This window comes from Solanum lycopersicum, chromosome 12 (assembly GCF_036512215.1).
Source record: "Solanum lycopersicum chromosome 12, SLM_r2.1".
NCBI classification, from domain to species: domain Eukaryota; kingdom Viridiplantae; phylum Streptophyta; class Magnoliopsida; order Solanales; family Solanaceae; genus Solanum; species Solanum lycopersicum.
In genome coordinates, this window is record NC_090811.1 from 6,179,597 (window position 1) to 6,249,741 (window position 70,145).

Consider the following 70,145-nt stretch of genomic DNA (forward strand, 5'->3'; position numbering starts at 1 on the left):
CCTTGATTCTCTTCTCACTTCTCAGAAAATGATACCTTACGTCGATATGCTTGGTTCTCTCATGATGGACTTGATCCTTGGCTAGACAAATTGCGCTCAAACTGTCACAATACACCGTAGCCTGATCATGATGCAGACCAAGATCACTAACCAGCCCTTTCAACCAAATCCCTTCTTTTGCAGCCTCTGTCAAGGCCATGTACTCCGCTTTCGTAGTAGACAAAGTCACTGTAGGTTGCAAAGTTGCCTTCCAACTGACGACAGATCCTCCAAGGGTAAACACATAGCCAGTCATCGATCTTCTTGTGTCAACATCTCCAGCATAGTCTGAATCAGAATAGCCAGTAACTAAGCACTAAGTATCACCTCCATAAATGAGACCAACGTCAGATGTACCTCTAAGGTACCGGAAAATTCTCTTCACAGCCTGCCAATGTTCTCTCCCTGGTTGTCCCATGAATCTGCTCACTACACTGACTGCATGTGCTAAATCTGGCCTTGTACAGACCATAGCATACATCAAACTTCCTACGGCACTGGCATAAGGGACTCGTGACATATACTCCTTCTCTTCTTCTGACTGTGGAGCGAACATGGCAGTGAGATGGATATTGGCAGCACTGGGGGTATCAATGGGCTTAGATGAAGACATGCCAAACCTCGCCAAGACCTTCTGAATGTAGCTTCTCTGTGACAAGAAAAGTTTCCTTCTCTCTCTGTCTCTAATGATCTCCATCCCTAAAATCTTCCGAGCGGCTCCCAAATCCTTCATCTCAAACTCAGCACTAAGTAAACCCTTCAGCTTCTGAATGTCATACTTCTTCTTTGCAGCTATCAACATATCATCTACATAAAGCACCAGATAGATGAATGAATCATCATTGAGCCTATTGTAGTAGACACAACAATCATATGAGCTCCGAGTATAGCCCAACTTCACCATATAGCTGTCAAACCTTTTATACCACTGCCTTGGAGACTGCTTAAGTCCATATAAGGACTTCTTCAACTTGCAGACATGATTTTCCTTCCCTGGAACTTGGAAACCATTCGGTTGAGTCATGTATATCTCTTCCTCCAACTCTCCATGTAGAAACGCTGTCTTCACATCAAGTTGTTCAAGCTCCAGATTCTGATGTGCAACTATCGCTAGTAACACTCGGATGGAAGTATGTCTGACCACTGGTGAGAAGATCTCATTGTAGTCCACTCCCTCTCTTTGGCTGAAACCTCTGGCAACAACCCTGGCTTTATACTTGACTCCTTCTGCTGGTGATATCCCTTCCTTCTTCTTGAAAATCCATTTGCAAGTAATAATCTTTCTCCCCGAAGGCTGTATGACCAGATCCCATGTCTGATTCTTGTGTAGGGACTCCATCTCATCTCCCATAGCGGCAAACCATTTTTCAGAATCAGAACTTAAAATGGCTTCTTTGTAAGTAGACGGCTCAGATTTATCTACCTCTTCAGCAACCTGCAGTGCATAACCCACCATGTCCTCAAAACCATACCTCGTAGGTGGCCGAACTCCAACCCTCCTTGGCCGATCTTGAGCTATACTCTGATGGATATCTGATGGCATAGATTCTGGAATATCAGTTTCTGTCTGTGGCTCTTGATCCTCCTCTTCAGGTTCCTTTAAATCGCTCTCGTTCTAAATGACTTGAAACTCCACCTGTTTGTCAAGACTCCCAGTTTCTGACGTAATTGTAGGCTTCACAATGGTTCTAAGCAGAGAACTTTCATCAAAGACAACGTTCCTGCTCATAATAACCCTCTTTTCTGCTGGAGACCAGATTCTGAAACCTTTCACTCCATCTCCGTAGCCCACAAATACTCCCTTTTTAGCTCTTGGTTCTAACTTACCTTCACTGACGTGATAGTAAGCCGTACAACCAAAAACTTTCAGATTTGAATAATCAGCAGCTTTTCCTGACCACATCTCCATAGGTGTCTTGCACTGTATGCCTGTATGTGGTCCGCGGTTAATCAAGTAGCAAGCTGTACTAACCGCTTCTGCCCAGAATCTTCTATCTAGCCCAGCATTAGAGAGCATGCACCTTGTTCTCTCCAGAAGTGTTTGATTCATCCGCTCAGCTACACCGTTCTGCTGTGGTGTATTTCTGACTGTACGATGTCGAGCAATCCCTTCATCCTTACAGAATTGATCAAATTCAGACCAACAGAATTCCAGCCCATTATCAGTTCGCAACCTCTTGATCTTCTTCCCTGTTTGATTTTCCATCAAAATTTTCCACTCCTTGAACTTCTGGAAGGCTTCACTTTTATGCTTCATCATGTACACCCAAGTCATCCTTGAGTAGTCATCAATAATGGACACAAAAAATCTGCAACCTCCCAAAGACTCAACACGGCATGGACCCCAGCAATCAGAATGGATATAATCAAGTGTGCCTTTTGTTCTATGAATGGCCTTTGGAAACTTGTTGCGATGTAGTTTTCCAAAAACACAATGTTCACAAAACTCTAGGCTCTTAACCTTATGACCAGCAAGTAAATCCTCCTTTGACAGAATTTGCATCCCTCTTTCACCCATATGACCAAGTCTCATGTGCCATAACTTAGTCATATCCTTCTGGTGAAATTCTGACGATGCAACATGGGCTGAACCTGTAACCGTGGAACCTTGTAGAAAATACAAAGTACCACGCATGACACCTTTCAGAATCAAATTTGAACCCTTCCAGACCCGCAAGACTCCATCTTTTCCCGACCAGCTGAATCCCTTGCTGTCCAAAAGACTGAGAGATATCAGATTTTTCGTCATCAATGGAACGTGCCTGACCTCGTTCAATGTGCAGAAGCTACCGTCATGTGTCCTTATCTTGATCGAGCCTGTCCCAACCACCTTGCAGACAGAACTGTTGGCCATCGAGATGCTGCCTCCGTCTACCTGCTCATAAGTCGTGAACCACTCTCTCCTAGGACAGATGTGATAGGATGCCCCAGAATCGAGAACCCACACATCTGAATGATGAGTGTGCTCATCCGCAACTAGGGCAATATCTTCTTCAGAATTGGTGTCTTCTTCAGCAACAGCAGCAGACACTGATTGTTTTTCCGATTGCTTCTTCTTCTTCGGACAATCAAATTTCCAATGTCCCTTCTCCTTGCAGTAATTACAAACATCATCCGGCTTTGCACCCTTCGACATCGGCTTATTTTTCTTTCCGCCGTTTTTCCTTCCCTTTCCGCTACTGGTGAACAGACCGGAAGGCTGTATGTCCGTACTTGTGCCGTTAGCCTTATGCCGTAATTCCCTGCTATGAAGGGCTGATCTGACTTCTTCCAGTGACACAGTATCTTTCCCAACAATGAACGATTGAACAAAATTCTCAAACGACATTGGGAGAGATACTAACAGAATAAGGGCAGCATCTTCATCCTCGATCTTCACATCGATATTACGCAATTCTAATAACAAAGTATTCAATTGCTCTAAGTGTTCCCTGAGTTGTGTACCTTCAGCCATTCGTAAACCGAATAGACGTTGTTTCAGAAGCAGCTTGTTGGTTAGAGATTTTGTCATGTACAAACTCTCCAGCTTCAACCACAGACCAGCAGCAGTCTCTTCATCCGAGACCTCCGTGATGACGTCATCCGCGAGACACAGCATGATCGTCGAGTGCGCCTTTTCCTCCAGAATCGCCATCTCAGGAGTAACGACGGCGTTCTTGTCTTTCGACAACGGCGCCCAGAAGCCTTGTTGTTTCAACAAAGCCCGCATCTTGATCTGCCATAAACTGAAACTGTTCCTCCCTGTGAATTTGTCGATTTTCACGTTCAAAGCAGACATCTCGAATTCTCCAAGAACACCGATTAACCGAGAGGCTCTGATACCAATTTGTTGTGCGGAATTTGAGATAATACGAGAAAATATAAACGCGAAAAACAAGACAACAGATTTACGTGGTTCACCAATAAATTGGCTACGTCCACGGGAAGAGGAGGAGCAGTTTTATTATGGAGAAGCAAAAACAGAATTACAGAATAGGGTTTGTCATAGCGTCTATATATAGTGCTAAGCTACGCCCTAAAAGGCTTGGGCCCAACATACAGAATTGACAGATAATTAAGGGCCCAATTCAAGGCATTCAACAATATTTAAAACACATACGCCAAGAACCAAGAAAATTTACCATGTGTGAAGTCTTATTCAAATAAAAGTGTTCGAATTAGATTTAGTGTTGATTTTCAAGATTTGAACCATACTCCTACTACTCTATAAAATTTCGACAATTACTATCTCAAGTTCTAGCCAAAAAGAGAATATAGCTCTCAAATTTGAATCTAGAACCTCAAGATTATTTTGAAATTCGTAATTATTATTATAAGTTTTGACTGAAGGAGTATATAGTGTCTTAAATTTGAATTTGAAACCTCGAAATAATTCTGAAAGTCGTAATTACTACCATAAGTTCTGACTGAAGGAGAATATAGTGTCTTAAATTTGAACTTGAAACCTCGTTATAAATTTTGAAACATGTAATTAATACCACAAGTTCTAACTGTAGGAGAATATAGTGTCTTAAATTTGAACGTGGAACCTCAAGAAAAATTTGAATCCTTAATTACTACCACAAGTTCCGACTGAAGGGAGAATATAGTGTCTTAAATTTGAACGTGAAACCTCAAGATAAATTTTGAATCTCTAATTAAATCATTAAACCAAACTTTTATTTTGTGTTTAGGGATTTTAAAATCTATGTATATACATTAAAAAATATTACCTTATACAATATTTTATCAAACGGAGTTCAGTTGAACACCCTCCCGACCAAGGCAGAGCTAGCCTTGTGCTAGGTGTTCATTCATACCCCTTCGGCAGAAAATATTACTATTTATACATGGTTAAAATTATTTTTTATGTATATATAGTAGATGTCAAACCCCTCCCTCGATTACTTTCATGTGTTTAAATTTTTCATATTCTAAACCCCTTATTAAAAATTGTAGCTTTGCCAATGATTCCGACTCCCTTAATCCACCCATGACCATTCATTTCAAAGAAATCAGATAATGTATAAAGTGATTTAAAGTTTATATATCCACAACAAAATCTGCATTTTCTTGCAGGATCGGAGTTTTTAAATTTGTATCTACTTGTGAGCTTTTACATAAAGTACAAAATCCTTAAATTCATTCATTTGTCTCTTTTCTCCTTTTTGGCAAACTTCCACAAATAATATTCCACTACCTTTATTTGGATAATAACAATATTCAACTTCTCCATACACTACTTGGTTCATGTTTTTAAACTCCATAATATAAAATAGTAACACCAAGTAAACCATGCACAATACAGTTTTGTAAACAAGTGATGAAGTGCAAATGCTGCAGAAATTGTGAGAAGAGGGCACATTGTTATCATAAGGTTAATGCTCCACTAGAAAAACCAGAAATCAACTCCATTTCTCAACACAAGGAACCTCATTGGAGATGGTTTTGTGGTAAAGTTTCTATATTTCAATTCTTACTTCACTCTCTCCTTCTATTATTTTTATTACCATTACAGGTTATTCTGTCCATCAAGATTTGTAGTTTTTTTTTATTTTCTATTTGGTGTTCGAAATCCACATATTGAAGCTCCGATTAAATTTTGATCGTGCTCTGCAGGACCTATTCGGGGATTATATAACTTTTTGTCACCTTTAACCAAAAGCACTTATTTTCAAAATTTGGAAATTTAATTGCCTAGTGGATTAACAGTGTTACAAGAAAAAATTATGTATATTTTTAGGAACTAAGCAAATATCTTATAAAATATCTCATTAAAGTAAAATAATTATAAAGATATACTCATTTATATTTATACCCCGTTATATAATTATACTATATATTCCTAACTAGTTTCACTTAGTTGATACTAAATTAGTTTCATATACTGTATTAATATCATTAAAATTGATAATTTTCCTTAACTGATACTAAATCAGTATATAATTTTGCTTATTTGATAATATCTATCTATCTATTTATCTCTATATATATGTATAGAGAGAGAGAAAGAGGAAGAGATAATATCAGTCTTAATGATATCAATACAATATATGATACTATAAAAATTATCAATCTTAATGAATGGGGGTAAGAATTGTAATTTTTATTGAGAGAATAAGTATTTCTTGAGTTACTTTGGATTGGATATGAACATGTAATTATTTTGAATTTTATAGCTCATTTTATGTAGTTTTTTTAAAAACTTTTTAATTATGTATATGATAGTACATTTACGACGTCATTGATTACCGGGGCGGAGCAAACAGTATGTCAGGGTTGTTGGGTATGTAGCAAGAATTGATGGAAAATAGAGGGAAGGAGAGGAATTTGAAAAGTTGAGAACTTGAAAAGTCCTTTAATGAAAAAGGCAATTATCCCTCATCGGTAATGGAAATGAAAATAGGAGAGTTTAAATAAATAAACACTCCTATTAATTGTTAAAAAGGTTGGAAAAAGGGACCCCCTCGCGCCGTCATCGTCGCTCGCTTCGGCTTTGGCAAATGATCGAGAGATTATTTTTTTGGACAAATTTATTTTATTTATTTATTTAATTAATTAAATGGCCAAAAAATTATTTTCAATTAATTAGTTGATAACAAAAGTTAACCGAAATATTTTCAACTTTTTAGTTAACCTGACCCGACTCGTATCCGCGCGTGTGACCCATTTTAATTTCCATTTTGAAAGTTTGCAACCTTTCATTAATGGCCGTGTCAATTCTGAAAGGGTTGCAACCTTTCAGAATATATTCTTCTTGCCTATAAATACCATTCAGTTTTCAGAATATTTTCAAACGAATTTTCTGATCTTCCTTCTTCTTCTAAACACATATTTCTTCGTGTACTTTCCTGTTGTGGATTGATTAGCTGACAGTAGAGTTTTTGGTATCTACACTCTACTAATTAAGATCATTTTACCCTGGGAGGTTATATTCCAAATCAAACCTCGGATACTAGAGGAGAATAATTTCCTTAAGGGGACACTGTGAATTCAGTGGACTTGATTTTCTTCCAAACTAAAAAGAGTATTCCAGATTCTGGTAAGTTTTTACAGATTAAATTATTTTTTTAGAAATAAATTTTTGTTCAACTTACTTACTGGTTCTATAAATCTCAGTTACTTCGTGTTTTTGGACAATTTATTACAACCAGTAACTTCTGATTTTCATAACACAGATTGACAAACAAGGGTTCATCCGAACCTCCTTCAGCGGAAAATCTTATTATATATACACTGTTAAAAATTATTTTTTATACGTATACAGTAGATGTCGAACTCTCTTCAATTAGTTCGAATGTTACTTTTTCAAACTGGATTACCTTCATGTTGTATCTCATATGACATAGTTGGCTTGGAGTTATGTTTTTTTTTAACACAACATGATTTTGTGGTTGAACAACAGCGCTGGAAAATGGACATCCATCTAGGAATATTATCGAGAAGATTTTTCTAGCATCAACAACAAATCCATCAAAGCAACTTCCAACAATAAAGAAAGTTCTAAGGGTGAACAACACCATTGACATGTTAGAAAAATTCGAAAAATACAGAGAAACTGTGAAGAAAAGGTCATTTGGACAGTACAAAAACCATCCAAAAATCACAGTTGATGGAAATGAATTATTGCAATTTCATATCACGACAATGAGTTGTTGTTATGAACATATGGTAATCAATCCTGATGAACTCTGTAAGGATCCGAGTTGTTGTGTTTGCAGGCTAATCCAATTCAGCTTTAGAACTTCATACAACTCGAAAAATGGAATTCTATTAAGTACAAACAGTGATGTCCTGTGTGAACACGCGAATCGCGTCTCTAAGGGAATGAATGTGAAGAGAGCTGTGATAGTTTGCAGGACAATTGCTGGTAGAGTAGTAAGCAAGGATGATGTAAAACTTGATGAAGAGTATGATTCAATTTCAATTGCAAGTGGACTTCACTCAAGGTCACAAAATTTGGTTATAAAGGACTCAAGTGCTGTACTCCCTCGCTTCATCATTGTTTTAGACTGAATATATATTCTTGTATGGAGTTGATTTTTTCTTAAGTTATGTGAAATTGAGTAAAAATGCATTTTTCTTAATAACTTGATCTACGAATATCTCTTCTCTTAGTATTTTGATTAAAAAATGTCGTAAAAATTGGAGTACATTCCTTAGATAGTTACTTATGCATGTGAATTTGTGCTACAAAAAACACAATATCACCAGAGGCGTATTCAGAACTTTGAGATGATGGGTGCACAATTACGAAAAGGTAAATCTAAGATATAAATTTATTTGATTAAACCTCGTTTTGTCAAGTAAAAGATTAAAATTTCTAACTTCTCTTAGAGAGGTGCACCCAATCATCATCACATGATATTATATATACTTCATATGTGGATTCACACATTTGTATATAAATACTTTTTAAAAAATATAACACTACTGTATATGATCTCAGGAGGGGAGCATGGGTTCGCTGAACCCAGTGACCTCCTCCTAGATACGCCTCTAAATATACATGATTTTTCCGGAGTTAACGGGTACACTTGCAACCCATCTAGAGGGGCGGTCTGCCTCTGCCTATATGTCAACTTTGCTTCTATGTGATGTCCAATGTATATTATGTCACGCAGGACTCATGTGTCTACTTGTTTAACTTTATACAAATTCAAGTGTCTACTTGTACTCCTCCAATATTAGATGACATAAATATGAAAGGCATAATACATAAACATGACCCTTAACTTGACTTCAACGAATAACCGTGTCCTCCAATTTTGAATGTGCAGAAGTAGACACTTAAGCTTGAAAAATTGAACAGGTAGAAACAAGTGTTCTACATGACGCAATACACGTAGGACGTCATGTTGGACACAAATTTGTCATGTAGGGTGTCATGTAAGACGAATGTGTCCATTTTCTCAATTTAATACAAGTTTAAGTGACTACTTGTGCACACCCAAAGTTAAAGATCATGGTTGTCAATTGACGTCAAGTTAAGGGATATGTTTATGCATTACGCCAATATGAAATGAAGTCAAATTAAAATGCATATTTATATATTATCTTTCCTTTGAATATACTCCTCCCCCAATAGTGTATAAATACCATCAATATTTTTTTAAAATTTGTGGTCAAAGAAAATTATACACGTTTGTGTGGTTACCATAAAATGAATATTTTAAAATTAAATTATTAATAAATGTAGAAATGTGTCATATTTACTAAAAAGAAAAAGTAAGTCCAAAGTCAAAAGAATATGCATGGTATACATGAAGACTTGTATCGAAATCTTATATTTTACAAGTAGTATACATATGTATATTGGATGTATAGAGTGAATCATCAAACTTGGTATGAAGCTTCCACAAATGTACTACTATTTATTAACCAGTGAAGAATCTTCTCCAAGACTGCCAAGGAAGAAATCCCCCTGTTTTACATTTAAAAAAAAAAAATTAGAAACAACAAACATAATAAACACAATAAGGCTCTATAACTATATTTTCGATAATTCCGTTCCATAGATATAATTTTATTTGCTTTAAAGCTGTGATTTGTTCTAAGACCTATTTACTAGTTTGAGATATTAAATTTGTAGTCATGAGTAAAAAGGAAGAAAAATTGAATGTGATGAAGTAGAGTAGTGGATAGGTTAGTACCACAATTAGGACATCTCTTATAAAATTTGTTCTTAAGAACAAGTCCTGAACCCCCACAAACTTCACATTTCCTCTGTTTTACCTGACAAAACCAACAAGTTTTATCAGATTTTTGAGTATGGGATGCAACTTGCAAGCAATTTAATAGGATTTGAATTAATGGTACTTAACAATTCTTTTGCTGAACTCGACTCCTGCTACCACAAATGGTGTCACACCCGCTGCATACAACAATAACATACTCAATAAAATCATATAAAGTGGAGTCTCGTGTGAAATTAGGTTTTAGACCTAACTCACGCCCAAAAATCTAACTCAAAAGGAGGAGAATTGTCAAACTTTATAAGGAGTTCACCCATCTCATTAAACACCGATGTGAGACTTTTGTCATTCTTTAAAAACCTCACTCACGAACCCCACTCACGCCAGTAGTGCTTAGCATCTAGTGCGTGGACAATTTTTAATTTGAGAGCGCCAACATCGAATGAGACGGGCGCTGCTATGATACCGTGTGAAATTAGGTTTTGGACCTAAATCACATTCCAAAATCTAGCTCAAAGATAGGAGAATTGTTCAAGCCTGGTAAAAAGTCTACCCATCTCATTAATCACCGATACGTGACTTTTGTCATTCTTTCAAGATTAGAATATACACGTCTTATTGAGATGTTTTTCAAGAGAGCCTCAATTCAAGTAATAATTAAAAGAAAAATGGTATAAAAGAAAAACATAATAATCTAATAACAAAGGAGCAGGACGAATGTATACAAGAAAACCATATCAAACAGTAATATGCAGTTATCTAAATACAGTAAAACCACAGATAAGACTACATGAATAGGTTGATACTATGAATAACACTATGTTGTAACTTCAGAAAATGCTCAAAATAGTCGTTCATGTATAGTATAGGTAATACTTTATTTTGATTCAGAAGATAGAATAGAGTATGAATAGTACCCAAAGATCCAGCAACAATTTGCCAAGTGATTTCCACCTGAGTTGGATCTGAAGTAATTATATCGGTGGCCGCAACGGCGTTGATTGGCTTGCTTAATTGCTTGTTCCGTTTCATAAGAATAGGGAGCTGGGTTTGCTTGTTTAATGGAATTGCTGGTGAATTGAATCCATGAAGAGGCGCCAATGGAGTAGCCATTGGAGAGTAAAGAGCACACAATTCTTCTTTTTTGGTTGTAGGGGTAAAATGTGGTGTAAATGTTTAACAACCACAAAATTGTATACTTGCTCTAATCTCTCCACGTTGCGCCACTTCCTTGCTCTCTACTTTAAAAAAGGGCCTAAAATATTGAGATATTGAACATTATTACTCTCCATTCATTTATTGACTTCAAAATGCTCTTTTTCATCTACACTCCAAAATATCCTTGTCATTTATCTTTGGCTTCAAAATTGACTACTTATTTAATTGTGTTTAAAACTATTGGTTATAATTTAATTTATTAATATAATTTATAAATCAACCTACTAAACACTCATTACTAACTAAACGACTCTCAATCAATAATACAATCATAATATCAAAATCGCCATAAACACTACTAAAACACGATATATTATAGATTCTTGAAAATGACATCTAAAATTATTTGAATCCGAGTCGAAGCTCCAATTAAATTTAGATTGAACCGCTTATTTAGGAGGACACTTTAAATAAAATTCTCTTTCAAGATTGAATTAGAAATTTATGATTAAAGGTAAAAAAATAATACATCCCGAATTAATTCATGCACCTTTTTTTAAAAATAATTTTATAATATTTATGATTTGTTTTAAAACCTTTTATATATTATTTTAAAAAAAATTACTTATGAAGTAACATCACATAATTGAGACGTAAGAATAATTAAGATGAACATAATCAGACTTTTAAATTTATCGGTAATTTTTATTTAGAAACTTAAATGTATGATAATTTACTTGTATAGATATTTTCACCTCAAATTATTAAAAACACTCAACTGGTAGTAGATTTTTCTGTTGTTGCATTAATAATGTGACGAATTTATTAATCTTAGAGGGGTTTAATTAGTAATGGGTGGGTAGTGGATTGATTTATAAATTATACTAATAAGTTAAATTATAACAAACAGTTTAGCGCCACGTATTTAAAAAATATTTAAATCGTTTAAATTTAAAATCGTTAAATAAGTGATCAATTTTGAAGCAAAATGTGATGAGAAGGATATTTTGGAGTCAATTGGTGGGTGAGAAGGATATTTTGATTTTGTACCATTTTCAATACAGATCGTTTTCCGTTAAATAAATCATATGATTCGAAATGGTGCGTGTCCAAACGCCAAGTTAGACAATTGTCCTTTAAAATAGGTCATTTGTACAACTCCTAACGCTAGGAGAGTTTGAAGTAGAAACTGTGAAGCGGAAAAATCACAGCGAGGACCATTCTTTTTTTGTGTGAAGATAAGATGGCCACAACACCACTATCTCTTCCAAATCATATACATTTAGGGTTTTAGAGTATATTCCTTCTTTCACTAACGAATATCATGGCAGCAGCGTTGTCTATTATCTGCAACTTCACACTCCATTATCACACTTCCATTTTCTTCAATATCAATTTCCCTCCTTCAAACAGAATCTCTAATCGAAAGAGCTGCTTCTTCAAGTTCAGTAGAATTTGTGTTGTTTCTTCTCATACAAATCCCAAAATTCTCAAGCCTAATCGAAGGTCTAGGTTTGGCCAGCCGTTATCGACTTACGACTCTGACTCCGATGATGATGATTGTTTTGAAGATGAAGACGACATTTCAACTTCTGATGTGAGTTTCAAATTGCCTCGCAATTTATTTAATACTTTATCTAGGTTTTTGGCGTGGGTAGTATCTATGGTTATTAGTAAACTAAATATACTCTGTTAACAATTTTTATCGTCTGTGTTAGTTCATTGTACTAAAAATTGACTGCAACTCGTTTAATTTATTGATATTGGATCCTTGGCAAGTTTAATCAGGTAAAAATGGGGATGTATCCTCACTAGTTAGTATGAGGTAAAGCTAGCTTGTTGTTGAATGATGTTGCATAATCACTTAGCATGAAAAGAATTTTATTGTTAATAGAAAAGAACAAGGGTTGGTAGCACATACTTTTGTTCGTCTTGTTTCAAAAGACTTTTATGTTGTTGCAGCATATAGTCACCTTGTTTTATCTTCAATTTCGCAATGATAAATGTTTGAGTCATGTATCCTTTAAATTGGTGTATCGTTACAAGCGGAGAAAGCATAGCTTATATTGTTCTGCTTACACTAGCAGTCTTTTTTGGACAATCTTGGTTGCGTTCTTTTGGGGTTTATTTATTCTTGGTTACTGATGTTACAGTCTCCTTATATCCCCGTCCCCTTTTCTTTGAATCACGGAAACAATGATGCTTCTTTTTTTTAATTTTCTATTACCATGTTTTTATCACCCAGGATGAATCTCTAGATGTGAGAGTTTCTGCCCAGGATCGACAACGCCTGAAGTTTCAGAATGCAACACACATCAGACGAGGTATACTTCCAGTTTTTTCATCTTAATGGTTGGGAAGGAATTTGAATTACATGCTATGTGTGTCATGCAGACAGTCATCACCATTCAGAAGGAGGATCGAATGCAAAGTTGGGACACCGGCGGCAAACTCCTGAGATAACACAAGGTAAGTTGAGCAATATAAATTGTCAAAGTTAGCAAGAACAATAAGAAATAAAAGTGGAAATTCCCGAGACTAAATTATTGGGTATGCTAATGCTTCCAGTAAACTGACTAGTAAAACTTTCTTGCATGCAGATTGCAGAGAAAAGGTATTAAATGTTAGCATGTCAAGCTGTAAATTTTGCTTCAACCATTTGCTGCAAAATCATGTCTTGTGGCATTGTAGGAGGCAAGGGTAAGCTTGGCTAAGGACAGATTTAGTCATCTTGCAGAGGAACTGGATCTCGATGAGAGATGGTATCCACTTCTTGATTACCTAAGTACCTTTGGATTTAAGGACTCTCACTTCATCCAGATGTATGAAAGGCACATGCCTTCCCTTCAAATAAATAAGAGTTCTGCACAGGAAAGGTTGGAGTTCTTGTTGAGTGTCGGTGTCAAACATAAAGACATCAGGAAGATAATATTGAGGCAGCCTCAGCTTCTTGAGTATACTGTGGAAAACAATCTGAAATCCCATGTCACATTCTTAACTAGTTTGGGTATCCCAGACTCAAGAATCGGGCAGATAATTACTGCAACTCCGTCTCTTTTTTCCTATAGTGTGGAAAATTCATTAAAACCCACTGTGACTTACTTGCTTGAGGAGGTCGGTATCGAGAAGAATGACCTGGCTAAAGTTGTGCAGTTAAGCCCTCAAATTCTGGTGCAGCGGATTAACACTTCATGGACAGCCCGCTTCAATTTTCTCACCAGAGAATTGGATGCACCCAGAGATAGTATTGTCAAAATGGTTAGGAAGCATCCTCAATTACTTCACTACAGCATAGAGGATGGATTGCTTCCCCGAATTAACTTTTTTAGGAGCATCGGAATGCGCAATTCAGAGATAGTGAAAGTGCTAACTAGCATTACACAGGTCAGCTTTGATGCCTTCTTAAGTTTATATCTTCATCTGTGAGTGTGGTTGGTTATCTCACCAAGTTAGAAAATGGTGCTCTCATCTCATAGAGATATCTCCTATTTTGCATAACTTTTGGCACATTCATAATAGATTTCCAAGCATAACAGACTATGTGTCAGAAAAAAAGAAATTACATCTCAGAGAATTATAGCTGCGTTAGCATGGAAGTCTTCAATGTGCTGGAAGATTTCTCATTCTTTTAAATTGATATATTTTCATGGACGTATATTCATAATGTCTTTACATGCAGGTCTTCTCTCTATCACTTGAGGGGAATCTGAAACCTAAGTACAGCTACTTGGTCAATGAACTTGGCAATGAAGTGCGATCATTAACTAAATATCCTATGTACCTAAGCTTGTCGCTGGATCAGAGAATTAGGCCTCGCCATATGTTTTTGGTTTCTCTAAAGAGGGCTCCCAAGGGACCATTTCCATTAAGTTCACTGGTCCCTACTGATGAATCTTTTTGTCAGCAGTGGGCAAGGACTAGCGTGGACAAATATCTTGATTTTCGGCAGAGATTGCTTCTAAAGGAACTTGCCAGAAAATATGAAAGACGATAATATGTTTGAGCTCACTGGTAGCAGATCGTCTGCCCTGCATACTTGTTATAAGGCTAATTTTGTGAAAGGATTTTATAGCACTTAGTGAATTTTAAAGATCAGCGCACATACGCAGGTAAACCAGCATCTGTATTTACGTTTTCTGGAAACTATTTCTCTTTTCTTAACTTGATGCTGAATAATCTTCTTACTTCCAATCCTCATTATTCATGACAGGAACCAGGTCATTTTCTTCTTTATACATTTAAAGCCATACAATCTCAGCTGTTGAAGTTGGTACTGTTGCACTACCTTTGAGGTTGTGAAGTCAAATCGCACAAACATAACCATATGTTCTCAAGGTGAAGTTTAAAAAAGATATTTACTTTTTGGGAGTTCAATGGTAAGTGTTATTATATAATGGTGCAGTGTATATTGTGAGATACTGCACAAAATTTTGACATCGTCTGCTGGCTGTGTCCTTTAGGCTTGTTGTAATTTATGTTGCCATTTAGCTACAGTTTTTTACCTTGCTGCAAGTTAAAAAGGCAGCTTTGGAAACACTTTTGTTTAGTGAGAAAATCTCAGTTAAGGAAATACTTTTTGGAGTTAGTTTATTGTCTAGTTGTCTATTACATTTGTAAATAATTGTGGTTTGATCTGGTACATAATCTGAGTGCAAAAACTTGTAAAATGAAATTATAAGAAGCTTTTATCCTATGGTGGTTCAAGTTATTATATTCATTCATCTTTCTATTGCTTCAGATAGAAATTCAACTTTTTTCAGTTCTTTGTTCTTCTTGTGTATGTTGGGGTGGGATCAGAATGTCCTATTGTTAGAGAGTATTTGAGGGATAAATATGATGGTTTGATCATCACTATTAACATCAAGGAAAGTCAAATGATAATTTTTTAATATTTTGATTTATAATATCTTTTACCTGATTTTCAAATAATATATGTTACTACATTTTTTTAAATTTATATGACACTAATAAAATTTCGAAAGTCAATCAAACTTTTTATGATTTTCCAATATTTAAAGTTATTAACTAATATGATGTATGATATTTTTTATGTAATTTAAAATATATAACATTAAAAAAAAACAAATTTAAATAGAGAGAATTGAAAATTTAAAAATAACCTCAACTATAAGCAAGTATATTATGAATAGTTGTTTGCTTCTAACCCCTTCTACATAAGTAAAGTAATAATATTGTTTTATTGTTGAATTGCTTAGTGCATCCAAAAAATTACTGTATAAAAAGAATTTCAAATACTTCCTTAGGGTGACACTCACTTCGTAGAAATTCAACTTTAGTAATTTTGTATTGTTTGAATAAAAGAAAAAAGTTATGTATAAATATTTATTTTAAATCAAAATAATAAAAATAAATAAAAAATTATAAGTGCATATGATTTTTTATTTATAAATATTTGAATGAAATTATATGACAGTTTTATAAAATTTAAATTTCTACAAATGAAATTGAAAGAAAACAAAAAAAATAAATAAAACGGATTTATATCAATTTTTAAAGTTAAGAAATCTTTATTTCATATATTATTTTTATCTAACTAAAATATCCTTAAATTTTATCATTTTTGGAACCATGATCTATTCTTTAATATAACAATTTCGTAAAACTTCACAAAGATTTTATACAAATATTATTATTTTAAAATATAAATATGCCTATCTATAAATTCTAGGAAAAAGAATTTAAAATAGTAACTTGCTACGTGAATACATATTTAAGACACACTAATAATATGGCAGGGTAATAAGCCCTATTTAAAATTGTTATAGCAATTCTTTCGAAGTTCGAATATAGTTGATATTTTTTTTAAATTCCACTAATTTGTTTTTCACTTCAAATTTGACGGCATTTTAATCAAGTTTGGATCTAAACTACAAAAAGTAGATATTACCGACCATTAATTCGTTTCAGTTAATCTTCTTCTTCTTTATCATACTCCTTTTTCCCATTTGCTCATTCCTCAAACTCCAAACTGAGTTTTCCACAACGGATGATTGCTTTAATACAAATCCCAAAGGTAAGTTTTTCATTTGAATTATTGTGTATGATTTTGATGCTTTCTTGCTTATCTATTTGTATCTCAAATTTTTACCTCAATCGTTGTTAAATGAAATTGATTGATACCTTTTTTAGAAAATATTAATTAGTGAAAAGGGTTTAATCATATTTACTTTATAAGGAAAATTAGAAAGAATTGTGTTATTTTAACCCTAAATTGAGGCTGGGTGATACTTTGATTCCGTATTATCGTTGTTCTTTGTCTAATTGATTTATATATGTATAAAATTCATAGGTCATGAGCAACTACTATTTTTGATAAAGGGAACTCCAAGTTTTTTTATTTTTTTAAAGAGGTTAGTTAATAGGTTGTATAAAGTAATGTTATTGTACATTTGAGAAGTTATCAACCCTGTTTTTCATCTTAGGGGAAAAAGTTGAAATTTTTGGACAGGTTATAAAATCATTTCACGATATAGTTGTTTTCGAATATGAGACAACAAATATGAGTGATTTCTTTTCATTTACCTAAGCCTTGTGGGTAGAGTTATTTAGGAGTTTGTGCTAGTTGGAGATAGACGGTAGCTGGTGGGATGGTCGAGGGGCGAACAAGTTAATCCAAACTATACTACAACAACTAACCACAACATATTCATAAGTGAGGTCTGGGGAAGGTGGTATGTACGCAACTTTACCCCTACCTTGTGTAGATTGAGAGATTGATTTCAATAGACCATCGAATCAAGTAAAGCATATAAAAATCAAGTATGAAAACAAAATACAATAATGAAGAAGTCATGCAGAAAATAAGGGAGAAGAGAATAGTTGCAACAATATAATAATACAATAATCGTGGCGAAGTAAACAACGGATAATAATAAAATTCGAAGAATAATTTAGTACGAGAGTAATAATTAAAATACTGTAAGAAAAGCTTGATAACACTCGACTACCTATTAACTTTCTACACAATTATTGACCTCCAAATCCTTCTATCTAGGATCATGTCTTCTGTAAGTTGCGGGTTTTCATATCCTGTTTATTTGCCTTTTGCCTATACTTTTTCAGCCACCTCTGCCTCTTGTCATACCCATCACACCCAACCTCTTACACCTTCCTCGGGGCATTTGTGCATCTCCTCTTCGCATGCCCAAATCATCTCAAATTTGCCACCCTCATCTTGTCCACCAGGGAGGCCACTTCTATCTTGTCCAGAATATCTTTGTTCCTAGTCATATTTCTCTCTGTATAACTACTTTCATCTTCTGGACATGCAAGTTTTTGATCGGCCAACGTTCCACCCATAAAACATAGTTGGTCTAACAACTACTTTATATAAAAGTTACCTCTTAAGTCTTGGTGGAACATTCTTATCACGCAAGACATCGTATGTTAGCCTCCATTTCATCCACCTCGCTGCAATATGATGAGTAACATCATCGTCAATCTCCCTATTTCTTGGACAATTGACCCAAGATGCTTGAAACTTGTGCAACAATCTTCACTCCACGTCTACCACATGAATTATGGCACTAAACTTGCACTTCAAGTATTTTGTCTTAGTCCTGTTCAACCTGAACCCTTTATGTCCAAGGTTTGTCTTCAAACCTCCAGCCTATCATTAACTCCACCACTTATCTAGTCAATCAATACTATGTCATCTGCAAATACATACACCTTGGCACCTCCCCTTGGCCCGAATTATACTTTTAAAAAGAATGCATTTGTCCTAATTAGGTTATTAGTATACGATATGATAAAGTAGCCATGACAAGGCTTGGATATTTTTACTTTGACATTTTTCATAGCCATGACAAAACTAATAGTATACCATTCACTAGGCACCTAAGGCAGAGACGAAAAAAACACTGTGATTTCTTCCCGTCTATCCTAGCATTGGTGGATAGAGTTACCTGATACTTGTTGCGGGTGGGAGGAGGCATGTATCTTGTGGAATATCAAGATGGACTGGACACCATAGTTAATTAAAAAAAAAAAGCACACCATTCACTAGTACATTGTACAAGAGAGACAACATGCGTTTTTGTAACTTTTTGGATATCAACAATGGTTTTATGCTCTCGATGAACCTCACTTCATTAGTCTTCCATATGAATCTGTTCTTGATAACCGGACTGAGGTCGCAATCTTTTGTATGGTGAAATTTGTTTGCAATACTTTTACTTTATGCCTTCTTTTTATGTAGTTAGAGTAGTGTTTGAATATGATTTTTGAGAGCTGTTCTCAAACTTGTATAGGTTATACTCTGCTGCACCTGTTTTATGGTGCTATATATATCGCAAAGGAGGTTCATCAAAACAATTATGCCTATTAAATGTCGCGTTCTGTGAACCCTTTTATACAACGTAATTTTCAACAAATGTTGATGTATGTTTGGAAGTTAACTTTCCTTCCTCTAATGTTTACAGCGCTTAGAGTCTACAGAGTGACCGTAAAAGAGATCCTAGTTTGTCATGGCCCAGTCTGGTAGAAAAACCGAAAAACTTGACATAAATTGGGAACGAGCATTTGATCTTTATTTAAATGCAGTCGCATGTGACAATGAGCTTTTATGGGTCCAAGCTACAACTACGCTTGCCAAATTGTCGAAACACGCGCCTGAGGATCTCTTAGCACGCACGATCCCTGTCCTTGTAGAGCTTCTTAGAAGGATCCCTTCCACTGATCTGAGTCCTTCAATTCAGGAAGCCGCTGCTCACTGCTTGAAATGTGTTGCTTGTCGAGGGGAAGGTAGATTGGCTGTACTTATTGGTGAATCAGGTGCCATCCCTTCTCTTTTGAGTTTATTATTGCATGCTGATGGGAGTTTGCGAAGGGTTTTATTGAAATGCCTTAGAAATAGTGTCACGTTTGCTGCTCATAACCGTGAGATTGTAGTTAGACATGGTGGGCTGGAAATCATTCTCAATTTGTTGAATACTTGCTCGGATGATCTAAAGCTATACTTACTAGAAATCCTCAGTGCATTGGCTCTTCTGAGAGAAGTTAGGAGGACCATTTTGACTTCCAGGGGTGTTAGTTTTCTTGTTGAAGCTGCTAGACGTGGCAGCATGGGATCTAGATGTAGAGCTGCTCAGGCAATTGGGTTGCTTGGATTGGTCAAGAGAGCAAGGCGCACGCTTGTTGACTCGGGTACATTTTCAGTGCTTCTAGAACTACTTCAGGTTGGGGATACTTCAACTAAAGTCGTAGCTGCTAATGCACTTGGTGTGATCTCATCTCATGTTGATTACATTAGACCCCTTGCTAATGCTGGAGCTATTCCTCTTTACGCTGAGCTTATGCAAGGAACTGATCCCATGGGTAAGGAGATTGCAGAGGATGTTTTTTGCATTCTAGCAGTGGTAGAAGAGAATGGTGTAGCAATTGTTGAACACTTGGTTAGAATCCTTAGAGGAGATAGTGCCGAATCTAAAGCTGCTGCTGCTGATGTATTATGGGATCTCGCAGGTTACAAGCATTTGCCATCAGTTGTGCGAAATTCAGGTGCAATTCCTATTCTAGTTCAGTTGTTGGAAGACGAAAATATTGATGTCCGGGAGAAGGTTTCTGGAGCTATCACTCAGTTGAGTTACAATGAAGCTGATAGAGCTGCTCTTGCAAATTCTGGAGCTATTCCACGATTAGTAGATATGTTACAGGATGAGTCGGAGGAAATGAGAGACAATGCTGCAGAAGCTCTTGTCAATTTCTCAGAGGATCCGTCGCTAGGTGATAGAATATCAGATGTGTTAAATAGTCCTTCTTTCCAAAATATGCAAGAAAGACTGACGCAAATTCGTGCTTCAGATGCTTATTTGGCTGCATCTCTTAGACATATGAACACTGAGCAATTAACTATGGACCCTGCTGCTCTTATCTGACTCCTTATTCGTCTTGAATGTTAGAGTTATCTTTTTGAAAGCATTTTATGATTCTTCCCTTCTTTGAAACTTGTTTGAATGATTCAAGCAAAAAGGGAATATATAGTATTGATGTTGAAGTTAAAAATATCACACAATGAGGAATCATCATAAAAATTTAAAGAAGGTATTTATTTGTTTCTTCTACATAACAATTATATGCTTTGAATACATTCCGTCGTCACATCTATTTTGAATGCAGCACAGTTCTCTGACTTCTTCTTCACTTGACTTCATCGACAAGCTCCAGGCTGGCGTGGCCGACCTTCTTCCTCAATAAACTGGTAATACCTGCTGCATCTACTGCTTCTCCTATTATCACTACTTTATCTTTCTTCTCCCCTTCTAATGCCACCGAGTTGACTCCTACATAAAGCAAAGAGCAAAATGTTAGGTGGGAAAGAAACAAGGCTAATGTTATATGAAATTCACAGTACCAGTTGACATAGCAGCAATCATCAAGGCTTTTGATTGACATTTCTTGCACTTATGATGTACTCTTATGACAATTTTTTGCTGCAGTATTGCATGAAAACTGTCTCAGCTTAACTAAAATTGCATAATTGTTTAAAAAAGAAGAAAAAAAAAATGAACTTGTATAGTTGTAGTAGAGTCTTACCATCATTGCTTAAGAGTAGAAACAGAACTAAACTTTGGTTGTTGCTAGTTTCTCAAAGAAGTGGACAAGTAATGACAAAGAAGCTTATATCATATGAGTAGTATATATAGAAGCACACTATAGGTACTCTGCCTTAGCAACACTTTGGACTTTGGAGAGAGAAGGTAAGAAATGCTCACTCTGTTCACTTTTACCTGTTCAGTATTTCAAAAATAAATCGTCACTTTTAAAATGTCAAGAAAATTATCTTCTTCTTTTTTTCTGTATCTAAGATTATACATCAATTAATATGAATATTATGGTAAACTATGCATATTAATCATTGTTTTTTAAGAGACATACAAAATCTGAAGTGGACAAATAAAAGTAAACAAAATAAATGAAACTGAAAATTGGCTATGAAGATTTGGGCATGTTCAGCTTTGCGTGTATTGAATTCACTTTGCAAGGACAGACTGTCTGGTGGACTTTGCCTTATTAATAACACATAATAAACCTTTCTGTTATGGTCTTTGGTTCTTTCTTCCTAATTAGTTTATATTGCAATTTGTACTATTATGAGGCGGTTTTATAATTTAAATTTTTATTTCGACTTTAACACCCTGTTTAGATAATTGTTATGTATCATTTTTCATAATTTGTGGCATTGCATTGTATTGTGTCGTAGTATTTTGTGTTAGATCGTTTTTCCGTTATTACAGAATGTCACACTCAATATTTAAAGATAAGTCACTATGAAATTTACAAACTAATTACAATTTTGTTTTATTCATTTATCAAAGTTTCAAATAGATTATTGCAACTAAAATGTGTGGAATCCCCTCAATTTCTTCTTCGCCAATTTCTAGAGAGAAAATAAACAGAGAAATGATTTTAAAATATTGGTAGTAGAAGGTGGCACATATTTCATGTAATTTATCGATGCGTAAAAAATTAATTTGAATACAATTATCATAAAAAAATAAAAATAAAATCTTGATTACGCGACTACCATACCAAATGCCATGAGATGAAAGACGGTATCATATTAAGTCAAACTATAAAATAATAAAGTCATCTTTCAAAATTAAGCTTCAATTTTAGGTCAATTATAAAATAATGAAGTTACAACTAGTGTTAACTAGACTTTTAAAACATACTCGACAAGAAAACGAGATATTTTTATATTATATATGAATATGAATATGAATGTATAACTACTTCATTCCTCTTTTATTGTCAGGCAGTGGAGCTAGTAACTTTTCTGTTGATCTTAATTCTTAAAATTTAGAATCTTTAAATTTTTAATCATGTCTCCGTCTCTATTTACTATCTAAAAATAATATGATAAAATTAAGAATTTCGCTAGTAGTGTATAGAATTTCTTAAATATTTCAATTAATTTTGATTGGAAATAATACATGGAACATTTACGTCTAATCATGTGAGGAAATTTCTTGTTTAAGGATACAACTTACTTTATTTTATTATTTAAAGTGTGGAAAATTCTTATAAATGCATGTTCTAACATGTGTCCATCCAAAACTAAAAATAAACAACAAATATATTTATAAAGTGTGGAAAAATAAAATTAGAAAATGAAGTAAACCATTTGACGTATTCATACTTGAAACTCATACGTAGATACTACATCATCCATCATATGTGAAGTTGTGAATAGTTGGGATATCAAGCTTCTACTTTGGTCCTTAAGTAGGAATTTGGGATATTAAAAAAGTTATTTTACTTTAACTTAAACTTTTAAAATTAAAATTGTGTTTCATCACAATATTTGAATATTTATTTTAGAATTTAGATGTATCTGTTTATAAATATGATTTTAGATCCTAATAGCGAATTAACTCAAATTAATTTTTGTATTAAAAAATTAAGAACTATTCAACATTGAGAGCAATCACGTAAAGTTAGCGTTTGGCTATAGATTTTTAAATATTTTTTGCAATTTGTTTGAATGAAAATTTGGGTGAAATTTCACCATGTGTTTGATCATAGTATTTGAAAAATATATTTTCATTTTTTATAAAAATATAATTTATACCCATAAGTTTTAAAAACTATCAAAACTAACCACAAATTTGTATTACAAGTCAATTGAATCTTCGTTGCAACAACGACAAAAAGTGTCCATGACACTAAAGCAATGTGTTAGTTTAATTTGGAGTGAGTGCAACAAGCATCATTCCATACATCGTGAAGTAGACAAAGTACATAACTTTATCACCTTGAGTCGATTGTTCATCATTTTCATCAACAACCATATCATGATTTAATATTCACTGAATATTTAATCGCTACTTTGGTGTTCACATAATAAATTATGTCATACAATGCAAACAACTACTATAAAGGGTATTTTTGTAAAAGAAAAAAATTTGGGATAAAATTTTAATTTTTAAAAGATACCAAATAATGAGATTTAATCAAAATACTTTTTTAAAAAAACTAATATTTGAATTTTTTTGGAGATATTTATCAAAAATATTTGTCAAATAATGACAAGTTACATGAATAAACACTATTTGCCAAACTTTTTACCAAATCTTATTTAAAAATCTATGACCATAGGACCGAAGTCGAGCCATGTTTGAGTCAACCATACCATCATTGGGGTAATATTTAAAAGTAAAGTTATGGTAAAACGTTGGGATGATATTTAAAATAAAATGATAATTAAGGGTGAAATGAAAAAAGTGAAGTGTTTCTCAAAATTCCAAATACAACTATAAGTATTGGTACCTGTTCCTAATTAGTTTGGGCCTTTGTTATACATTAATTTGAAGTCATTATTGTGTCCACAAACTTTAAATTCTGACTTCGTGTCTACTTTTAATGAAGAGTCCGCTCATTTTTTTCTCTCGAAAATTTCTCACTTATGCAGTCCAAAATTTTAAAAATGATTATGACTACCACCACCATGTAACATTTCTAATGTGATAATCAAATACTAAGAAGAATATTAACAGACTACAATCTTTTCAATTTTTAAGTTTTAGAGCTTGATCATAAATCTAAACTCTCAGTCATGAACACTTGACAAATAATAATAATAATTTGGATTTGCTCACCATGAACAATTAATTCAAATTCGCGTTGAGCTTGATAATTTGGCCATGAAATAATTACATCATCAGCCATGAAAACTTCCATGTTCATCATCCCTGAAAAAACTTGATGTTCACTCTCTGGGTCTATCTACACAGCCACCTGAATTAGTGAGGCATGCTCTGTTCAAATGCCATTACGAGTCGAGGATTTCAATTTCCAAATTTGGGATAAAATCAGCACATCCATGAGTGCTAAATGGCAGTGTTCTTTCTCTACAGAAGAACCTGCAATGAAGAAGCGGGGTAGAGGAATCTATCAACTCATCAGACTCATGACCTGAAGATTGCAGGTTCGAATCATGTCCCCACCTAATCAGTCTTTCAAGATATTCAAGGGGCATAATGAAAATCTGCTGCAGGGAGGAGGTGAACATCTTCCAAAGAGTATTTCCCTATCTACATCTTTCAAGACAAGCTCAACTCTACCAAAAATAACAAAAACATGTTGCAGATATGTTGATTCTTTCTTTCCAAATGCGAATAGCATACTTCTCGATAATAAGAAATTGACATGAAGAAAATTGAGAGGGAAGTATGTGGATAAACAAGCTTCCATTGGAGATTCACAAGTAAAATTACCACCTTAGCACAATTAGCAAAACCAACAGCTTTTTCAGTTTATCAAACTAGGTGAATTCTTGAATACTTGATCAACTGACGGGCAATGCAAAATTGACATCAATAATCAGGAGTGACAATTTCGAGGAAAAAATGTGAGTTCCCACAATTCATGTTAACCTCAAGTGCCAAGATTGGGCGCTGATGTTGCTACAGGAGGGCCGTGAGAATATCTCCACTCTCCACAGGCTGTGCACTGATCCAACTTCAGACTGTTATCCAGGGTACAAAATTTGCACGACCATATACTATTTCTGTCATCCACGTCTTTGGGCTTTTGGGTTTGGCATACTTTGCACAAAGGAGCTAATGGCTGCACAAAATGTTGGTGAAAAAAACAGAGGAAGTCAACTCCAAGAATTCGAAGAAGATTTTACAAACTGATGAAAACCAACAGAAAAGGTAAAAACTGAAGAGGAAAAACACAATTATTAGTTATATTCTGCTAATAAAGAGTTAATGCACGTTGATTAGGATGTCAGATGAATATCAAAGGGTCTGGAAATGGATCCAAGCACACATTAATCAGGTCACCAACACAACCTGACATCTACATAGAAATACTGACTAGTTTGACACTTCGAAAATGCTAAATCAGCAGTAATATAACCATAATACCTCTACCAGATATTCAGCATAAAAGTCGCAGAGAGTAGAAGTCTCATCACATACCAGAACAGCACACTTTCGTTGATTTTAAGTACTGTAGCTTCTAAATATGATCTTAACTGTAAACCCATGACTATTGTGCTAGGAGCTGGTGCAAGAAAGCTACAGTGAAAGCATAATTTGCCTACATAATTTCAAGAAGTGCAAATTTATCTAGCACATACAAGCAAATGCTTATTGAGAGAGAAAGTAAACTAAGAGAAACTTGCACAGGTTAAACTAAGAAGGGAAAAGCATACTGGGTTCAACAGTGTGCACATTAAACACTCCCACATCATTGATTCATTGGGACCGTGTAAGTCATCATGGCCATGTATTGATGTAGAACTCGAAGAATTGCCAGTTAAATCAATAAAAGACTCTGTATAACCTCTTGATGCCACATTATGAGATTTCCCTTCTACCTGACCAACTCTGTGAGCAATTTCCTTATCATGGTTAGACAGGGGCTTAGATACTGGCTTAGTCACAGTATGGCCATGCAAGGACTTTGAGGATGATACAGAATTTGATTCTCGACTTCTTTTTCGAGATGTTACCTTGGAAGACAGTGAATCAAACCCATTAGAGAGCTTGGATCTATCAGAAGTATGCCCTAGTGGTAAAGTCTCAGGTAATGCATCAGAAGTTTCATCTAAGTCTGATAGTTCACACAATTCAGAACCACACCAAATATTATCCTGTAATCTCCTTTCTGCAGCCATTGCTGCAGCTTGAATTGGAGTAAGTGCAGACTTAATAGAATGGTCACCACCCAGGCGTCTAGGCCCAGATGGTAGCAAGGATTTAAGACGTGCTCGATTTTCAGCAGCAGCTGCAGCAGTTTGCCGAAGAGACGACATGGATGGCTGTGGGTGACGGCCTCCTAATTGTCTTCCATGGAGATCAAACCCTTCTCCTGTGCCACTTATCCCTTTAGCAATTAAATCTTCACATTCCTATCCAAAAAGAAGACCATAAATATTCATGCCAGCAAAAACCAAAAATACACAAAAAGAACAAACAAAACGGCACAAGTTTTATGCTCTATTAGTTCAACATAAAACACATCTTTTCTCCTTGAAGTTGTACTGATTAATAAATGGCAGAAAGCTTCAGTCACCATGGCTTCAATTTCCAGGGTTCAGGAGAAATGTCTAACATTGATGCTTCTTCTACATTATGCCATGTTGGACTAGATTTAGACATCTCAAATTTAAAGATGTGCTTTCATTTCTTTTGCAGTTATAATGTTCAATATTCTTTTGATGATATTACTAAACAAAGAATAAGTTAGTTTAATATATTACAGAACATCAATTCGTATTGCAAGTCTGTAATATGCATTTCCAAAACTATATATACATACGTACCCATGCTACATAGAGAGAGAAAACACACAAGGATGAACATAACCTAACAGCCACCTTTTTCTGTTATAATAAGTTCTAGCTTCTATGACATTTGAAAGTCTGGTTGATAATGATAACAAGTCTCCGGTACCTATTGTTGGTCGGAGGGAGCAGGCATCACATAGAACTAGTAACATGTAACAAGAGACAGCTATTACTACCAAGATCCACAAAGATCTTATGCTACGTGAAAGCCAAAAAAAAAGGGGTCAGCATACTTCAGAATGTATTCAGGTTGGGTTCTGCCTAGGCACTTGCTCAGGCAAAAAGGGTAGATTAGACATAAAAAGTTGGAGTTCTAGACGTGCCATAATTTCTTTGCCTTCTCTTCATAAGCCTTGGATATTAAAAATACGTTTTAATTATACAAAGAAAAATCAGACAAATTTGTAAGGTGTTTCCAACTCCAATAACCTCAACAAGTAGATTACAATCTCATGTAACTAATGCAAGTTCATGTTTCCACTGCCTCGTCAGGCTAAATTCAGTCCATAAAAGGCTAAGTCACAGTTATCAAATATAATTCACAGGAACTTAAACTAACATACTAACAGTATTTACACAAAACATGGATATTATGAACGCAAACCACTTCAAAAAAAGCCAACAAAATATACACAAGGTTCTTAAGTAACATAAAATCATCAATTATGAAGCACAATTCATGCATAATCTTACCACTAAACTGAAATCTTCACAACAAAGGCTAAGTGACTAATTTAACTCCTAATTGTAGGCCATCATTCTAAACTATAGAAAGGAAAACATCAACTCTATTTGCCATGAACTGGATGAAAATTTTGAATGTTGTGCTTAACCACACTCCAGACCCAACCATAAGTATTATGCAATTTACCTTTCTAAGTTCATCCCATAGTTTGTAAAAACTGGCATTGTGCGGACCATGAGCATTATGGCAAAGTTCATGAAGCATAGTATCCAAAACTTCATTGTAAGGATAAAATTCCTCATCATTGTTCGGTCTTCGAAGCCTCAGCTTTACATGTATCCCTGCTCCTACATTCAATCCCAAAAGCGCTGCTCTTTTTGGGCTGCAAACATTCACAATTCATTTGGTTAAATCATTCTCTCAATCGAGAAATACAAGCGTAAAAAATGAAAATAATTACCAAAATTCAGATAGAAGTTTAACTCTCCAGTTATGTTTACGCATAATGGGCTGAACCTGTTTAGCAATTTTCTCCAGAATCTTGTTCGCTTCTTCATTTTTCGGTTTACGCTTCAAAGCTTTGATTTCCCATACCTTATTAAGATCGCCCAAATTCATTCTTCTAAAGCAAACCCTAGATTTTTCTGATAGAAAAAAGCAAAATTTTTACGATGAAGAATTCAAAAGAATTTCGAAAACCAGTTCTGTTGAGAAATTGAAACCATAATTTAATGGAAAACGTTGAAACGCCGCCGAGGATTCGAAAATCGAAAGTTTGCTCCGTTTTGATATTGGCGGGATTTTAAGATTTGAGGTGTTGGTTTGGGGCGTGATGCACCTTCAATAAACACCTCAAAAAAATTATTAAGTTCGACACAAAGTTATGCAAAGTTGTACAAAAATAGGTTTTGCTTAATAATTTGATATAAAAACATATAGTACTATTAATTTTGATTAGAGCGGTCAAAAAGGGTCGATTCAGTTTCACCGGGTCCAAGTCTCGTAAGTCAATGAATTTAAAAGGCTAGGGCGGTTCAGCTCTTCATTTGGAAGAGCCTAAAAATGTTCAACCCAATCCAACCCTAGAAGAATCGAGGGATGGAGAGGGTTAGCCCTTCTTTTTTTATTTTTTTTCTTTTCAAAGATATAATTCTATAACATCGAGAAAGTAAAAATTTGATAAACAATCGTGTTGTTCAATAACACTAGCAAAAAATTTAGTGTAATTAGCATGTATCTGGCATACCAGATACGCGAGCGAGATAAGAGGCTGACAAGCAAGATAGGAGGAAGTGAGGGCGTGAGATTTGTATATGTATCTTAGATACATGTGTATCTACTTGGATAGAGTGTATCTATAACAAATTAACTAATTTTCAGTCCATATATTTCGAGATACATGTATCTGGACATACCAAAATCTCGTAAGATTCATAATGTTACAACATAGTGTGTACTTAAGTAATTAGATTATATGTTAGTGAAATTATTGTGAGTTACCCTTAAATAAAAAGTCTTAGCCTGTGGGCCGAACCCGATCCTGTGTCAATCAAGTCTCAAGGGCCAAGGGCTTATATAAGTCGAGCTTATAAGCCCTAGTTTTAAATGAGCTCGAAAAAATATATTCCAAACCTATCCTAATAATGGGTTGGGTTGGGCCGGCCATAGGTTAAGCTCGTTTTGACACAATTCTAATTTTGACATATGTATAGATAAATGGGTGAAGGGGTGCCGCTTGACACTCATTGCTCGATGAAAGTTCTGTCCCTTTCTGATTAGTTTGAGAAACACAATTCAATTATATGTAATACAATTCTTATCACCTGACAATCAAATGGTTAAATTATTTCAACTTGACAAAAAATAAATAAATTATTAGTATTAGTTAAAAATTAAACTATCATTATCCCACAATTTTGATTTTAAAAAAAAAATTAAAACATTTTTCTTACGACAGTCCACCACCTTCTCCCCCATAAGTTTTTATTATAAAAAAATTTTATAATGTTTTTAAAAAAATCTTACTTCACTCCCCACCCCCACCCTCTACCATAATGTATATTGATTAGATAATGATAATTTTTATGGTATCATTAAGCTTTCTTGTTCAGATATTGATCATTAGTCAATGAAATCGATACAATATACTATACGAATTTAGTATGAGTTAAGCGGAAATTATCAACCTTAATGAATGAGGAGTATGAGTTGTGACTTTTTTGAGAGAATGAATATTTCTTGAATTACTTCGGATTGAGGTATGAACATGTAACTATTTTGAATTTTATGGTCCATTTATGTAGTTTTTCCATAATAACATAAAATTTTTTTAGGGAAATTACGTGGTTAAGCAAACGTATACTAGTTAATTAGCTAACATAGTTATATTTGCAATAATTACAATTCGAAACTTAATTCTATATATAATTACGTTTTCTCTCCTGTCTCTCTCTCTCTCTCACCCCTCCTCTCTCTATGATCTCACTCGTTACTCTTTTTTTCAGTCATCGCTTCCTTGCCTCTCTCCTCTCCCTGCCTAGTCTCTCTCTCTTCTCTTATGTCAATCTCTCTCACTTCATATAAACACAAATGTATAATTGTGTTTGCATAAAGCGAAAAAGACAAGATATTAAAATATAAATACATAATTTCTCCGCCCTATACACTTATAATCATATAAATACAAATCCTCCATTGCTCTGTTCTCTTTTGTCTTTCTCTCTCACTTTGTTGAATATACAAATACAAATATTTTAACTCAATTCAATTATATGCAGATATATAAATGCAATAATTGATATATATATATATATATATATATATATATATATACACACACACACACACACACACACACAATTATCTAACCGATATACATTCACAATTCACCTCTCTCCACTCTTTGCCCTCTCTCTCTCTTGCCTGTCTCCTCCCTTTTCTAATCTCACTTGTATTTCTAAAAAAATAAAATTAATTTTTATGGGGGTTGTGAGTGGGTGGAGGACTGGTAGGGGTCTAGCAGGGGGGGGGGGTGTTAAGAGTTTAAAAATAAAAATTTGAATTTGAAAATATTTTTTTAAAAAGCAAAATTAATTTTTTGGGGAGGGGAGGGGGGGTCAGGAACCGTTGAAAAAATAAAATTTTGAACTTGAAATATTTTTTTAAAATTGATATTTTTCCCAAGAAAAAAAGTAATTTGAAATTGGAGGAGAGATTTGGAAAATATTTTTCTTAACTTTTGAAGGGAGGTCATTTTCCTTAATTTTGAGAAAAATGAGTTGATTTGTAAAACATTTTCCAAAACTTTTGTTTCAACCAAACATAGGGAAATTGAAAAACATTTCCTAGAAAATGTTTTCCTTCATACCAAACACACTCTAGGTATGTACTTACAAAAAAACGGATACAAGTTAAATGATGATTTTATATATTTTCTTGACAAATTTGTAGATAGGCAAAATACATAGGCAGGTCCCTAAAGTTGTTTGCACTTTTTCTCCAGATACCTCAACTAACCCAGATTCCTATTGAATCCTTTAACTCCCTATAATTTGATCCTATTAAATATTCTTGGCTGATGTGGAGCCAAATTTTAATAAATTATTTTTGATAATTGGGCGCGTGAGATAAACCTTTCCCACGTGAAAATTTTGACCAATACACTCCAACCCAATTACACGTCAGTGGCATATATTAAATCATCAAACCTAAAAATCAATTTCTCCTCAAAACACTTCTAACCCGTTTCTAAACAAGAAAACCCTAAGAATCTCTCCCTTTCAATGACTTTTACAGCTGAAATTCTTAGATTTTAAAGTGATTTCGAGTGTTTTGTTGAAGGAATCATCGAAGATTGTAGACGATTTTGGAGTTCATTCGCGATTTCCGAGTTGATGAGTGTGAGGTAAGTTCATTCCTTAATTTCTATGTAATTTTTATTGTTGTAGTGGTTGTGTGTTTTTAATATATGTGTTTAGCTTGTGTTTTTTTATTGATATATGCTGAGTTTTAGTATCAATGTGGTTGTTGTTAATATCTGGATAAAGTTAGTTTTTTTTTTAATTTTTATTATTAATAATGTGTTAGAAAAATTTTGGGGCTTTGTTTGAGAGAATCTTATGAACACCATTATTATAACTCGTTTTCATCATGGTGGTAAGTTTATTCAAGACAAAATTGAAATTACTTATAAAGGGAAAACTGAGGTGGAATATATTTATATCGACAAGGACCACTTCTCAATAATCGAGTTATTTTTTACACTAAACAATTGGGGTATATTATTGTTGGTGGATTCTGTGTTAAAGACCTCACAAAAAATGGTTTTATTGAGGTGGACACTGATTTCACTTTAGTAAATCTCATCAAAGACCTAAAAGATGGTGACTTTTTAGACCTTTATGTGAAACATATGGTAGATGATGTAGAAGTGGTCACAACGGGTTTGCTTTGTGGGTCTGTCGTTGAAGAAGATTTAGAAGATATAAATGTGACTGCAAGTGAAGGGTTGAATAATGAGGCTAAATATGAAAATGTTAATGTGGAAGTTGAGCCAGGGGATATATTAGATCTAGATGTGGAATGGACTGAATGAAATGAAGAAAGTAGTGATGACTCTCAAGAGGATGCTTTTCCTGATGTGGATGACTCTGAGGTTGATGAAGAAGTAAGATCTCTTAGAAATGAAAGGAGAAACAAAGTGAAAAAATAAAAACCTATTCAAACTGAGGAAATAAAGCTTGGAACAACTGGTATTAATAGAGGCTTTGAAGACATGGGAAGGAATAAGGCTGCTAGATACACTGGAAGATTAGGGGTGAAGCAATATATAGATAGCTCAGAATTGAACAGTAAAGACAATAGGAATGAATTGGATCCAGAATTTGTTAAGAGTGTTGATTTACCAAGTAGAAGAAAAAGTAAAAAGGTAAGATTTGATCCTGATTGTGTTGTAGCAATTTTTGAGCTTGGTATGGTATTTGAAAGTGTATACATAATTTTGTTCATTTCTTACTCTACTATATAAAGTCTCATTTTAAGATATTTCTATGCAGCTGGTACTTCAGGAGAAAAAATTATCAATTTGAGAGTTTATAAGGATGCAGCTCCAACAAATATTGATATTGGTTATAAGCCTCGAGGACTCAAGTGGAATGGTGGAGATGCTGTCACTGGTTCACAGTTGAAACAAATCACTTATTCAAGAAAAAACAAGCGTGGAACATCTAGTGCACCAAAGAATGCCTAATTTATGTAGAAAAATCACTTTTTGGTTGTGTAATTAGCAGCAGAAATTTGTATTGACTGCTTGAAACTTGAAGCTCACTAGAGCAAATTAATGGCATGAATGATCAATTTTTACTGCTTTTGAGGCATAAATTATCTACACTCCTTCAATTAAATCATTACAATAAAAACACAAGGCATTTACAATAGAAAAATCGATCAAAATTGTCCACAAAGAACTCTACAATCTACCATACATACTTTTATGAAGGAATCTAATTGAAGACAAATGAACCAACTAAGATCATTTTGTTACACAAATCCAAGTAGCCAATATCATCCCTACGATAATGCATATCATCCATATTTTTCTTGATCGATTCCTCTCCAATTCATATGTTTTGACTATTTTCGACAAACCCCATATCACCCTCCTAGCTTGAGCAGGCATTTCATCATCATACCATCGAAAATATCCACATCCACCTCGTGCCTACAAAATTAAAGAAAAAAATTGAATTATAAATAAGGTGATTCTTTACTATATTGGACAAAAAAAAGTGAATTTGATTTACCTTTGAAGTTTTGCAACAAAGGAATATACGTCCAGGATTGGATTGCGTCCATGAGATCTTCATTTTCACAACGTTCCCATATTGACATAGTACTTTCGCAGTTAAAGAAGAAGAAATCGATGAAGTAGATAAATTTGACATTGAAACTTGATGATTAAAAAGAAATCAATGAAAAAGAGATATAATATAATGAGCTAAAGAGGAGAAATAATGATGAAGAGAAACAAAAGAGGAGAAATAAGGGAAGAATGGGAGAAATTAGGATTAAAAGGGGGAAGAAAATCGTTGGTGGATGGTTCAAGATCCACATCAGCGCTTTTAAAGCGTCTGCACACGCTTAAAGGACGTGAGATCACGTTTGGCTCCACATTAGCCAAGAATATTTAAAAAGATCAAATTATAGGGGGTTAAAAGATTCAATAGGAATCTAGATTAGTTGAGGTAACTGGGAAAAACACGAACAACTTTAAAGACTTGCGTATGTATTTGACCCGTAGACATTTTTCCTCCAAAATGGATATGGAATTATGGATATTCAAATGGTATCAATGTAGCCCGACCCGCAATTCCATCAGGATTTTCAATTGACTGCTGACCTAATCCAATTTCCCCTTTTTCATTCTTTCTCCCCCCCAAAACAAATATCTTTGGCCATCCTCAACAATGGCCATCACCAATCTTTTATCCACCACCATTACACTCAAACACTCGCCATTTCTTCTACTGAAACCCTCAACAAAACTCAGAAACCCTAAAAGGCCAACAATTCGAGCTCAATCTAAGAACGACGACTCAGTAGATGGTCCAGATCGTTTAATCTCCGCCATAACTTACTTCTACCCTTTCTTTGATGGTGTTCAGTACGGTAAATATGTAATCACACAGTTTGCTCCAATACAAACACTTATTCAACCTTTAGTACCAGCTATAAGGGTTTTTAAGAGCTTTCCGCTTAACGGGTTGTTGGTTTTCTTTACACTCTACTTTATTGTTGTAAGAAATCCTAATTTTAGTAGATATGTCAGGTTCAACACTATGCAAGCTATTGTTCTTGATGTGCTTCTCATTTTTCCTGATTTGTTGGAGAGGAGTTTCAATCCAAGTGATGGGTTTGGGTTGGATTTGATGATGAGCTTTGATAGTACTGTGTTTTTGTTTCTTTTGGTATCTTTGGTTTATGGTACTTCGTCTTGCTTGTTGGGTCAGCTACCTAGATTGCCTATTGTTGCTGAAGCTGCTGATAGGCAAGTGCTATGAACTCGTAATTTTACTTGTTTATGAGGTTTCATCCTCTTTGTACACTTAATTATGTTTTGCTTTAGCTGACAATTAATATCTATTTCGTTCCGAAAGTAAATGTTTATGCTCTTTAGAGCCTTGTTCATGCATATCATTTTGCTGTTTCTTAATGTGGATATGTATATTCTTGTAATGGCATTTCGGTTTCTTTAATCAAGTAACTACTTTTTTTCTATGTATCTGCATTAACAAAAATATATAGAGGTATTTCTTTTTTATAACCGTAATGTCCTGGCGTACACCTCAACTATTTCATGGAATATCTTAACTGGAATTGTTCCAAGTGACTCTGCCCACTACAACTTAGGCAAATAGAAGATCTTATTGCCTCTGCATAGATTTGCACTTTCGTGTTGTGTAGTTTCGTTCCAGCTTCATGGACTTTGATGGCTTGCCATTGAGTGCCACAAAGGTGGTGATATTATCTACAAGTTCTGTCATTTTTTGATATGAAGATAGTTCAATCCCTATTTCTAGGTAACATGTTAGTTACATCACCATTCTTTTTTTTGGTTTTTGGATGAGGTAACATGTTACATCATCGGTATGTTGGTGTTTAAGGAAGAAATTCATGATCCTAGTAGCCAGTTGTATCATGATTTTAAGTAAGGGTCTCGTTTTGTATTATCTTGAAAAGGGCAAGTATGCAGAGATACACGGAAGTTAGGTATCAGGTTTTGATGTTATTCTTTGAGACAATTCGGATAATGTCCTCCACCCCAACCTAGAGCTTTCGCTAATTACAGAGACTTTGATGATTTACGTAAAGGTATTGGCATCTAGTATACACCTTCTTTATGTAAAATGCTAGTATGCCTCTCTGCCAGTACCTCTTCCATTTGTTGTATAGTAATTTTAAAAGTAGTTTACCCTTGGACAGAAAAACAATAAGCTAAAACTAGGACGGAAGAAATAATGCTCTTAATAGCTGCAGGTTTTATGAATCTGCATCTTTTTCTTATTTAGGAAACCTGGTCATCATATCAACCTTTAGATGGTAAATGTGTTGGGATGTTAAGATATTTTAGATGTTGATACTCAAACCCAAAAGGCAAATATTTGCTCCTTACTTGTAGGATATCCTTTTGTCCCTTCAATGGACTTGATTTCACCACTTCAATTTTCTGATTGAATAGTTGAGTGGTTGGCTAGTGGACATTCTTTGCCACCATGAATTATGAAATTATGACAAAAATGTCGATTATGTTTTCTGAAATCTATTCTTAGGTATTACATTGACATTAAGTATGTGGTTTTTATGACATTTAAATTGAGATTGTTGCGTACGGACTTTGAGGTCCAAGAAAAAGTCAAGCCTAAGTTGCTTGGACTCTTTTACTTTTGGCACCGCACCGGTGTCGACATGGCGTGGGTGTGAGATATGTACCCGAGCTGGTCAATGATTTCTGTGCACGAAACAAAACTAAGGTAAAATTGAGGAAAATGGAATACCTTGTATATATAAATTTCTATTGTCACTCCCTTTCCTTTTATCTCCTTCCAGGATTCTCCTCTCGATCAAGATTTTCTCCTCAAGTTTTCCACATAATATCTCATAATTTAGGTTTTATAACTTCATTTTTAGTTCTTTGAATTATTTGTAGACGAATCACCGCACCCATATCCATACATGGATTCGTATTCCCGGATCTAAAAATTTTGATCATAGAGGATCCGACCTCTGGTCGGGCACTCGCTCCTGAGTCCGAGCAACATAGAATCAAGCAACAAAGCAGAGTGTAAAGCTCTGCACATGGAACACCTCCATTTTTTCATGTAAAGGTCACTGCAATCTACAGCAACAACAACATACCAGTGTAAGTGAGGTTTTTGAGGAGGATAGAGTGTACACAGACCTAAAATCCCTACCTTGTGTGTGGTTGAAAGGTTGTTTCGGAAAAGCTCATTGCAATCTCATTCTTTAATGCAAGGATGCATAGGACTTGCACTATGTTGCTTTATTGTCAAACTGCTCTGGAAGCCAAAGATAAAAATTTCCCTGACATTATACTTTATAATATGAATACAGATTATGATACACATTTCTAATCTTATGCTAAGTCTGGTGCAGTCAAGTGATATAAACCTGAACTGTGTTCGTTTATTTCCTCTTACATCATTAGATATATCAACTTCCCTAGTGAATACATTAGATTGTTGTGCTAGTATGCTCATACCACATCAGTTCACCATATGGTTTGACTGACTATGAAAAGTTGAATCAAGTTTTCTAATTGAAGTTTCTAGGGATGACAAATGGTGCAGGGCAGGATGATTGCTTACAGATTCCATTATTGAAAATAATAGTAGTAATAAACAAAGATGGAATTAATAACAAAGTTTTTGGTGCAGCTTTGCAAAAAGAAATCGATAGCCATGACACGCAAAACCTAGCACAAGCCACGGCGCTTTGGCTTCCCCTGTCGGTAGAGGCCTCAGTGGAATCACGTGGCATTATATTACTTGGGACATACTTGACAGCTACAACTTTTATTTTCTTTCTCCTCTTATTTGGGCATATATAAGATGCTCATTTCATTCTATTCCTATTTATTTTTCTTCTTTGGAGCCTACATTGATGCGGTGACTAAATTCGAATCACGAGTCTTATTTGGAAATGGCACTCCCTAAATAGATTTTTTTTCATCTGATACATTTGATAAAGGGTGAAACAGTTCTGCTAATGGAACATATGTTTTGTTCATTGGATACCTTTTTTTATTATTCCCCACTTGTTTAAACAAACTCTTGATGAGAAAGTAACTATTTCCTCAGTCCAAATTTATATGACTCATTTTATGTAAAGGAAATTCGTAGTTGATATCTTTTTGGGTGCGCACAGGGTAAAACTTCGCTTCTATTCAATAGCTCGCAAATCACATAGGAGAGGTAACCCGCACTAGACAAGTTTGGTGTGACGAGCTCGATCCATAATGCAAATCCCTTGCTTTCTCTGGCAAGGAGTTTCGAATTTGAGACCTTCAACATGGAAATCCCAAGCTCAAACCACTGGGCTACCCCAAAGGGTCTCATTTTATGTTTTGAGAGTCAAAACATTTTAAGTTTGATCGAAAAAATTTGCGCATGGAATCTTCAATTTTTTTGAAATGAGATTTATATATTTGTAAACTACGTAAAAAGTAATATGAGTCACAATAATTGATAATTCAAAATGTTTAATAGATCTATGAAAAATTTACGATAAAAAATAGAGTTGTTTGACTCTTGAAATTTAAAAGTTGATATATAAAATGAGACGGAGGTAGTATTTCATAATAGTCAAATATTTCATTCATTCCAAACAAGTGACACAAATAAAGAAAAACAATTAGATTAAATTATATATATAAATTTAGTTGGACATTTTCATGTTCAATACTCATTATTGGTACACCTTCCAATTCAGACAAAATCTTCTTATAATTTAATCTGACGGGCATAACTTATTTTAAAGTATATTTGGTCTCATCTACGTACTCTTCCTAATTGAGTGAATAAAATACAAGTGTTATAGCTAGGTTTGTTGATATAAACATATATCACAAATTAAATCAAAATTATAGTTTGAAAAATAAAATGATAAAATATAAAAAGTATTGTAACTGAGGTGTGAATCTAGTTCTCTTTAAAGAAACTTAAATTCATTGTGACATAATCTACACAGATTTAACAATGTAACTCTCGACTTGTCCTCTCCAATATACAATAATCCAACAATGTCGCGTGCGACAAACAATTCCGCATTAATTGAAGAGTACAAGACTTCACCAAAGAAACCCTTTCTTCGATATAAAATTACTCTCTTTATAGTAGTGAATCAGTTAAAGATTTTTTTCTTTCTCCCAACTCTCTCTTCACTACACTGACCTCAATATAAACGAAACATACTACTTGTAATTTTTTTCTTGTTTTTCTATTCCAAACACAAGGAAGAAAACATCTTTTATATAGTAGTAGAATTCTTCCACGAATAAATGTCAAGAAAATAGATAGTCATTTGAAGATGGGAGAAATGAAATTGTTAATTTGTTGATAATGGTGCTATCATTGTACATGTTTTGATAGTCGAAATTTGAAAAAATTGATTGAACTTTAGTCGTATGTAGCTGAAATAAAAAACAAAAATAATTTCACTTTAATTCATGTATCTAAAGTGCAAGTAAACATATATGAACTTCAGTTGTATGTAATTGAAGTTCAATAATGTATGTGACCTACTAATTTCATATAAAATTTGCGATTTCAAACACAAAAAGTTTATCAACTTCAATTCCATATGTCCGTAGTTATATGTGAATAAGAAATTAAATTTTAAACTAAGGCATAAACAACTACCAAAATAAGATATTTATGCATTTCCTCCTAGCTCGAAGGGCGAGTAATGGAGCCACTAATTTAGCCTAAAAGATGACAAGCTCAAAGTTACAATAATAATAATAATAATAATAATTATTATTATTATATATAAATAACAATATAATATAATATTTTGCTTGTCTCAATTTAATATATAGTTTAAGAATTAAAGAAAGATTTTTAAAATTTGTGATTTAAAATTAGTTATTAATGTTTATGCGACTATAAATCATTTCATTGAAGATTTATTTCATTTTCTTAAAATCCGAGTAAAAAAGAATAGTGAAATATACAAATTGAAATAATTAAAAAAGAAAATATTCTTAGGACCCTTTGGGCCATAGATTTTTCAAGTAAAATTTGAGAAAAAAATTTAGCAAATAGTGTTTGTCCATACAATTCACCATTATTTAGTAAATATAATTGGCAAATAATCAAAATTTTCAAATGCTAGAAAAAATTAGTATTTGGGTCAAGTCTCATTATTCAGATATTTTTAATAATTCAAATTATACGCCAAACTTTTATCTTTTACAACAACATCCTCTATAATAGTTATTTGCATTGTTTTACATAATCATCTACGTGAACATCAAATGGAATATCAGTGAATATGAAAGTGATGATATGATTGTTGATATAATGATGAACAATCAGCTTAGAGTAACAAAGTCATCATATCATACAAATCTATAGTTAGTTTTGATAATTTTTTAAAAATTATGAGTATAAATCATATTTCTTACAAAGATTAAATATATTTCTCAAAATATTATAACCAAAACATGATAAAATCTCACCAAAAAAATATATTTATCAAAAGTATTTGAAAAAATCTGACAAAACGCTAATTTAATTTGCTAAAATATACCTATACATATATAAATGGACATTGAGCTCAAAAGATGTGTCATGTGTGCTAAATTAGGAAACAATCACTTTCCAATAATTTTTACCAAATTCATAAACCTGATTTTTACCTGAATAACCAGATTGCCAGTTCAGCTATACCCCACCCCTCAGTGTGGCTGGCTTTATCTGTAATTACACCTTCTATTCTGCTCAATATAATATCTGCTCTTTTCAGATCTCATCGGCAAAATCACACACACAGCCACACTTACTTTTTACTAAACAACAAGCCACAGTTTCCATTTTCCGTCTGCCGGAGAAAAATGAAGCTCCGATCAGCAGCAACAACTCTGATTATTATTCTCTTTGCCGCTATTCTGCCATGTCACAGTCAGATCAGTAAAACCAAGCCGTCGCTATCTGCAAAAGGAGAAGCACCAGCTGCAGCAATCAGTATCATATCTCTAATGTCAGCTCATGGATGTAAAAGTTTTGCAGATACACTATCAGGTTCACCGGCTGAGAAGACATTCGAGGACAATGTAGAAGGAGGTGTAACAATATTTTGTCCAACAGACGATGCAATGAAATCGTTTTCACCTAAATTCAAAAATTTAACAGCGGATGGAAAACAATCAGTTCTCGAATATCATGGAGTTCCGGTTTATCAATCGATGTCGAGTTTGAGAACGAGTAATGGTTTGATGAACACTTTAGCTACTGATGGAGCTAATAACTACGATTTCGTTGTTCAAAATGACGGACAAGATGTGACATTGAAGACTAAAATAGTTACAGGGAAAATCACTGGAACTGTATTTGATAAAGAGCCAGTTGCGATTTTCTCGATTGATGAAGTTTTAGAGCCAATCGAATTGTTCAAATTAGCTCCAACTCCTGCACCAGCACCAGCACCGACACCTGAAGCAGATGCCGAGTCTCCGAAACCGGCCGGGAAGAAACACAAGTCACCACCAGCGCCGGCTTCTCCGGCGGATTCTCCGGTTGCTAGTCGCAAAGGCAAAGTTGCTGATTCGACGGCGGATAAGAACGGTGGGTTTAGATTCAACGGCGGAGCTATGGTAACCCCTGTTTTGTTCATTTGGTTTGCCCATTTGTTACTGTAATTTTTATTTTTTATTTTAGATTTGGTGTTATGTTTTAGATCTGAAATAAGTTTGGCCAAAATAAAATGGCTCTGAATTGTAACTTTTGTAATTGTAGTAGGATTGTTTTACAGTTTTCTTTTGATTGTTTTGTTGTTTCTTTGATTATCTACTGTCAGAGTGAGATTTGAGTTTATATCACAGAAACTTTTTTGCTTGTGAATCATATGATATTCGGATCTTATAATTTTATTTAACTAGTTAAATTCACTCTCAAGAATTAGAAACCTAGAATGTATCAAAATATTACTACATTCAGATAATTTATATTATGGTACGAAATCATATATTTCTTTATATAAATAAATTTAAGTTTGCAAGTTGGTTATAGATCTGTGGTAGTGTAGCCATCCGCCTTGTTGTTAGGAATTCATCTAAATCCTTTTTAATGGCAAATTATATTATTTTTATTTAAAATAAATAATTTTTTGAATAAATATAACATATATTAAATATTTTTTCAAATTTTAAACCTCCTTATTTTTTATTTTAAGTCCCGACTCTACACGAGAATCTGTAGATTTTAACTAAAGATTGTGGTGGTGTTGAATCATGTGTTTGGGCCTTTGGGGAATGCTTTTATTAGTACATTAAATAATGGAGTGGGAGGTGGAAAAAGATTACCTTGTGGGAGATGCGGGGGGTGGGGTAACCATTTAATATTGGATTACAATAGAGGTGGTATGGTTAATGACTATTTTTTAGTTTTATATTAATTGAACTATTGAGATATTTCATATTTTTTTAAAAAAAAAATTAAAATATAAAATAATTATAATTTCTATTTTTATTCTTACTGATTTATTAAATTTATAGTTATAATTATTAAACATTAATTAATAATTAATACCAATACTAACTAGTGAAAGATAAAACGGGAAGAGCATTTTAAAAATAATTTTAAAAAATTGAATAATTAATTTAAATAAAAAATGAAAAATATATCAATAATTCAATTAATATAAAATGAAAAAAATATCATAAATAGTATACATATATTTTAATTATATTTTACATATATCTATATTTTTATCGTCATTTTTTGAATAGTATATAATCTTGAGCCAAACAAAACTATATATGACATTATTTATACTTGATTTTGTTAACACCTTCAATGAAGACTCAGCTGCTCAACTACTTAGCTGATTAACTTCTTCAATGGTGATTTGTGTGCAGGTGTGTGCAGAGAAGAATGTGATACGCAGAAGTGAAGATTGGAGAAGAGAGAAGAAGGAATAACAAAATGTAGTGTAAAAATGTGTTTGTTGTATATTGATAAGATCAATATCTACATGTATATATACATCACATGTTCATAACCAATTCAGTAAAACAGTTATAACTAATTTATGCTCATAACTAACTAATGAGCTGTATAGTTGTACCAACTAACTACTTTAACTAACAACTAATTACTCAACTAATTGTTATCTATTATTTTCAATACTCCCCCTCAAGCTGTATGGTGCAAATAAGTTGTATACACCCAGCTTGGATAATAGGAAATCATGTTGAGTTCTCCCTAAACTCTTTGTTAGTATATCAACCAGCTACATTCTTGAAGGCACATGTTCTGTCTGAATGAGTCCTTCTTGTATTTTCTCTCGAATAAAGTGGCAATCAATCTCTATATGTTTAGTTCTTTCATGATAGATAGGATTACCAGCAATTTGGAGTGCTGCTTTACTATCACAAAACAATCTAATTGGTAATTCCAACTCCATCTTCAGCTCTTTGTACAAACCTATTTACCACACCACTTCCGATACAGCATTAGCCATGCTTCTGTATTCTGCTTCAGCAGAACTTCTTGACACAGTATTTTGTTTCTTCGACTTCCATGAAATCAATGAATCTCCAATTTTCACCACAAAACCACTAACAGATCTTCTTGTCATAGGACATGTAGCCCAATCAGCATCACAATAGACTGAAAGTTGTTTACAAACCTTTGATGTCAGCATAATTCCCAGACCTGGTGCATTTTTTAAGTACCTTATCACTCTTAATGCACCCTCCATGTGTGACTTCTTAGGTTTATGCATAAATTGGCTGAGATTCTGCACTACATAGCTAATGTCTGGCTTTGTCATGGTGAGGTATAGCAGCTTACCAACTAGTTTCTGATAGCCAGTTGGATCATCAAGAACTATGTCTTCATGTGTATCCTGAGCTTCATAACTCATGTCAAAGTCTTGGCTAGTGAACCTTTGATTAACTTCCAAAGGTGTGTTAACTGGTTTGGTGCCTGCAAGCCCAAAATATGAAATAAGGTCCAAGGCAAACTTCCTTTGACTTACCATAATACCATCTCTGCTCCTTGCAATTTCAAGACCAAGGAAGTATCTCATTTCCCCCAGGTCCTTGATCTTGAAATGAGTGTTCAACATGAGTTTAGTGGCTTGAATCAACTGAGAAGAAGAACCAGTGATCAGAAGATCATCCACATAAACTAAGATAAGGACCAAATCAGAACCAGAACATTTGGTAAACAAGGAATAATCATGGTGACTCTGAATGAAACCAGAACTTATAAGTGCCTCACTAAGCTTCAAATTCCATTGTCGAGAGGCCTGCTTCAAACCATAAAGTGATTTGTTCAACTTACAGACTTTAGACTCCCCCTGTTGTAGTAAACCAGGTGGAGTAACCATGTACACTTCTTCAACTAAGTCACCCTATAGAAAGGCATTAAAAACATCCATTTGATGTAGAAACCAACCATGCATAGCAGCTAAGGAGAGTACTACCCTCACTGTTACCATTTTAACAACAGGAGAGAATGTCTCTTGTTAATCCAGTCCTTCTTGCTGTGTATACCCTTTAGCTACAAGTCGAGCTTTATACCTCTTTACCTCACCTTGAGCATTAAACTTGACCTTGTAAACCCACTTACACCCAGTAGCCTTCTTCCCAAGAGGCAATGATACTAGATCCCAATATGATTATCATGTAATGCCTTTAGTTCTAGCTCCATAGCTTGAATCCAATATGAATACTGCACAACCTTATTGTAAGAAGTAGGTTCTGATATAGCTGAAAAATTACACAGTGAGTGAAAATATAAAGCAGAAATGGAGGATTAGGACATGTATGTGGATAAAGGGTGAGCAGTAGAGTATGTAGGGGAATGTGTAGGACTGTGTGTAGCAGTATGGACAAAGTTATGCAACCATCCAGGAGGTTTAAAAGATCTAGTAGACCTTCTAAGATCAGTAGTAGTAGAATTGTCAAATGGTTGGGAGATTGGACTAGGTGATGAATCAATTGTGATGGAGGTTGGGTCCGGAGAAGTAATAAATGGTTCATGTAAAGGGATGGTAGGAGAATCATCAGAAACAAACATATCAGAATTTTCAAAAAAAGAAGAGTCATAGGACTCATCTTGAATATGTTGAAATGGATATTGATCTTCTCTAAATATAACATCTCTACTAATGAAGAAGGTTTTAGTAGATAAGTCATATAATTTGTATCCCTTTTGGGTGGTAGAATAGCCCATAAGCACAGACTTGATGGATCTTGTCTCAAATTTATCACCATGAGTATGGTGATTGACAGCATAGCATAAGCAACCCATAACTCTAAGATGATGTAGAGAAGGTTCTTTGCCAAAAAACATAACAAAAGGAGATCTTCCTGACAATGCAGTAGATGGTATTCTGTTAATCAAATAAGCTGCACTTTGAACACATAAACCCCAAAATCTGATAGGCAAATTAGCTTGAAATCTAATAGCTCTAGCAACCTCTAGAATCTGTCTGTGTCTCCTCTCTACTACCCAATTCTGTTGGGGTGTGTAAACACAAGAGCTTTGATGAACAATCCCTGCTGTTCTAAACAACTCACTACAATGAGAATTAAAGAATTCTGTACCATTATCACTTTGAAATATTTTGATATAACCACCAAATTGCCTTTGTATTAGCTGAAGAAAGTCTTTCAATACAATAAATACATCACTTTTATATTTGAGGAGGAAGATCCATACCATTCTACTACAATCATCTACCAAAGTAAGAAAGTATCTATTTCCATCATGAGTAGGAAATTTATATGGACCCAAACCATCAGCATGAATCAAATCAAACACATTATCAGCTCTAGTAGAACTTTGAGGAAAAGGCAGTCTAGTTTGCTTTGCCAAAGGACATATTGGACATGATGTGTGGTATTTGCATTTGCTGAAGAACCTTGTGAGGAATATGTCCTAATCTTCTATGCCACAAATCAACATTATCCAATGTACTCAAAGCAGCTGAAGGAGAAACAGAAGAAGCAACAGTTGGAGAAACAATGTGTGACCAATAGTACAAACCATTTTCCATGCTACCAGTCCCCTTCACCTTCCCAGTGTGAAGGTCCTGCAATATGCAATGATCAGGATAAACACCATGCAACAATGCAGTTCTTTAGTCAGCTCAGAAATCGACAATAAGTTGTATTTGAAGTCTGGAATATATAGAACATGAGATATATCTCCTTGTGTCAATCTAGACTTTCCACTAAAAACAGTTGGTATTTTTTGACCATTAGGCAAATGAACCTTATTGTATTCAGTTGTAGGTAGAGGTTGAGTATCATGAAGCAAGTCTGGAGTAGAGGACATATGATTTGTTGCACCTGTGTCAACTATCCATCTATGGCTAGATGAACTATGTACTGCTGAACAGTTAACAATACCTGCAGTGTTAGTTGAAGGAGAATTTTTTGAATTAGGATGGCTGAGTTGATTGCTTGTAAAAGCCATGTTAACACCAGCTCCTCCATGATTACATGATCCTGTAGAACTATATCCATGAACACACATGTCAGCAGTAATATTGGATCCTGAACAATTATGAGATCCATGTAATCCACCATAACCATGAGCATGTGTTCCAACTCCTGTGTGATCATTTCCTCCAATAGATTTGTGAACTTCTCCTGCAGAATTATGATTGTGAGAAAATGACAAGTTTCCATAAGAAGGCCCTACATTACGATTATCATATTCTGGTTTAAAAACAGGTGCATTATGTTGCATATTAGTTCCATCTTTCTTCTTCCCTTTATACCAAGATGGATACCCTATAAGCTGAAAACAATCATTTTTTACATGGCCTTTTGTGTGACAATGATCACAGAAAGTATTTGGAGACTTGTATCGAATTTTTGGTGGATGTTTAGCAGTCCAAAGAGCTGTAACATCATTTCCTTCAGCTATGGATTTCATTCCCATAGAATTATGATTTACATCAGATCTCTGACTCTCTTCTTCAACAATCATGGCATATGCCTGATTAAGAGTTGGTTCAGAAGTTTTCATGAGAATTTGCCTCCTAGCCTGCGAATGTGATTCATTCAAGCCTGCAAGGAATTGAATCAGTCGTTGTTGATGTAAATGTTCAACATAATCCTTTGACTTTGAACATCCACAGCTTGGAAATATCACCATTGCATCATACTCTGCCCACAGTTCCTTCAATTTTGTAAAATAAACTGAAACAGTATCAATCCCTTGCGCAATTGTAGCAATCTCTCTATGTAACTGATAAATCCTCACATGATTGACCTTATCAAATCGTTCCTTGAGATCTTCCCAGACTAATGATGCATACACAATGCCACTTAAGAGATTGGAAGACACAGTGTTCATGAGCCATGAGAGAACAATTGCATTGCAAGTATCCCACTGATCATGATACTTTGTTTCAAAGCTTGCCTTCTTACAGGTTCCCATTACAAAACCTAGTTTCCTCTTAGCTTGTAAAGAAATTCGCATAGTTCTCCTCCATAAGCCATAATTTTCTGATTCTGTCAGCTTAACAGGACAAATAACAGACCCTGGAGTGTCCGATGGATGCAAATAAAGAGGATGCGTGTAACGGATGACAAGATCGACTGCCATTGTTGTTGATTCACTCACCTGCTCTGATACCATGTTAACACCTTCAATGAAGACTCAGCTGCTCAACTACTTAGCTGATTAACTTCTTCAATGGTGATTTGTGTGCAGGTGTGTGCAGAGAAGAATGTGATACGCAAAAGTGAAGATTGGAGAAGAGAGAAGAAGGAATAACAGAATGTAGTGTAAAAAATGTGTTTGTTGTATATTGATAAGATCAGTATCTACATGTATATATACATCACATGTTCATAACCAATTCAGTAAAACAGTTATAACTAATTTATGCTCATAACTAACTAATGAGCTGTATAGTTGTACCAACTAACTACTTTAACTAACAACTAATTGCTATCTATTATTTTCAATAGATTTTAATTTATTTTACTCAAAATTAAAATAACTCATCAAACTATTCATTTTCAAAAATTGGTTCGCGAAAATTGCCAAAACTTGCCTTCAAATTTCGTCAATCTGCCAGTGAGATTCAACATTCTCCACCCTCTAATTTATTTTACTCAAAATTTTAATATTTTTTTTGGTTAAGTTGAATTAAATCAATTAAATATTTCATAATTAAGATTTAAATATTTTTAAACTATACTAAAAAGCTTTATAAATTATGTATTTTCTCATTACAATTTGATAAAAAAATATTCATCAATATTCATATAATTTAGTTTCGAGAATCCAAATTTTATAGCAATTACTTTGAGACGGTCTGATCAATAACCTTAACGATATATGTGATAATATTCTCATTTACTCTATGATTCTAAGGCCTTAGTTGTATCTATTAAAATTAAAATGTCTAAATTTGAATAAAAATCTAATATTAAGATGTGTATTAAAATTTAGATGTCTACATCTGAATACATATAAGAATATTATGACGTGGTGTCTAGATCTGAACGTTGAAATTATTTTCAATATTTGAATGTGCATATGAAACGTTAAATTAGATTTTAGGCCTAACTCACAAGCCTTATAAGGAGTCTACATATCTCATTAACCACCGAATGTGGGACTTTTGTCATACTTTACCATGAAATTAAATATGTCTGAATAATATTAAGACTCTCTTACCGATCTGATGTGCTCAGATTTTCAAATTAATGAAAAGATTTGTTTAAAAAGAAATAAATTGATTTAATGAACTGAATCTAAATGATTAAGATTCAAACCTTAAAAAATCAATCGAATTTAATGAGCTAGATTTGAATGATTAAGATTAAGAACTCCATTATTTTTTTTTCCATTTTTAAAAAAATATTTTTATTCTCACAATCTCTCTTCATTACGCTAACGACTCAAGTGAAACCAATAGTTTTTTTTATCACGATCAACTAATTAGGCTAATAGATTGTAATGGAATAAAAGTACACTACACTTCCACTCAATGTTAATTTGCACTTTTTAAATTGGTCATTTAATTTTAACTCTTTTTTTTTCAATCCTCTAAAAAAATTCAACTTTCCTAATTTTTCATTGAAATATTTGTTAGCAAGCCAAATAGAAAAATTAATCAAACTCATATCATTATTTTTTTCATTCAGTATAGAGGTACTGACTTTTCTTTTAATTTTAATGAAAAATGACTTAATAAAACATGACGCATGTAAATTGAAAATAAGAATGAAAAAAAAAACATTCTTTATTGTATTTTGTATATGGAAAGATACATACATAAATAATTGTTTTGGATACAACGTAAACTTTATTTTGGAGTATAGGCAATTGAAAAAGAATAATCAAATAATTAGTACTTGTAACAAATTAGGTAAAATAGAAGTAAGTAATTATTAATCCTGGTGAAGAGCATCCTTAAGAAAATAAAGGGAACTAATATGATCATCAATGACTGATGATGTTATTGTCATTGGAGTAAATCCTTGATAATCACCTTCTGATTTTGCTAAACATAAATCTCTAATGTACTTTGAAAGACCATCTTTTTGAATTAAAGGTTGATTAGCATATTCTTCAAATGCCATCCACTGCAAACCAAAAAAAAAAACATTATTTAATAACGTAGTTAAAAAAATTTCAGTCAAAAAACATATCAAAAAGTATTTTAATTTTTTGAGTTTCATTTTTGTATTATCAGCGTGTATTTGAATTTCCTATATGAACTATTATATCAATTGTTGGCTTTTTGTATTTGAATAATAGTATGATATTTCAGGTAAAAATAGTGAACAACGGTAAACTCAAAAATAATTTTATGATAATTAAATACGAAATTCATTACTCAATACCTATAAAAGTAAAACAGAGAATTTTTTTCAATTCTTTACTTGTATTTTTAATAATTACCTGAGCGGCCTCAATTTCTAAGTCTTGCTTTTGGATGTGAAATGATAATGGACGCATCATGCAAAGGAAGAATAAGTCTGACTTGTTAAAAAATGATTTGGGTATTTGCCTGCATAAATGATTTTCAATCAAAAAATAATTATTTAACATACTGAAAAAGTCCATACAATTGACCATATGATTAATATTTAGTTATTGAAATTTATGTCAAGAATTTTTTTGTATCACAATATTCAATTGCTAATTAATTGTTCTAATTTTGATTTCTTCCAAACTCATTCTCAATGTCTCCTATTTAGCCGGCACAAGTTTCCATGACAATTATTCTCGAACTATTTTTAGCTAGCGTTTGATCTCACGTTTTTAAATATTTTTGGTAAAGTATATTAGCGAAGCTTCATTATGTGTTTGGCTACAAATTTTTTTATAAATGTTGGACTATCTCAAAAAATATGATTTGTACTCATTGATTTTAGAAATTATTAAAAATGCCCATAAATTTATATTATCATTTTATAGTGGATATGTTCTATTAAAAATAACCTTATAATATAATTGATAACAACATAGGTAAGACAATTCATTAATTGCATATTCAAACTTGTCATTGTTCATTTATAATTATAACTCATTAAACACAAATTGTTTATTTTTCTCAAATTTATTCCTCAAATTAGAACTCTAACTTTTTCGGAGGAGGTAGTAACAAATAATACTGGAATTAATTTTGATTTTTTTAAAACAAAATTCAAATATTAAAATTTGGCTCAACTATATATATATATTTTTTAATATTTGACGACTTGAAATACTTGACAAATATATTTAAACACCACTTTTTCCAAATTTTTCTCAAAAGTATTCTTGGGCCAAACGGGTCCTTAGTAAGGATACAAGTAAATGGTTCTAGGGAGTAATTTTTATTTTTTTTTGTATACACAATTAATAAAAGGTCGACGACCTTGACTAATTGAATCTTAAATTTTTGACTTGTTAGCAATTAAATTTCAATATTTGATCATGACTCAATAATATTCTTTTTGACTTTTTCTTAAAATATGAAAAGTTAAATCTTTTTAGTCTTAGCCATGACAAATATAATTTCTCCTTAATTTTCAAAATATTCTTGTGGCAAAAGTTTCCTACCTGAATGCAAGCACTTCCATAAATTCTGTGTCAATCTGGAATTAATATATAAGAGAAAAATAAATAAATAAATCACATATTAGTAACATGAAAAATATAATAATGTATACATCTACATAATTAAAATTCATTAATTATATAAATGTATTTATACTTACTCCAGTTTCTTCTTTTAGCTCCCTTATTGCACCTTCAAATATACTCTCACCCTGAAAATGTATCAAATATCGAAAAACGTCTCAACATACTATACATGAAAAATAAAAAAATATAATCGACCTTTTATTCGTAATTCTATTTTTTTTTAAAGATGACTCTTTTCTTTTTTTGGCATAACTTTCTTCATAACATGTTTAATATTACGAGATCAGATAACATTCTGAAACACTTGACATATCTTTAATTTTAGATTACAAGATTTAAAATTTCTTTTTCTTTTCTTAAATATTATGTTAGGTCAAAATAAATTATACAAATTGAACGAATAAAATAAAAATTATCTAGATTCAATTAAAAAGCAAATATACCTCCTCAAGAGTACCAGTAGGGATCTTCCAGATACCACTTCCTTTTAATCTGCCAATATTCTCTTGCACAACAAGCAACTGAAAAACAACAATTATTTTTTCATAATAAACCATAATATACTTTTCTTAGTGTAAATAGTTTTCTAATTAGCATGCAAATAGAAAGTAATTGTATTTATCTCGTAGCTGAAGGTGAGGATGCATGTGCATTCGTTAATTTTGAAAAAAAAATTATATTATATATATATATATATATATATATTGGAAAACTGACAAAAATTAAATATAAGTTACAGTACACTCATGAAAAGTACAAAATGACACTTTCCAAAGAATCCACCCTTATGACCTGGGTTCGGGCTCAATCAGAACTATTGTAAGTTTCACTAATGTTAAATTAAGATTATACTGGTGCACCAGAAATATTTTAAATTTTAAATCCGCCTCCGCATATGTGTATCACATGAATTAGGACATATTGAAGCAAGTTGAAATTACCTCTCTTTTGTGATTGAGTACAATAGCACCAATGCTGACTTTGTGTGAGGCATTTGCAGGTATAGTACTCTCACTATCAGCAATCCAATGCACAAGCATCAAGTAATCAGGTTCTGCATGATGATACCAAAACCCTTCCTGTTCACATTTCACAATTTATTTTAATTTTTGCTCAAAAAAAAAAAAGTATTGTTGCACTCGTGTTGAATCACCAATGGGGACAGAATCAAGAATTTCATGTAGGGTGTCCAGAAATAGCACAACAAAAACTTTTTCTCAAAAAGTAGAATTATTGAGATTCAAACACGCGAGCACTATTATCTCATTCCAAGCATCTGAAGCCCTTGGGCTACAATAGCTTGTTGTGTTAATTAGAGTGTCCAAATTATGTTATTTAATCATTTCGTATATCATTTTACTTGTATATACGGTATATTTTTTTCGACGAAGGATGTCCAATTGGATACCCTTACCACCACGTAGTTACGCCACTGATCACCAATGAAAACACATCCATATAATAAATAATGGATTTAGCATCAGTTATTCAACGACAATAATATAATTGTATTTAGCCGCAATATTAAATATGAGCATATATTATAACTAGCACTCTATATAAATGTTGTTAAAGACTTTAAGGACTCTAAATGCAACAACATCAACTCAATTTTCCGCTACATGTAAATTTTATTATTGTGATTATTTCGGAGGAACCAACTTAACCCGGCCCGTTAAACAAACACCATGATAAAATAATAATAAAATTTTTTTAAGTACATATGCTGAAGAAATTAATTAATTACCTTTACTACAATCTCAACTAAATTTGCAAGTTCAATAGGGATTTTAATCCATACACCCTTCTTTCCCTGCAAAAATAAAATAAATTAGTAATTATTAAGTATATACACTAATAACTAACTAAGACAAATTAATCAACAAATAATTTCTGCGTAATTAATACCTGCATCTTCCACTCTGTTATCGAATGTTTAAGCATGTAATGAAAGACATTAGGTTCCATTGGAGTCTCAACTTTTACAGTAACACCTCCATGTTCATCGTTAATCGCCGGAAGAAGCTCATGAATCTTAGTAACACCATTGATTTGGACCAACATTTTCTCCATAAAGATGGATATTAATTATATGATCAATTAGGTTAAATGAATGAATTAATAGAATTTGAGAAATGAATGAAGGTAATTAAGCTATGAATTAAAAGAATGTGTGATGAATGAAAGTAGACAGGTAGTGAATATATATATATATAATATAAAGTGATGCATGGGGACAAGTAGTTTTCAATAGGGTCCTTTGAGAAGGTAGTGTGTAATTGGTGTGGTGGCGTGTAATTGGGTCCATTTAGACCATAACTCAAATTTGTTGATTTCTTCTTCTAGGTTATACGTGATGATGGGGGCCACTTTACATGAGGTTGTCAGGCTAATGGCCTACAGTGGCGGATACAGAAATTTAATTAAGGGGATTTGAAGAAAAGTAGAACTAGTGAGATTTAAACACGTGAGCATAATTTTAATTCAAACATCTAAATTACTGCTTGTTGAGTTAAGGGTGTCCAAATTATGTTATTTAATTATTTTGTGTATTATTTTACTTATATATACTGTTAAAGAAGAAGGAAGCTGATGATTCGAACATATCAAACGAACAGGTCCAACGCAGCTGACTGACGTGTCTACAACAAATGTTGATGAAGAAGGAAGCTGAAGATTGGAACATGTAACATGTCCAACGAAGCTGACTAACGAGTTTACTTAGTTGTATTATATTAATCCTAATCGTAATCTAATCCTAGTCGTAATATAATCCTAATAACATGAGTAGTCTAATCCTAGTGCAACTCTAATTCTACAACAATGTTGTAAACTCTCTAGTCGCCTTTGTTGGACCTGTTCCTTTTGACATGTATGTTTCAATCGTCACCTTCCTTCTTCTTCAACACATACAACATTTTTTTTCCTAGAAAGGTTGTCCAATTGGACACGTTGACAACCATGTAACTACGTCATTGCTTGAGGTGAGTGTTATAACCTTAATTACTAAAACAACATCTAATCTTATATTATGAAGTTCAAAATCAATATAGACATAAATTTTTTTAAAGTATCTTATATATAATATAATTTTTCACCAAAAAAGTTTGGATGAACCTCTTCGACTATCTCTAGGTAAGCCCCCAATGGCCTACAAATTTTTTTCTGTACAACTATATGGTATTACGACCCTACTAATTCATCATCAATGGGAAATCACATTATCTTAATAGGTGAAGAAATATTAACAAACTTAGAATGTGCCCAAAAAAGCTTAATTTTTTTAAAAATATGCATAGATTTTAAATAAAATATACGAGTTTTTGGTTCAAAAGTGCAGGATTTCAATACACAATTCAATTACTATTGTTTTAATATTCATTTATCTTTCCTTTTATGGATTTATTTCAATATCATTACATTGCAATATCAATTTAACTCACATAATTAATCTTAAATTATTTTCATAAATTTAAACGTATTATTTTTATGGATGAACAATATTTTTTTAAAAAAAAAAACTACCTTATGAATGTTTTCAAATCTCAACCTTGTCTTATATTGTTACTTTTTCAAATTAAAACCCAAATCAAACCTAAAAACTATATCAACTTTTAAAGTCATTTATATTAAATTTTCTATTTTTCTTGAAACCCAAGAAAGTTTAAATTAGACCCCATTTTCATTTGTTTAAAATTAAAACTCATTTCCAGCCAAAAGTAATAGTAGTAATAATTAATGTGACATGCAGATTTGTGTGTGTTTGGCTGCTTATACTTTTAATTTCTATTTTCAAGTCAAGGGTCATTATTCGTTGGTCCAAAAAAATATTATGATTACTAAGTCCAAATTAATAACAGATCCATAGAAAAATAGTATAGAATAAAAATTAATCTTTAAAATTTGTCGAAGTAATTTACAAATTACATTTTCAAAGAAGAAGAAGAAGAAGAAAATTGACTCAAAACTCCAAAAAATTGCTTTGACTCTGCGTGGGAAGACGTTCTTCTTAAGTTTATTTTAAGAGTCTCTAATATAGTAGTTGCATGAAAATTATTTTATATAAAAAAAATTATTCCTGTTATTATAATTTTTGTTCACACTGTTACAGTAAATCCATATACTTTTAATAGTATAAATGAATTAGAATTGTGATAGAATCTTATTCTCATTCAGGTTTTTTTAAAGACGTTTTTATTTTTGAAAAAAAGTTATGCTTCATATTTTTTTCTTTAAAGATATATTCAAGCTCTTCTCATTCTCAAACTTTATTAGTTATTCAAATTATTTCTTTTAAACTTTTAATTCTTTATTTTTTTTCCTTTTAAGAATTGATAGAATTTATTGTAAAAGTTTTATTCGATTAAAATGCAAAAAAGACCTCATGAATGTGTAAACAAATTTATGAAGACAAATAGTGTTAATCAAGGAATGTACAAAACAAGATCTAAATCATTCAAATATGCATTTTGATTCCGACGTTTTAATTTTAATAAAAACGAACAAGACCTAAGTGGCACACATTCCTAAAGAAAATACTCATTTCTAGAAAGTAAAAGATATTTTTATCGATTTATTCTTCTAAATGTATGTATATACTACTCCATTCGTCCATCTTTACTTGTTAATGTTTGACTTGACACCCTCTTTAAGAAATAATAAATAAAGGAATAATCTACTATATCACCCTTGTTGGTTAGATGTCATCCAAATATTGCAAAATGAATAGTACTCGATAACAAGGGTAAAACTAGACACAAAATAATAAATTATTAATTGGTTTTAGTTTATAAACTGGACAAGTATTACCGGGCTTTCCAAATAGTATAAGTTGACAAGTAAATATGATTTCCGAAATATATTATATTAAAGGAAAGCTTACGTAAATTTACTAGTTTAGGAGCTTATTACTTCGATACACTCTAATTTGCAATATTACGAATATTATAAGATTTTGTGCATCCAGATACATACATCTCGAGATACATGAAGTCAAAATTAGAAGTATTTAAGACCAAATTCAAGAGAACTCACATGGATCTGCAATAAATATATAATTACAAGTGTCGCTCGTCACTCTCCTATATATAAAATTTTCCGGATACATGCGAATCAAATCGACTATTATGCCTAAAACATTCACACAGAGGCAACACAGCCTGCTGCCTCTGCATCTCATTTTATGTTTGTACCTCATAAATCAAAATAAGTAATAATAAAAAAACATGTACCGAATAGGACTACGATCCAAATTGATTATTCATAGAAACTTTCATTCGTTATATTTATTTACTCAACTTTATTTTTAAAAGATTGTATATTATATACAAAATCATATATTACATAACTTGATATACACGTACAACACACACATGATATGAAACTAGTCTATATAATTTTACAAGCATGAACCCCTAAAATTACAAGTCAAATTACTAAAGTATCTTTAACAATCCATCCAATCATTATGGGATAATTAGTGTCATAGTACCCTTGTTAACTGTACTGAAATTGAATTAATAGGAACTCAAAGATGGGGAGGTTAAGAAACTAAAAACTTGTTAATTATCTAATAAACAGGTATATTTTAACATGAAAACAAATGGTCTAAACTCTAAACACAATATAAGGATTACTATTCTAATCTGAAATCTTAGTGACACAAAGTGAACAGAAAAAAGTTCTGATTCATATACATCATCATTGATTTAGGGGAGGGGGGGGGGGGGGGGGGGCAAAACTCACATTAGTCACCTCTGTCACTCTTCACAGCAAATGAAGAGACACCCATAATGCCATAAACACACAAGTTTTACGTTCTGCAAAGAGGCGAAGAAAAAGCCTCAGAACTCACCTTAGAGTCATTTGAGATGTTTCACACCTCAGATTCTCGTGGACGAGAACAATACAGCCTGCTGCCTCTGCATCCCATCTTTCAGCAACTGGACACTAGAATGCCATATAAAATGATATTTCATCTTGTTGCGGTATGCTTATAACTTGTATGGTTGCTGTACCGTATGATGATGGCCTTTGAGCTCTCAAACTTGAAGAGTGGATTGCATATAAGGCTTTGCATGAACGACCTGAAATTATGGAAGGGCAAAATTATAGCTTTTTGCATGTTTAGGCAAAATTATAGCTTAAACTTTTAGATGAGTTTGGTCGCACAATTCTACATGATACTGGAGTAAGTAGAGGTCTTGGGTTCAAGTCTCTCTCTAACACCTCGAGTGTTATGAGTTGGTCATACAATTCAACAATGCACTTATTTGACAAAAAACATGCTTTACAGAAGAAGTAAGTCAATTAGGATTTCATGACTATTAAACTGATGACGCGCTCTACCTGAGAAATATGTGAAAAGAGATGGTCTGGATTCTCATGCTGTAGGGAAGGCATAAAAGCAAAAACTTGGTTGTCTGTGGAAAAGAGCTCTCTGTCCTAAAGATGCTTTTTCACGACATACTAAAAATTTGTGGAAAATGCTCCTTGTTCTCAATTTACTGAGACCTAACCAGACGAGCTGCAAAGGCTCCATCAAGTTCATGCTTCACAGGATTAGACATATAGAAACCTCGGGTAGTAATAAAATTCTCCGGTACATATTTGTTCACAGGATCAATGTCAAATTCCTGCAAGGAAAATGATGGAAACAGTCAGATCAATGTGCATGAATAGAAAATGATGGTAATAGTTGGACCAATGTGCAGGAATAGAAACTAGACTAGAAGATAAATTTATCTCTAAACCAGAGAGAATACGTGGATGATCAATCCAGACAGGAGAATATCAAGATAAGATGCCAAAATTATGAAAGAAAATATATGTGGAAGCCAGATGATAAAGTAGAATTGACACTAGCAGTTTCTTATATATTTCGGACACGTCAGTTTCTTCTCTTTCCTTTTTTTCCTGAATATTTGGTCTGTCTTCCATTGGGTGAAAAGTTATTTGACAAATATAGATATACTATCTACATAAAGCATATACCCATGGTAAAGTTATTTGACAAATATAGATATACTTCCTACTTAAAGCGTATAGTCCCATTTACCACGAACTCAACAGGAAGCAAGATCCTCACTCCTTAATGCCTGAAATGGGTTTTTACTTTTTAGCATAATATATATGTTGTAGCTGATTTTATGAAAGAAATAACTTTGGAGCTGAGAGACAGAGCCATTAACATGCTTCAATAAAGTTTCTTACTGGATGCCTTGAAAGAAAAGCTTCAATTCTTTCCTCATTCTCTTCAGGGTCAATGGAACATGTGCTGTAAATTAGCACTCCACCTGCCTTCACCAACCTGCAGAAGCAGAAAAATACATAAAGGGAAAGGAAACAAAGATAGAACATCATATGTTAATGTGTAAAGATAGCAGCTCATAATGCATAAAACCTAGAGGCATTTCAGACTGTAAGTACGTGTAGTTGCAGTAAGAAATTTAACCAGCCATGACTTAATAAAGCGGGCAAATTGAGTTATAAATAACACCAACTCAGTTTATTCATCTCATTTTCCAACTCTCTAGTCCTCTATAGGAGAATCATTATAAAGATTTGTGCCTTTTAATCCACTTTAGAACTTGCATTACCCTCACCAGTCATTACTAGGAAAAAGTTACTCAATATATTTCTAAAAGAGAAAATTCACTGGCAACAGTAATTCAGGTCAAGGTTACACTTAAATTATGAATTAAGAACTATTGGTTTTACCTGGAAGCTGAATCGAGAAGCTCATCCTGCAAATGTTTAAGTTGCTCCATGTCTTCCAGTTTCCTATTCCAACGCAAATCTGCTCGCTTTCTCAAAACAAAGAAGAAATACACATTTCAAATGACCCATCTATACTACCACTTCTGGCTTAAAGAAGGATGAACCATAAAAGCAACTAGCAAGAACAGTGAATATGACAAAAGAAGAAAGAGGAATGAAGGACCAAAACTTTTAGACCAAGCAAGCTTATATCAAACTATAAAATTGTGTACATCTTTGAATGGAAATACCTTTGAAAGAACACCAAGCCCTGAACAAGGTGCATCCAGTAAAACTTTATCCCATTCTACGAGTTTATCCGTCTGTTTAAAGTTAAACCAGGGATTAGCAGATAGACAGTAAAATACCATGCGTTTTTGTTAGAACTTGCAAGTTCTTACAGAAAAAGATCGAAGATCAGAATGGATAGTACTGATAACATCAATAACTTGGTGCAGCTTGGCTGTCTCTCTGAGTATCCGCAATCGACCTTCATTTATGTCAACAGCAAATAATTTACCTGACAAACAAGTAAAGCACTAAAGTATAGTGTTAAAGAGTCAATAAACATAACTCTAATACGTAAGAAAAGGTTAATGACCAGAGTGCTGGCAAAAACTATGTGACAATAGCCACTGAAAATGCTAATAATACACCATGTTTTAACAAGCATTGGACCACTAATCAATAGTAAAAAGTAGACTATCCAGTGGAAAAACAAAAAAATACGACCAGCCCTCCTGATTCCGAAATCCTCAAAAGAAAAAATTGGATATTACCAGGCATTGAACCTGTTAACTTTTGATTGAGTTATGTTAGACAACAGTATATAAATGCAGTTACTATAGAGCCTGACTTGTTTGGGACTGAGGTTAGTTGTTGTAGTGATGGACAACGGAATATGTTGCTTGTATACCAGACACCATGATTGTCTACTTTTCTAGGATAGGCATTTCTGCCCTATGTTTTATTTCATTATTGAATACACAAATTTAAATTCTGCATGTGCTATGCTCCTGTGAGAACAGATATTTCCTTTAAGTAGCTCCCAAAATATGTAAAAGGACAATATTTTTCCATGTAATTTCTGCTGTAGAAGCTTTCAGCCGTCAGCTCTGATAACCAAAGTTTGTATGAAGGTTACCTTGGCCATTCAAACGGGATGCCATGAACAAGGTTTTCCCTCCTGGAGCAGCACAACAATCAATTATGTTCTCACCAGGCTGTGGATCAACAATAGAGACTACTAATCCTGCAGTAACAAGGGTTGTTATGGCAATGATCTCAAATCATTTTTCACTATCTATGAAATATTTACAGGTTGCAAACTCAAGTATCAACAAATGCATTATCTCAATGAGGCCATCACATTTGTAAAATGATATACAAGTCAACGACCAACAAAATGCCAATCCATTTTTCCAGTAACTGGACACTAGTTGCCACTGTGTAGAACTTGTAAAAGGAAGTGGGGACACCCTCAATTAAGCAAAATAATCATAGAAAATTACTAATAAACCAAAAACAAAGAGGGAATTTTCTTTTCTTCGCGATGATACGTAATGTATGAACATCCCTGTAAGGAATAGCTCAATTTCTAGATTATGATCCTTGGAATATAGACATGTGAGTGCTCCAAGTTATTTAAAAGAAAGCTGAATCTCCTTCATTAATCATGTTGATTGGAAGAACATATGAAAACAACTGTGTTCACAAAGCTTTGTTAAACTGGAATTAACCCACCCACATCCACCCCCTGCCTGCCAAAAGAATAGTTGTATGCAAAGGCAGGGTCAAGGGATAACTGAAAATGCAAGAAGGCATTTCTTGCAACATACTCAACTAAACATTTATTATAACTCCCCATACTCCAACATTTTGAGTTCTATAAGGCGATTACCGGCACTTTCATCCTGGACTGCACAGAAGCCTTCTTTTAGTAACCCAGCCTGTATAACATTCTGAAAGTAAAAGACTTTAAAAGTCAATGAGCTGCAGAACACATCAATTGTGTATATGAAGCTAAATTTAAAACCAGGTCAAACTTTAAAAAGACATAAAAATACATGAGAATACTTCCAATCAACATTTTTGGTGTCATCTACAACAGAAGATCAAGTAGGTGATTTCGTCTCTCCATTTTTTCCAGCTATTTCGTCCATAACAAGAATCAGTACCATAGCAGAAACAGTTGTTAGACTAGCTTTTCTAATTCTTTGATCTGGTAAAGCCCGCCTCACAAACTCCTCCGCTCAAGAGTCAATGGTGGTCCTTTTCCCAATTAGCTCCTTCGGTGAATCAAATCCCCGACCTCTTTGTTAGAGCCTTAAAGGTGACGGGTTCTTTTGACTAGGCCATCCCTCACATGAAAAGAGTTGACACTTCCTTTATATTAAGTCTCTGTGGTAATTTTGAGAACTAAAAAGTAACGGACACACATTCTGGTTTCATTCTTGATAAGTTACTAAATGCCGATCACTAATAAAGTGACATATCGACATATAAATGTCATAAATATGAACATATAGTAAACACACTTTGAAGATCTTATCAAGCTTTTTGAAGTCATACCTGCATTCCAGTTTTTAGACGAACAAAATCATCCAAGTATAGAGAAGGCTCATGTGGGACCTGAAGTTCAAGAAAGGAAACACAATGAATCATAGTGATACACGAAACAAATGCAGAATATTGAAGCATAATTCAGAAAATTCAATATGATGATCTCAATTAGTGTTTAGGACACTCATCCTGTTTTGTCAAAAAGCAAAAGAAGACTCCATTATGATGAACTTCTATTCAAATCCTTAAATCTTAACTAGTGATGGATGATATCTATTTGCCTCTCTTTGGTCAACTAGACATCAAAACTTAGAGTTTGAATAAGGTACATTATCAGAGATAGTGAGAGAGACTAGAAGTGATCCTCAGATTTTATTAATAGCAAGGAACGGAAGGCATCGAAACCTTACCTTTAACATGTTAAGCCTTGAGACGAGATCAGCCCCTGTCAAACCTTTCCCAGTATTTGCCCTAGTTTTGTTAAGACTATTTGAACTCAGAACTTCCACACGATCATCCAGAGAAAGGGTAAAAGAGGGAAAAAAGAATTCATCATATACCTTAGACTGAAGCTGGGATAGCTGTTATTCCATGTCATAAGCTTAATAGCTTCGTCCTGTCCAAAATACTTTGTCCATCTTCTTACCATCCACTAGAAAACATGGTAAAGGAATAAATAGAAGAAAGATTAAAAGATGTGAAAAGATAGTCATTCAAATTTGAGTACTGTTTGTCTATACTTAGCATACTATAATTAGTAACGTTTTAAAGCATAGTGAAAAAAATGCCTAATAAGATTACCATATGATTGAAGTATCATGAAAATTTCCGAAGCGTGCAACAAAATGAGGGTCATTTTGACAAGTTTTTACAAAGATAAGCTAGAACTTAAGCTAAATCCACAGGATTTAACCCAAGATTTATTTTTGTCTTCAATCAGAGTGATAAATCATAAGAGAATCTCACACTATGGATAAAGAAATATACAGCATTGAAAAAAATGAAATTTTCAAAACATAACTCTAGAAAATCTATTGACACAACCATGGATGTACAGGAAATGTTGCTATAATAACAGACCTGGATTCTCTAAGACAAAAAATTTGAAGAAGAAACAGTTAAACCGTACAACTGGATGAGAGTAAAGAGTGGCAAGACCACGTGCTTGCTGACGATCATCACCATTTACTTCCACTGCCGGAAGGGAATCACTCTCCTGCAGACATGAAAAGAATCAGGGAACCAGTAGATTCCTTATTGTCAGATCCTATATGATGATGGAATAATAGAAGACATACCTTAAGGACTGCTAGTTTCCTGAGAATCCCATTAACCAAGTTACCAGCACCTGGTCTAAGAGCAACCTTTGCAAGTCTTACACTCTGCAGTTAGATTTAAACATCCAAAAAAGTACACTTACATTACTTTTCATAAAAGAAATGTTCACCTCACTTGTCAAATTAAACAAAAAAGAGATAATGTTTATTTTCAAAGAGATACAGGGTGCACAAATGATGTTATGAATTTATCCTTTTCCATTCTAGGATGTTCAAATGGATGCTACTGAAATGTAAATTTTACTCATGAGTCATTTCCAAATGTAGCACCAAATATCCAATTTAAAATCTGTTTCAAAAAAAATAAATCCAATTTTAATAGAAAAAAGAAGGTGTAAGCTGCTGGCTGCATAGTAATTTGTCTCTAGCATAAGAGATAAGGAAAGACTACCAAAATAAAATATCAATCATTTTTTTTTTCATGGTGAACCCCCATCTCCCACAAATCCCACCACCCCTAGCCCAGGAGTCAATAGTGGTTTTTTCCAATTTTCTCTGCGTGTAACTCGAACTTCCAACCAATTGATTGAAAGTGGAGTGTTCTTGCCACTAGACCAACCTCACCAGTCATCAAGCATCTTATCTTTCCTTTCCTTTCCGCTCACTTCAATAAAAAATACAGCAAACAAAGGCTCTGTTGAAAGCTCAAAGGCATTACCTAGTTATACCATAGCTTCATTTCTATTTTTAACAGAATATAAAATCACATCCATTTTTCTTGACAGACATCAAATCAGCTTTCATCAAATAACTTAGTAAAAGGAGAACAGCCGGTATACACCAAAGTAATAAGATAAACATACCTCATCTACAACAGCATAAGGTGGCATGTCTAACTTGGTGATCTCATAGAAACCAATTCGAAGAATCTAACAACGTTTTCAAAGCAAAAAATCAGTTGAGGGGGATTATGAATGACCAAACAAATTCAAAAGTAAAAAGGACGGAACACAGAAGGCAAGAAAAGAGGAAACTTTCAAGTCCAACACATTCAATTTCCCAAGTGGTCCTATCAATTTTAAGCTTGCAGTGCATGTCAAGGTCCATAGGGATGAAGCGCTTAACTCAAAGAGCGTTGAAAAGTCAGCACCAATTAAAATAGGATAGACCACCAAATAGCATTAGCATTTCGGCCTCTGAGATGAGATTCTTTTAGCATTGAGCATACACCTCATGGTGGATTTTCCTCGGATATTATTTTAGTTTTTAAAACTTACACCTCTATACTTCTAGAAAATAAATTCACTGGTAATGTATATTCTATTTGGAGTGATAACCATGTTTCTATGACCTACCAACTCACACCAAATGAATCATTCTTGCACAATGACATTCTAACTCTCGCAAGTGACAATTACATTATGCTTGACACAACCTCGTCAGTCAACATTATACCAATCATTGTTAAGACTGAAAAGACATATAGCAAATCGAAGATTGTGTTCTATCATCGTCACTCATTTACATTAATATTGGTTCGAACTTCTAGATGGTTGATACAACTAAAAAATTTCTCTACTAGTCATACTTGCCAATGTAATATTGCTTCATAGAGAAACTCTGCTCCTCTTTCCCTTTTAATAACTCAATTCACATCAATGCTATTTTAGAGGAGTCTCTAATAATTAAACCATCATGAAATAACCTCGTTCGAAAAAGAAATTCATTGGTTCTCCTTTATTTTCGGTAATTAAATATTAACTTCAAATAGATACTGTTTAGGAGGTTCTCCAATACTAAAACCATGACAACAAAATCTATTCCATCAGAAGCTCTTAAAGTAAAGAATCCAAAGGGAGTGGCAAATATACCTGTACTAGAAGAGGTTCCATGCTTCTGAATGTCCGCTCATCGTGGCATAATGAAAGAATCAAGTGATCTAGATATCTTCTCCAGCGAATGGTACCTCCAACAACCTCTGTAACCTACAATACAAACATTTCAAGAAATCCATAAAGACGAGTGCTTTGATATTGTCAGAAGCGTGACATGGTAGTGAAGAAAAGGCAAAGAAAGAAACCAGTCTTAAATCTCTGTCATCTAAATCACGAGTGCGAAACCCAAGAGTTCTTTCAACATATCCCATTTCATTATCCCCTGAACCCTTCCCTTGCTCATTCAAAAGATCAGCAAATGCACCACCTAGCTCTATACGCATCAATCTAACCGCAGACACTGTAAAATACACACCCGAGACGAGATGAAGATATTGATACAGATAAAAACAAATAAACAAACAACTGAACCATATACATATATAAAGGGCCGTCATTTAAATGCAAAACAAAATCGACTTTACAATTAAAAGGTTGAAACTATAGTAGATTACCAGCTCTATGCGGAGAAACTTCCAAATTCAACTTGTGGGTTTTCCTTAGAGGACTGCCAGAACCTTGACACAAAATAGAAGCTTGAAGTTAGTCTTAAGGATTAAATACTAACTGTAGAAATCAGGCATTCCTGTCGTAGAGTAAATTGGGCAAATGAAGCCATTTCTTCTTCTTCTTTTTCTTAGCATGTAAATAATTTTGCCACTGAATTGTTTAGGGATGGAAGCGGAAATTTTACCTGCACGGCGAACAGAAGTTGCAGAATTTTGGCTGATTTTCTTTGCAAATTTCACTTGTTTACTGTTATGGGATTCAGAAGAAGAAGAAGAAGTTGCAGAGAGCTTCGGAAAATGGAGTGTTCGACCTGAAAACAATATAGGCATAATTGTATGTGCATGCTGGTCGGAGAAGAAGGAACTCGCCGGAAAATTCAATATTTCCATCACTGTATCAGAAATTGAACCAATTTTCTGCATACTTCACTTAACTATTTGTACATCTCTTCTTGATAAGCCAATTTAGGATTGCGGACACTTTTTTATTAGTTTGTCCGGAAAAAAAAGTTAGGATTTTTATTACCTCTGTCCCTATTTATTTATTTATATTTTTTTTTATATTTATCTCTATTTTATTTAGTTGTTCATTTTAACAAATTAAAAATGAATAACAATTTTTTTTCTTAATTTATTCTTATTTAATTTTTAGAAAATTTCTAGTACTACTAAATTATAATGCATATTTTTTGGAATTAGAAAATACATTTATTATACTTAAAGAGTTGCATAATCTTTTAAATTAAAGGTAAAATTATAATTAACATATGATAATAATTGGTGCCTTAATATGTGTGTCACTTCTAATTTTTTATTTAACAAATAAGTAGTTGGGGGAAAAATTTGAAATATATCTCAATTTTGATTGAAATTGTTGTAACGAAATCAAACTTTGTAAAAAGACTTTTTATTTCTGCACTATTTTAAAGGTATATATGTATCATGTGGACATAAAAAATATTGCATAATTATAAATAGTAATCTCACGTGGGACATATATACCTTTAAAATACACTATCAAATAGTGCAGGGATAAAAACCTAAAAGGTTCTCCCTAAATTTTGATATCATAACAATAATTTTGATCAAAGTTGGAGTATTTTTCAAACCCTTTTTCCTAAATAGTTTAAATGATTGCATATTCAGTTTTAAGAGTGATTTTATGGAACAGTCATGTCACGACCCAAATCGGGCCGCGACTGGCACCCACACTTACCCTCCTATGTGAGCGAACCAACCAATCTAAACCTTAACATTTCAATATAATATCAACAGAAAGTAATGCGGAAGACTTAAACTCATTAATAAAATCAATAACTATTATTATCCCCAAAATCTGGAAGTCATTACCACAAGAACATCTATGATCAAATTACTAAACTAAGAGTATTCTAAAAAGCTAAAACAAGTAAAAGCTAGTCCATGCCGGAACTTCAAGGCATCAAGACATGAAGAGGAATACCAGTCCAAGCTAGAAGCATTAGCTCACCCTGAAATCCGGTGTGATTGAAGACTGACTAGAATTACGATTGAGTTGAAGACGACGACACGTTTGCTGCACTCCACAAATAACAAAGAAGAAAACATAAAAGTAGGGGTCAGTACAAAACACGGGTACTGAGTAGATATCATCGGCCAACTCCAAATAGAAAACAGTATATAGCAGATAATATCATAAAATCAACTACGATACTCAACATGCGGCATTTACAGTTACCATAACCCTTGGTTACAACACCAAGCACATCAATGAGGACTCACGCCTCCTCATCATACTCATTTGGGAATTAGGTTCGTTAGATTCAATATATTATCATTTTTCAAGATTCATTATCCTTATTCCCCTCGTGTCGGTACGTGACACTCCGCTCCGCATATACTATCTTGGTGTCGGAACGTGACACTCCGATCCTCATTCTATCCTGGTGTCGGAACGTGACACCCGATCCATATTCTATCCTGGTACCGGAACGTGACACCCGATCCATATACTATCCTGGTGTTGGAACGTGACACTCCGATCCTCATATACTATCCTGGTACCGGAACGTGGCACCCGATCCATATTCTATCCTGGTACCGAAACGTGGCACCCGATCCATATACTATCCTGGTGTCGGAACGTGACACTCCGATCCTCATATACTATCCTGGTACCGGAACGTGGCACCCGATCCATATTCTATCCTGGTATCGGAACGTGGCACCCGATCCATATACTATCCTGGTGTCGGAACGTGACACTCCAATCCTCATATACTATCCTGGTACCGGAACGTGGCACCCGATCCATATTCTATCCTGGTGTCGGAACGTGACACTCCGATCCTCATATACTATCCTGGTACCAGAACGTGGCACCCGATCCCCTAATCTCACTACTTTCGTTCATCAAGCCTTCTTTTACACTAAGGCATCATCATTAACAAAGTAGACTAGGGTTTCTTTTTCAAGATTTAAGATTCAATAGCTTCATCATGCTTATTTCATCACAATTATATAACCACAACATGCAAACACACAATTAAGCATATATAAGGGTTTACAACACTATCCAATACATATCATTCGCTATTAAGAGTTTACTACGAATAGTGTAAAAACCATAACCTACCTCCACCGAAGAATTTCGATCAAGCAAGCAATTTCCCAAGCCTTTTTCATTTTCTCGTTTCTCCTCTTTGTCGTCGATCCTCTCTCTCTCTTTCTATTCTTTTCTTTTCCTTATTCAAACCCTCTTTCTTTTACCCTAATTAGCATATAATTAAGAATAAAAGATGGCAATAATAACCCACTAATTTACTCAAGGTTACCTCTTTTAGCCCCCAAGTAATTGAGTTATTAATATTAAACCACTAACTTTATAATTATAAGCCGGAATAGTCAAAAACGTCCCTTAAAACATTAAAGAAATCCGACTCCGCCTGGGATTACGCAGCCTGTGACGGGCCGTCGTGCCTGCGACGGTCCATCCTGCTGCTCCGTCACAGAGTTCAGAGGCTGAAATTCTCTGAAGAGTATGTGACGGTCCGTCCTGCTATTCCGTTACAAAGTTCAGAGAGTCGATTTCAGTACCCATTTTTCAGAATTTCTAAGTGTTTTGAAATGAGACCCCTCGACGGTCCGTCGTGCCCATGACGGTCCGTCGTGGGTTCCGTCATCTCAGCCTGTTTTTCCAGAAATAAAATCTGCTGCTCAAAACGACTAAACAGGTCGTTACAATAGATACCAATTTACCGATCGTTCGTCCTCGAACGATCACAAGAAGGAAAACATGGGCGAAAAGGAGTACCTGAATCTGTAAACAGGTGTGGGTATCTTTCTCGCTTATCAGCCTCTTTCTCCCAAGTGGCTTCTTCGACTGGTCGATTCTTCCATTGAATTTTGATGGATGTAATCTCCCTTGACCTCAACTTGCGAACTTCTCTATCTAAAATGGCAACAGGCTCCTCCTCATAAGATAAATTTTCATCAAGCAGAACTGAATCCCAACAAATGATGTAGTTTCCATCCCCATGGTATCTTTTCAACATAGACACATGAAACACCAGATGCACTCCGGACAGCCCTGGAGGCAAGGCTAACTCGTAAGCCACCTCCCTATGCGCTTCAGAACCTCGAAGGGACCAATATACCTTGGGCTTAGTTTACCCCTTTTTCCAAAACGCATCACCCTTTTCATGGGTGAAACCTTCAACAAGACTTGTTCACCCTCCATGAACTCCAAGTCTCTAACCTTTCGATTTGCATACTCTTTCTGTCTACTTTGAGCCGCTAACAGCTTTTCTTGAATAGATTTCACTTTATCCAACGATTCTCTCAGAAGGTCAGTACCCCAAGGTCTAACCTCAAATGCATCAAACCACCCAATAGGAGACCTACATCTTCTCCCATATAGTACCTCAAATGGGGCCATATCAATGCTTGAGTGATAGCTATTGTTGTAGGAGAACTCTGCTAAGGGTAAGAATCTATCCCAATGACCACCAAATTCTATCACACATGCACGAAGCATATCCTCCAACACTTGAATTGTTCGCTCAGACTGACCATCGATCTGAGGATGGAACGCAGTACTAAGGTCCAACCTAGTACCCAATTCCGCATGCAATGTTTTCTAAAACTTAGAAGTAAACTGCGTACCTCTATCTGATATGATGGAAAGTGGAACTCCATGCAATCGAACAATTTCTAAGATATAGATTTTGGCCAACTTCTCTGCATTATAAGTCACCTTGACCGGAATGAAATGAGCGGACTTAGTTAACCTATCAACAATCACCCAAATAGAGTCATACTTACCCATTGTCTTTGGAAGACCAACCACGAAATCCATTGCAATCCTTTCCCACTTCCATTCTGGAATGGGCATTCTCTGAAGTGTTCCTCTGGGCCTCTGGTGTTCATACTTTACTTGCTGACAGGTTGGACATTTGGCAATAAAATCAACAATATCCCGCTTCATTCTACTCCACCAAAAGTGTTGCTTTAGGTCACGATACATCTTGGTTGCACCAGGATGTATAGACTACCTTGAACTATGAGCCTCTGTCAGAATAGTGTTGATCAAATCATCGACGCGGGGTATACATACCCTTCCCTTGATTCTCAAAACACCTTCCTCATAGATTTGTGCTTCCTTAGCCTCTCCTCGCAATACTTTATCTTGGATTCTGCTTAGTTTTTCATCCTCAAACTGTTTTCCCTTAATATTGTCAAGAAAAGAAGATCTTGCCTCCACACAAGCCAACAATCCTCCCTTCTCATTTACTTCTAACCTCATCAAGTCGTTAGCCAGAGTCTGAACCTCTTTAGCCAATGGACGTCTAGAAACTTGCAAGTGAGCTAGACTTCCCATGCTCCCTGCCTTTCTACTTAGGGCGTCTGCCACAACATTAGTCTTTCCCGGATGATACAAGATAGTGATATTGTAGTCCTTCAGTAGTTCCATCCATCTCCTCTATCTCAAATTCAAATCTTTTTGAGTAAAGACATATTGTAGGCTACGATGATCCGTGTATACTTCACACTTAACCCCATATAAATAATGTCTCCATTGCTTTAATGCAAACACTACCGCAGCCAGTTCCAAATCATGGGTCGGATAGTTACGTTCATGCACCTTTAATTGCCTCGAAGCATAAGCAATTACATTCTTCTCTTGCATTAGCACTGCACCCAAACCCGAATAGGATGCATCACAATAGACAATGAAATTCTTACCTTCCACTGGCAAGGTAAGGATTGGTGCGGTAGTCAACAAAGTCTTGAGCTTCTGAAAGCTTTCCTCACATTCGTCCGACCATACAAATGGA

At 34.0% G+C, this 70,145-nt stretch overlaps 10 protein-coding genes across 22 annotated transcripts; 4 read left to right on the plus strand and 6 right to left on the minus strand.

The window, feature by feature from the left end:
* The first annotated feature begins 7,288 nt into the window (after positions 1-7,288).
* On the plus strand, positions 7,289-8,034 carry LOC101267000 (uncharacterized). Its single transcript, XM_026028681.1, has 2 exons — positions 7,289-7,349; positions 7,424-8,034. Exons 1-2 carry the CDS (start codon positions 7,289-7,291, stop codon positions 8,032-8,034), a joined length of 672 nt encoding a protein of 223 aa, XP_025884466.1.
* A 1,154-nt stretch (positions 8,035-9,188) lies between these two features.
* Positions 9,189-10,941, minus strand: LOC101246694 (uncharacterized). The gene is made up of 4 exons (XM_004251886.5): positions 10,631-10,941; positions 9,843-9,892; positions 9,672-9,753; positions 9,189-9,442 (listed from the first exon to the last, which is right to left on the minus strand). Exons 1-4 carry the CDS (start codon positions 10,824-10,826, stop codon positions 9,396-9,398), a joined length of 375 nt encoding a protein of 124 aa, XP_004251934.1. The 5' UTR covers positions 10,827-10,941; the 3' UTR covers positions 9,189-9,395.
* Positions 10,942-12,037: 1,096 nt separating this feature from the next.
* Positions 12,038-15,592, plus strand: LOC101267870 (transcription termination factor MTERF9, chloroplastic). The gene is made up of 7 exons (XM_004251870.5): positions 12,038-12,468; positions 13,117-13,195; positions 13,266-13,340; positions 13,472-13,485; positions 13,563-14,255; positions 14,551-14,980; positions 15,082-15,592. The coding sequence occupies exons 1-6, from the start codon at positions 12,196-12,198 to the stop codon at positions 14,863-14,865; spliced, it is 1,449 nt and encodes a 482-aa protein (XP_004251918.1). The 5' UTR covers positions 12,038-12,195; the 3' UTR covers positions 14,866-14,980; positions 15,082-15,592.
* Positions 15,593-16,625: 1,033 nt separating this feature from the next.
* LOC101268164 (uncharacterized) lies at positions 16,626-22,026 on the plus strand. Of its 5 annotated transcripts, none has more exons than XR_002026506.3 (3): positions 16,626-16,905; positions 19,316-20,936; positions 21,012-22,026. XR_002026506.3 is itself a non-coding variant. In XM_004251871.5 (2 exons), the coding sequence occupies exon 2, from the start codon at positions 19,361-19,363 to the stop codon at positions 20,768-20,770; it is 1,410 nt and encodes a 469-aa protein (XP_004251919.1). In that variant the 5' UTR covers positions 16,626-16,905; positions 19,316-19,360; the 3' UTR covers positions 20,771-20,964. The 5 variants fall into 5 exon arrangements, 2 of the variants coding, with proteins under 2 accessions (XP_004251919.1, XP_069148860.1); XR_002026507.3 differs by having other exon boundaries at positions 21,017-22,026; XR_011213497.1 differs by having other exon boundaries at positions 16,675-16,905; positions 19,145-20,936; positions 21,017-22,026.
* Positions 20,853-21,786, minus strand: LOC101267291 (heavy metal-associated isoprenylated plant protein 47). Its single transcript, XM_004252076.4, has 3 exons — positions 21,429-21,786; positions 21,247-21,325; positions 20,853-21,175 (listed from the first exon to the last, which is right to left on the minus strand). Exons 1-3 carry the CDS (start codon positions 21,432-21,434, stop codon positions 21,033-21,035), a joined length of 228 nt encoding a protein of 75 aa, XP_004252124.1. The 5' UTR covers positions 21,435-21,786; the 3' UTR covers positions 20,853-21,032.
* A 2,374-nt stretch (positions 22,027-24,400) lies between the features above and the next one.
* LOC101267289 (DNA-dependent metalloprotease WSS1) lies at positions 24,401-28,777 on the minus strand. Its single transcript, XM_004251868.5, has 4 exons — positions 28,341-28,777; positions 28,067-28,262; positions 26,059-26,757; positions 24,401-25,463 (listed from the first exon to the last, which is right to left on the minus strand). The coding sequence occupies exons 1-4, from the start codon at positions 28,496-28,498 to the stop codon at positions 25,272-25,274; spliced, it is 1,245 nt and encodes a 414-aa protein (XP_004251916.1). The 5' UTR covers positions 28,499-28,777; the 3' UTR covers positions 24,401-25,271.
* Positions 28,778-34,268: 5,491 nt separating this feature from the next.
* Positions 34,269-35,155, plus strand: LOC101246996 (protein TIC 20-v, chloroplastic). The gene has a single exon (XM_004251887.5). The coding sequence runs from the start codon at positions 34,345-34,347 to the stop codon at positions 34,936-34,938; it is 594 nt and encodes a 197-aa protein (XP_004251935.1). The 5' UTR covers positions 34,269-34,344; the 3' UTR covers positions 34,939-35,155.
* A 9,910-nt stretch (positions 35,156-45,065) lies between these two features.
* Positions 45,066-47,406, minus strand: LOC138340594 (uncharacterized). Its single transcript, XM_069292474.1, has 2 exons — positions 46,041-47,406; positions 45,066-45,721 (listed from the first exon to the last, which is right to left on the minus strand). The coding sequence occupies exons 1-2, from the start codon at positions 47,278-47,280 to the stop codon at positions 45,687-45,689; spliced, it is 1,275 nt and encodes a 424-aa protein (XP_069148575.1). The 5' UTR covers positions 47,281-47,406; the 3' UTR covers positions 45,066-45,686.
* A 1,476-nt stretch (positions 47,407-48,882) lies between these two features.
* Positions 48,883-52,976, minus strand: LOC101267872 (nudix hydrolase 2-like). The gene is made up of 8 exons (XM_019211367.3): positions 52,699-52,976; positions 52,538-52,603; positions 51,732-51,869; positions 51,234-51,311; positions 50,865-50,915; positions 50,707-50,741; positions 49,561-49,669; positions 48,883-49,241 (listed from the first exon to the last, which is right to left on the minus strand). The coding sequence occupies exons 1-8, from the start codon at positions 52,861-52,863 to the stop codon at positions 49,047-49,049; spliced, it is 837 nt and encodes a 278-aa protein (XP_019066912.2). The 5' UTR covers positions 52,864-52,976; the 3' UTR covers positions 48,883-49,046.
* A 3,356-nt stretch (positions 52,977-56,332) lies between these two features.
* LOC101247890 (uncharacterized) lies at positions 56,333-65,345 on the minus strand. 9 transcript variants are annotated; one of them, XM_004251890.5, is made up of 18 exons: positions 65,016-65,345; positions 64,777-64,839; positions 64,468-64,622; positions 64,259-64,372; positions 63,251-63,316; positions 62,409-62,492; positions 62,240-62,326; positions 61,671-61,762; positions 61,521-61,581; positions 61,120-61,179; positions 60,449-60,509; positions 59,693-59,800; positions 58,950-59,068; positions 58,800-58,871; positions 58,510-58,595; positions 58,003-58,099; positions 57,139-57,425; positions 56,333-56,876 (listed from the first exon to the last, which is right to left on the minus strand). In XM_004251890.5, exons 1-17 carry the CDS (start codon positions 65,251-65,253, stop codon positions 57,294-57,296), a joined length of 1,695 nt encoding a protein of 564 aa, XP_004251938.1. In that variant the 5' UTR covers positions 65,254-65,345; the 3' UTR covers positions 56,333-56,876; positions 57,139-57,293. The 9 variants fall into 9 exon arrangements, with proteins under 9 accessions (XP_004251938.1, XP_010313938.1, XP_069148957.1 ...); XM_010315636.4 differs by having other exon boundaries at positions 58,510-58,588; positions 61,521-61,596; positions 65,016-65,338; XM_069292856.1 differs by having other exon boundaries at positions 58,510-58,588; positions 65,016-65,337.
* Positions 65,346-70,145: the final 4,800 nt, after the last annotated feature.

Bases quoted from the DNA above. Each gene is read 5' to 3' on its own strand.
- LOC101267289 (XM_004251868.5), bottom strand. From the start codon at position 28,498: ATGAATTTGGGCGATCTTAATAAGGTATGGGAAATCAAAGCTTTGAAG. The intron at 28,263-28,340 runs GTAATTATTTTC...GAATGTTTGCAG, and splicing joins AAACTTCTATCTGAATTTTG to CCCAAAAAGAGCAGCGCTTT. The intron at 25,464-26,058 runs GTATGCTTTTCC...CATTTTGTGCAG, and splicing joins TGTGCACACTGTTGAACCCA to CCATTAGCTCCTTTGTGCAA.
- LOC101267000 (XM_026028681.1), top strand. From the start codon at position 7,289: ATGTCGAACTCTCTTCAATTAGTTCGAATGTTACTTTTTCAAACTGGA. The intron at 7,350-7,423 runs GTATCTCATATG...GTTGAACAACAG, and splicing joins AACTGGATTACCTTCATGTT to CGCTGGAAAATGGACATCCA.
- LOC101247890 (XM_010315635.4), bottom strand. From the start codon at position 65,253: ATGCAGAAAATTGGTTCAATTTCTGATACAGTGATGGAAATATTGAAT. The intron at 64,373-64,467 runs GTTTCTTTCTTT...TTTGTATTGTAG, and splicing joins ATGACAGAGATTTAAGACTG to GTTACAGAGGTTGTTGGAGG. The intron at 58,872-58,949 runs GTAAGAACTTGC...AACTTTAAACAG, and splicing joins CTGATCTTCGATCTTTTTCT to ACGGATAAACTCGTAGAATG.
- LOC101268164 (XM_004251871.5), top strand. From the start codon at position 19,361: ATGGCCCAGTCTGGTAGAAAAACCGAAAAACTTGACATAAATTGGGAA.
- LOC101267872 (XM_019211367.3), bottom strand. From the start codon at position 52,863: ATGGAGAAAATGTTGGTCCAAATCAATGGTGTTACTAAGATTCATGAG. The intron at 50,742-50,864 runs GTAAGTATAAAT...TATTAATTCCAG, and splicing joins AGCTAAAAGAAGAAACTGGA to ATTGACACAGAATTTATGGA. The intron at 49,242-49,560 runs GTAATTATTAAA...TTTGGTTTGCAG, and splicing joins TAGAAATTGAGGCCGCTCAG to TGGATGGCATTTGAAGAATA.
- LOC101267870 (XM_004251870.5), top strand. From the start codon at position 12,196: ATGGCAGCAGCGTTGTCTATTATCTGCAACTTCACACTCCATTATCAC. The intron at 12,469-13,116 runs GTGAGTTTCAAA...TTTATCACCCAG, and splicing joins ACGACATTTCAACTTCTGAT to GATGAATCTCTAGATGTGAG. The intron at 14,256-14,550 runs GTCAGCTTTGAT...CTTTACATGCAG, and splicing joins TGCTAACTAGCATTACACAG to GTCTTCTCTCTATCACTTGA.
- LOC138340594 (XM_069292474.1), bottom strand. From the start codon at position 47,280: ATGGTATCAGAGCAGGTGAGTGAATCAACAACAATGGCAGTCGATCTT. The intron at 45,722-46,040 runs GTATTGTTAACT...TGCATATTGCAG, and splicing joins TCCTTCAACTAACACTGCAG to GACCTTCACACTGGGAAGGT.
- LOC101246996 (XM_004251887.5), top strand. From the start codon at position 34,345: ATGGCCATCACCAATCTTTTATCCACCACCATTACACTCAAACACTCG.
- LOC101246694 (XM_004251886.5), bottom strand. From the start codon at position 10,826: ATGGCTACTCCATTGGCGCCTCTTCATGGATTCAATTCACCAGCAATT. The intron at 9,893-10,630 runs GTACTATTCATA...TGTTGTATGCAG, and splicing joins AATTGTTGCTGGATCTTTGG to CGGGTGTGACACCATTTGTG. The intron at 9,754-9,842 runs GTTAAGTACCAT...TGGTTTTGTCAG, and splicing joins TCGAGTTCAGCAAAAGAATT to GTAAAACAGAGGAAATGTGA.
- LOC101267291 (XM_004252076.4), bottom strand. The intron at 21,176-21,246 runs GTACTGTGAATT...TGCTTTATGTAG, and splicing joins GATTGCTGCTATGTCAACTG to GAGTCAACTCGGTGGCATTA.